General features: G+C 39.4%; 3 protein-coding genes across 3 annotated transcripts; 1 reads left to right on the forward strand and 2 right to left on the reverse strand.

Moving 5' to 3' along the window:
• The first annotated feature begins 1024 nt into the window (after window positions 1-1024).
• LOC134680575 (uncharacterized) lies at window positions 1025-25045 on the forward strand. The gene is made up of 2 exons (XM_063539684.1): window positions 1025-1073; window positions 24130-25045. The coding sequence occupies exons 1-2, from the start codon at window positions 1060-1062 to the stop codon at window positions 24950-24952; spliced, it is 837 nt and encodes a 278-aa protein (XP_063395754.1). The 5' UTR covers window positions 1025-1059; the 3' UTR covers window positions 24953-25045.
• On the reverse strand, window positions 4375-5693 carry LOC134680331 (uncharacterized). The gene is made up of 2 exons (XM_063539446.1): window positions 5479-5693; window positions 4375-4914 (listed from the first exon to the last, which is right to left on the reverse strand). The coding sequence occupies exons 1-2, from the start codon at window positions 5657-5659 to the stop codon at window positions 4499-4501; spliced, it is 597 nt and encodes a 198-aa protein (XP_063395516.1). The 5' UTR covers window positions 5660-5693; the 3' UTR covers window positions 4375-4498.
• A 7076-nt stretch (window positions 25046-32121) lies between the features above and the next one.
• On the reverse strand, window positions 32122-54954 carry LOC134680372 (beta-arrestin-1). The gene is given in 12 exon segments (XM_063539498.1): window positions 32122-32272; window positions 33874-33993; window positions 36102-36188; window positions 40443-40586; window positions 41931-41989; window positions 45767-45943; window positions 47237-47369; window positions 49375-49601; window positions 50042-50184; window positions 53016-53076; window positions 53978-54076; window positions 54921-54954. Coding segments are annotated over 11 exon segments (1311 nt in total). The 5' UTR covers window positions 54050-54076; window positions 54921-54954; the 3' UTR covers window positions 32122-32184.
• Between the last annotated feature and the right edge of the window lie 17135 nt (window positions 54955-72089).

The raw sequence follows: 72089 nt of genomic DNA on the forward strand, positions 1-72089 counted from the left end.
AAGTTTGACAGCGGCTCATGCTATTCTATCCCTTTCTAATATATGGCACTATCGCTATCGCCTATTTAGGGTTGTCAAAATTCAAGTGATTTTTTTTATGAAATAGGAAACAAACGAGCAGACGGATCACCTGTGGCCTATTTTATAAAGCTACAAGTTACAATTTACAAGCGGAAGTCTCTTTCTAACCCTATGTGTTAGAATGAGACTTCCGCTTGTAAATTGTAATTTGTAGCTTTATAAAATAGGCCACTGATGGTAAGCGATTACCGCCGCCCATGGACACCCGAAACACCAGAAGGGTTGCAAGCGCGTTGCCGGCCTTTAAGATGGGAGTACCCTCTTTTCTTGAAGGTTTGAAGGTCTTATCGGTCCGGAAATACCGTAGGCGATAGTTCATTCCACTGTTTGGCTGTGCGAGGCAGGAAGTTTCTGGAGAAACGCACAGTTGAGGACTGCCAACCATCCAAGTGATGAAGATGGTAATGTTGTCGTGTAGGGCGATGGCGAAAAGAAACAGCAGGGATTAATCCGAACAATTCCTCGGAGCACTCCCCGTTATACATGCGATAGAAAATGCAGAGCGAGGCCACATCTCTACGCAGCGCCAAGGAGTCAAGCCGTTCCGAAAGACGCTTATCTGTGGTTCCGAAAGACGATTATCTTATCTGTGGTTGCGCACCCAAAAGCAAGTCAAGTGGTGCCAACCCTAATAATCTCGGAGCAATGCTGAGGGCTTACTGCGAACTACGTTCGATGTGTTGCCTCTTTGACGCACTTGTAAATTCGTACGTTAAGTGTGACAGGGAGGCAACACGTCGATCGTGGTTCGCGGTAGGCCCTATGAGCCGAACGGAGTCGAGTTCGACCGAAGTGAGGAGTGTCTCCCCGTCCCAATCGTTGGTTTTGTATGTTTTGTAGGAAGTGTCCTGTCTGTACGGTAGTACTATTATTTATTCTGTGGTAATGTGTTACGGCTTTTAGTGACAGTTCGAAATAGAAAGTTAATTCAATGCCTTTTTTTATTCATCAATATTATTAGTAGTTAAAACGGCCACGATGCCCTCGACAGTGTGAGTACCTAATAAGTAATTTACTTTTAGAGCTTAACCACCTTAACCTGCCGGGGCATTCTACAATAAGGCCTACTTGTTCGGGTCGGGAACGTGACACGTATAGTCAACCGGGGTACTTTAAATGCGTTTCTTGGTGTACATGAGTCTATTGAAGATATCTTCGAAACACAACATATTATAACAGCTATTATAGCCGACTATGTACATTCAAAATTTGGTGACATTACTTCAAACATAGAGCGTTGCAATATTTTTTATATGTTCCGTTTAGAAGGTATCTTCAAAAGACGCATTTATCCCGATTGATCTAGCAGCTATTTACCTATGGAACCTGCACCTAAAGTTGTGATTCATAACTTATGAAACATTAGGTACCCAGGGCCGGATTTTCAGATTTCAGATTTCAGATCATTTATTCATAAATATCACATACATATTTATAAGTCACATAATAGGTACACACAGTTCATAATTAGTCAATTATTTACATTATGCATTAAGTTTATTACCTTAAAATTATTTATTACATTAATTTGTTTTTAGTAAACATACCTACAGGTTATGATTTACATATTAGGTATTTGATGTGTTAGGGTCAACGGGTTGGTCATTTGCAGAAACTCTGAGACAGTGTAACACGCTAGGTCCATTAAAGTTGCCTTCAGGTTTTTAGAGAATACAGTGTTGGTTTTAGCCTCTTTTATGTTTAGAGGAACATGGTTATATATGCTCGCCCCGGCAACACTGAGCGCTGCACGGGCCTTCGCCAGCCGCCGGTTCGGAGCTATTAACAGCGGTTGCCTACGTGACGTCCTATTTAGTGTTTGGTAGGTGTGTAGGTTCTCGCGTATGTAGTTACAAGCTGTCAGTATATATATACTTGGCAAGGTTAAAATCTTATGATTTTTAAATATTTCTTTCGCCGGATGGTCGAGTGGTTTCCGATCAATGATGCGTAAGGCACGTTTCTGTAATTTAAAGAGTCTTTCCCAGGTGGCCGACGTGGCCCATAAGTCAATTCCTTGAATTAAGACACAGTGAAAATATCCAAAGTACGCTTTACGTAGGTTATTGGCAGCAGTGTTGGCCGAACGTTAATGCAATTGACCATTAAAAATTAACCATTGAAAAGGTTAATTGCCATTAGCCATTAACCATTGAAGGAAAATTAATTATCAATTGCATTGAACATCAATTTGCATTAATGTCAATTTATTACGAACCACTAACAATTAAAAAGAATTAATGGTTATTGCTTTACAAACCATTAAAAACTAAAACAATTTTTAATGAAAATTAAACATGTGATTGATAATTAACAATTAACAAGAATAAAATAATATCGTAATTTTATAAAGACGTCCAAGGGATCAAAGGTCTAGTGCAGCGGTCGGCAAAGTGCGGCCCGCGGGCCGCATGCGGCTCGTGACGTGAACCTGTCACTTGCGGCCCGAGTGCCGCCTTGGTTATTTTGTATGTAATAGTGACAAACGACAATGTCTCGTAAAGTCATAATTATTAACAAAGTACGGACCGCGTCACCATTTATTTTGTTTATTTTATTTATTTCATTTATTTTATTAATTTATTTCATTTCATTTATTTTATTAATTTATTTCATTTATTTTATTTTATTAATTTATTCAATTAATTCAATTAATTCAATTAATTTAATTTATTTTATTTATTTTATTTATTTTATTTATTTTATTTATTTTATTTATTTTATTTATTTTATTTATTTTATTTATTTTATTTATTTTATTTATTTTATTTATTTTATTTATTTTATTTATTTTATTTATTTTATTTATTTTATTTATTTTATTTATTTTATTTATTTATTTTATTTATTTTATTTATTTTATTTATTTTATTTATTTTATTTATTTTATTTATTTTATTTATTTTATTTATTTTATTTATTTTATTTATTTTATTTATTTTATTTATTTTATTTATTTTATTTATTTTATTTATTTTATTTATTTTATTTATTTTATTTATTTTATTTATTTTATTTATTTTATTTATTTTATTTATTTTATTTATTTTATTTATTTTATTTATTTTATTTATTTTATTTATTTTATTTATTTTATTTATTTTATTTGTTTTATTTGTTTTATTTGTTTTATTTGTTTTATTTGTTTTATTTGTTTTATTTGTTTTATTTGTTTTATTTGTTTTATTTGTTTTATTTGTTTTATTTATTTTATTTATTTTATTTATTTTATTTATTTTATTTATTTTATTTATTTTATTTATTTTATTTATTTTATTTATTTTATTTATTTTATTTATTTTATTTATTTTATTTATTTTATTTATTTTATTTATTTTATTTATTTTATTTATTTTATTTATTTTATTTATTTTATTTATTTTATTTATTTTATTTATTTTATTTATTTTATTTATTTTATTTATTTTATTTATTTTATTTATTTTATTTATTTTATTTATTTTATTTATTTTATTTATTTTATTTATTTTATTTATTTTATTTATTTTATTTATTTTATTTATTTTATTTATTTTATTTATTTTATTTATTTTATTTATTTTATTTATTTTATTTATTTTATTTATTTTATTTATTTTATTTATTTTATTTATTTTATTTATTTTATTTATTTTATTTATTTTATTTATTTTATTTATTTTATTTATTTTATTTATTTTATTTATTTTATTTATTTTATTTATTTTATTTATTTTATTTATTTTATTTATTTTATTTATTTTATTTATTTTATTTATTTTATTTATTTTATTTATTTTATTATTTTATTATTTTATTATTTTATTTATTTTATTTATTTTATTTATTTTATTTATTTAATTATTGTATTTGTTTTATTTGCACTTGGGACAGCAGTACCCAAGATAGAGCTGATGTTGAACAATCGACAAATCCACTACCACTAACAATCTTTCCCATTTATCCTCACTTCATTGGAGCGGTGACAAATGGGAACACACCGATAACGGGAGTATTCTTATTCTTCCCCACCGGGAACAGATGGGAATAGGCGCTGCATATAAAACATTTCCATTTGTTCCTTCTCATGTATGGCGTAGGACACGTGGATACTGTGGATAGGGGACAAATGGGAATACATCAATAATGCACCCATAATAACTGTGCAGGATTCGGTGGTTTTCCAGGGTCCATTCAATGAAGACGTTTATTTAATATTATAGAAAATTAATTTATTACGAAAAGTGGCTTTATACAGCTCAAATTTTAAACGTAACGAGTAACGTGTATATCGTGTCGTATATCAAGGCGAATGAACGAGACAAGATCAGCGCGGAGAGGGGCGGTATGGCAGTTGTCGTCGCAGCGCCGCTAGGTGTCGCTAGTAGGTGCGTGAACATGCCCCCGGCCTTGGGAGCACCATCTCCCAAAGTAGTCTTCATCCGTCTAGGTCTGCCGGCTCTGGTAGTAGCGGGCAGATCTTTGAAAAGCTGCGTCGTATTGTTCCTGTCGCCGTGAGGATGTCGGCGACACGGTTCACGCCATCGCTCCCAGGGTATAGACGCGTGACTCGGCCTAACCGCCATTTGAGAGGAGGCTGGTTATCGTCTTTGATTAGAACGAGACTGTTTAACGCTATGTCGTCCTTCTGAGTCTTCCACTTGGTTCGCCGCTGGAGCTCCGTAACGTATTCAGTGGACCAACGACGCCAGAAGTGTTGACGTAGGGCTTCGATCCTGGCGTAGCGAGACAGGCGGGAAGGCTGCACATCCGTCAGGTCCTCGCTAGCAGGGCAGGTCAACGGCCGACCAATTAGGAAATGGGCAGGCGTGAGCGGGGATAAATCAGTAGGATCTGTGGACAAGGGTGACATGGGCCGGGAATTCAGGATGGCTTCAGCCTGTGTCAAAACCGAGCTGAATTCCTGGTAAGTTAATCTAGCATTACCTACTACACGTTTCAAATGAAATTTGCACGCTTTTATTCCAGCCTCCCATAATCCGCCAAAATGGGGAGAATAAGGAGGAATGAAACTGAATTTGATGCCATCATTGGCAGCGAAATCGACTATATCCTTCGAATTATTTTTTAAAAATGTGGATAATTCTTTTTCGGCCCCAACAAAGCATTTTCCATTATCAGAATAAATTATATGAGGCTTTCCTCGTCTACTAATAAAACGTTTAAGCGCTAATAAATAATCATCAGTGGTGAGACTCGTAACAAGTTCCAAATGAACGGCTCGTGTGACCATACATATAAACAAACAAATATACGATTTAATAAGCTGAGCTCCTCTCCCCTTTCGGTTGAGTATGAATATTGGCCCGCCGTAATCAACGGCTGTGCGAATGAACGGGAAACCAGGCTCTAAACGATCCAAAATAACATTACCCATGATAGGACTAAGTACTTTACCTTTCATTCGAATACAGGTAACGCATTCTCGAACTATCTTCCTTGCCAAATTTCGCGCACCTAAAGGCCACCAACATTCACGCAAAGTAGATAAGAGTAGCTGCGGTCCGGCGTGGAGCAGCCGCTTGTGTTCGTAATTGAATAACAACACCGTTAACTTATGTTTGCTGCACAATAACATGGGATGTTTTTTATTGTAATCGAAACTTGTGGAATTACATAATCTACCACCGACTCTAATCACTTTGGGTTATTCCCACTAGTTACCACCAAGTTTTTACCAGTGGTAACTACTGGGAATTTTTTTCCCACCTTTTACCACTGGTAACTACTGGGAATAAAAATTCCCAGTAGTTACCACCAACTCGGGTTAGTGGTAACTACTGGGAATTTTTATTCCCAGTAGTTACCACCAAAACTTTGTTAGTGTTAAATACTAATAAAAACAGTAGGTATGAATAGTATAAATAGAGTTATTTTGAATTACCTAATAAAATCACTTGAAAAATTATCTAAATGGATTATTAAATTTATCCTTTAGTACATATATCATAGTTTTTGTACTAGTACCGGTTAAACTGTTTCAATATTTTTGGTCACTTTTAAGGGAGTTTACTAAAACACTAATCGACTTATAATTATTATTAAATTACTCTATATATTTATACTACACTATTTATAGTGTTTTTATTAGTATTTAACTCTAACAAAATTTTGGTGGTAACTACTGGGAATAAAAATTCCCAGTAGTTACCACTAAACCGAGTTGGTGGTAATTACTGGGAATTTTTATTCCCAGTAGTTACCAGTGGTAAAAGGTGGGAAAAAAATTCCCAGTAGTTACCACTGGTAACAACTTGGTGGTAACTAGTGGGAATAACCCATCACTTTTAACTTATTACGATCGTCTAAAAACACGTTAAGACCGGATATACGATTATATTGTTTACTATTCGTCTTAAGCGGTTTATTTTTAAGTAAATTATCGTAAACGTCCGGAAATGATTGCATCTGCGCGAATCTAACTAAGATCGCCTCCAGAATCTCGCGAACTAAACTGACATTAGTTTGACAAATAAAATGATACCAGGAATAGCAAAGAAAAAATAGTCACGAGTATATGTCGATAAAATATTATCGATGAGTAAGATATTGCAGTGATACAATAAAATATATGAGTATGAGTATGAGTATACTGATAATTGTTTAGGGGTCACAAACGATTTCGATTTATATGAATGTCAAAAGAAAAGAGGTTTATTCGATTGTAAGATTGTGACGTTACCGATCAAATCAGGAGGTGCGGATGCAAAGTTGACAAATTTCGATGTTAGTATCGCATTATGGTTTAATGTGCAGGTTAATGTAAAAGTATGCAGGTTTGGGGGCAATAAATTTAAAATTGGTGATTTAATTTTGTACATGTGGCCGGTAGATGAGATTGATTCATAATTATTTCAATTCTGACCGAATTGACAACTTGAATGTCCAGTTTAGGGACTGGACCTTACAATCGAAGCAATAGGGATCACCGAGACGATTTAATTTGTGCGTCCACACCACACAATGTATTTATCTTATCACATTAATGAGAAATTAATCATTATACGAAATATTTCCCCGTCTGGGCTGGCCTTATTTGTACTTTGAGTCCAAATCGCTGTTTCTATATTGTTACCTAACTTGTTATTGTAGCTGTAAGTTTTCCTAACAAATATAACAAAATAAAATATTTATTTAATTACAATATGTTTGTCCAATATCCTTGTCTCTATTACTATAAAATTGCACAATTTTCAAAATAACTAGTAACATTTGTAAAACTATTTAACAAAATTACTTAAAGATACATTTTAACTGACCGCGCAACAGTAGCGCCACTAGCGGTGAATTTTTGCGATATTCTCTAATACAAACTTTTTTGAAAATATCGATATGAACAGCACTGGCCAAACTGTGGTATCATTTGTGCACATTGACCTGTCAATTTAGTTCGCGAGATTCTGGAGGCAACTGTAGCATAAGACGTGATGCACTGAGCTCGTCCACCGATAATGAACCGGTTTGGCGGAGTTGTTTACGCTCAGAGTTGATGCGTGAGTTTAATATAAAGCGGAGTACATACGCGCCGATTCTAACTAATTTAATGTAAGATGAACATCTATCGAAATTAAATAATTCATCTGGTTGATTGCAAACTAAGCTTACCGCGGTCGATCGTAACTCGGGTAAATCTTCGACTGCCGTAATATTTTTACTCGTATTGTCATTAATAAAATCCGATTTTGGGTCGCGCAAAAATGATGGTCCGAACCACCATAAGTCACAATCAATTAAATTATCTAAAGCAACGCCTCTAGACAATAAATCACTAGGGTTGTCTTCGCTTCTCACATGCAACCATGTCGCATTACCGGTGAGATCGTTTATTTGCGTAACGCGATTTTGAACAAAAGGCTTCAATAAATGCGGAGACATGCCTAGCCAGGAAATAACTATAGTTGAGTCACACCAGAAGTAAACTTTAGTGAACACTAACCTTAAGGAATCAGTTATTTTCTTGTAAAGTTTAGCAGCAACGAGCGCTCCTGAAAGTTCGAGTTTGGGGATAGTTAGAGATTTCAGGGGTGCGACTTTACTTTTAGCACACAATAATCTGACAGTTACATCTGACCCTTCATCATATGTTCGTATATAAGCGCACGCGCCGTAAGCATGCAACGATGCATCTGAGAAAATATGCAATTCCGTATGTCTAGTGTGTACAACCCTTACATGACGCGGAATTCGTAAATCGTTTAAACGGCTCAAAGTATTTATGAAATTATTCCACATTGATTTAATGTCTTCTGGGACCGGAGTGTCCCAATCTATACGACTTAACCATAATTTTTGAAGCAAAATTTTGGAAATTATCACCGCAGGAGAAAGTAGACCTAACGGATCGTAAATCTGTGAAATAATCGACAACATTATTCGTTTATTTAAGTACGACGAGTTAGGCAAGGGATCGATTTTTGTAGTGTAATACAATTCATCGCGCTTATTATCCCAACCTACCCCGAGCGTTTTGTTCTGGGTGTGCTCACCAACAAAATGCTCCTTGGACTTGTCCTGCGTAACGTCACAATTAAAGGTCCATTTACGTAAAGGAAAGCATCCTGATTGCAGAACGTTATACGTTTTTTGACATATGTCAAGTAAATTTTGGAAATCATCATCTCCTGTAATTAAATCGTCTACAAATATATCTTGGTTGATAACGCGCGCGATGACGTCATCACCACATTCCGACGCTAACTGTCGTATACAACGTTGACTTAAATATGGCGCACTAGTTTGCCCATAAGTGACCGTATTGAGTTCATAAACGTATAATGGATCGGTAGGTTTTTCACGCCAGAGGATCATTTGCAAGGATCTCTGATCTGGTTGGATCAAAACCTGCCGAAACATTTTCTCCACGTCAGCACAAGCAACGTACTTGTATTGACGGAAACGCATTAGAATAGCAAATATATCGTTTTGAAGTGCTGGACCCGGCAGCTGAATGCTATTCAACGATTTATTGGTGGTGGTGGGGGCAGCACCACTATACACGACGCGCAATTTAGTGGTGGCACTCCCCTCCCTAAACACACCATGATGAGGGTGGAAGTAATTGGGTGTACCATAATCGGTAATACGAGTCATGTGACCCATTTTTTCGTACTCTCGCATGAAATCACAATATAAACGTTTATATTCCGGCAAACGTTCTAATTTACGTTCTAAGGATAAAAATCGATTTTTCGCTAACGTATAAGAATCGCCCAACGTATCAGCTGATTCTCTTAGCGGCATTCGGACGGAGAACCGACCGTCTTCTTCGCGTTTAGTCGTATTGATAAAAATATCCTCACACTTCTGCTCGTCAGGCGTAAGAATACTATCTACCTGAGGGATATCCTCGATCTCCCAAAACTTTCTAAGTTGAGAGTCAATCGTCTGAGTAAAATAACAATGGACTTGATTATTAATGGGCACGTTCCGTATATTATTTGGACCAGATACCAACCAGCCGAATTTCGAATTTATTAAGTACGGCCCTGTCGGTAATCGAATCTTTTCACCGTCTAAAAGGTCCCAAAATATTTCTATACCTATCAGTATATCGATTTCTGCAGGCACGTTAAAATTGGGATCTGCTAACTGAATATTATCAGGAATACGTATACTATCTAAGTCTATGTAAGTCGAGGGCAAACTGGACGTTATGCGCTTCAAGACAAAACACGTTAATGACATAGAATAATCCGAATATTTAGATCTTATAGTTACATCGCATGACTGATTTGTCTGTGTAACTATTTCTGCAACACCCGAAATCTGTATAGTGGACTGTATATTTTTCACGTTTAATCGATTACGTAACTCTTCCGTTATAAAACATTGTTCACTTCCATTGTCTAAAAACGCACGACACGTATGGAACTGATTGTTCGCATCGGCTGCTTCTATTAACGCAGTAGTAAGTAAGCCTCGCCTGGGAGTGAACCGATCACCTACCGCGCCACATTCGCACTCAGCCATAGGCGCGCGGTCAGCTGATACACAGTAGCTAGATGTACTAGGCACTGATAACGGCGCGCTGTGTGCAGGCGCACTCGACGGCCTCACGCACACATTATCAACGCGAGTACTATCCGTATGCAATAAACTATTATGTTTTTGTTGACACTGTTTACACGGACCGAATATACATTCGTTTAAGGAATGCCCTTCGCGTAAACAATTATTACATATGTTTTTATTATTAACTAAGTTTAACCTATCTTGGACTGATAAATTTAAAAACTTAGGACACGTATAAAGTGCATGATTCTCGTTACACATCGCGCAGTTTCGAAAACGTTTATTATTTAAATACTTTGATTTATGAGCAGTGACACTAGCAGAGACACAACTAACTACTTGCGTAGGTTTATTGGACGTGTAATTAGGCTTAGTACTAACCGCGGTCGGTGCCTTGGAATGATTCGAGTTTATCATTTCTAACGTATCCGCCCGGTTTCTGAGAAACGATAACAGATCTTCCAGCTTAAGTTTCTTAAGACTCATTATTGATTGACTTATCCGAGATAGACCCTATGTGAGATTCCCACTTACGCTCCTTGGTCGTATCGAGTTTTGACACAATTAAATGAATAATTAACGTATCCCACGAGTCAGTAGGTTCATCTAACGTTTTTAAAGCACGTAAATTACGTAACACGGTGTCTATCAGTCTACGTATTTGAGTCGAAGATTCTTGTTTCAAGGCTGAAATATTGAACAACGATTTTATGTGATTATGCACTAAAAGCCTAGGGTTATGAAAGCGAATTTCAAGCAATTCCCATGCTTGAATGTAGTTGGCAGCCGTGAATTCTAACGCACTAATTACTTGTAATGCACTACCGCTTAGTGATGATCGAAGGTAATGAAACTTTTGAATCGCGTCGAGATCGGAATGTTTATGGATCATTGTTTCATAAGAATGTTTAAATTCGAGCCAACGATCATACGAACCATCGAATGAGGGCAATTTAATTTCGGGTAGTTTAAATTTTGAAAACGGTTTATTCACGGCATGGTCACAACTTGGAATAGCAACGTTATTTGTCTCCACACTATCGACTAAACAATTAGCGCTAGCCATAGTACCAAAATATAACTCCTCGAGAGTTTCTACATATTCAGAATTGGCAGACATTTCTGTTTCTGGAGAGCAAAGTTCAATTTGGCTTTCAATATCATTAAAAGTTTTAAAAGTCTCTGTAGCTGCTTGCATACGTAATTTTAATTCAGCAATTTGTACTTTAGAAGGAGTCACCAATAAAAGAGAATCAACGAATTTTTTATATTGCGTAAGCCGGCCTTTCAAGTTACCCCTTAACTTGCGAAGGTCTGAAATTGTGGCCTGACTTTTTCTAGGTGACCCTGATCCAGAAGGAATAGTCAATTTAGTTTCATCCTTTTCACCCATTTCGAAAGATTAAGAGAAATTGGAACTATACTCACGTGCACAAATTCCAAACTGGTACGGTAGATCGCAAACTGCTGCTGCGTGACTTGCGTAACGAGCGGCACTGGAATGCACAAAAAAACTCGGTTTTAACACAGTTCGATTAGGAAAGGAATAGACGGGATTGGTAGACCTGACCGTTCACTGCTGCAGACGCTGCCGAGGTGCTGGTGTCGTCTCGCAAGGGTATTTCGTCTTCCCGACGAGCTGACTTCTCTCGCAGTATCCGGCTCGAGGATCAATTTATGTGCAGGATTCGGTGGTTTTCCAGGGTCCATTCAATGAAGACGTTTATTTAATATTATAGAAAATTAATTTATTACGAAAAGTGGCTTTATACAGCTCAAATTTTAAACGTAACGAGTAACGTGTATATCGTGTCGTATATCAAGGCGAATGAACGAGACAAGATCAGCGCGGAGAGGGGCGGTATGGCAGTTGTCGTCGCAGCGCCGCTAGGTGTCGCTAGTAGGTGCGTGAACAATAACAATAATGGGTGTATTCCCATTTGTCCTCACGGGGAACATATAGGAAAAGACTGCATATAAATATTTCCCATTTTTCCCCAATTTATTGGCGTGGGGACAAATGGGAAAACATCATTTTCCGATATTTTCCCATTTGTTCCCGCCTGGAGCAGATGGAATAGGCGCTACATATAAATCCCATTTGTCCCCGTTTCCCATTTGTCTCCTCGCTCGCATATGACAGGGACAAATAAAAATACACCAATAATGAGTGTCTTAAACTATTAAAAATTTGATTTAATAGTTCCAAGCAAAATTAACATTAATTATTAGTTTATGAAAAAAATATTTAATTCCATTAAACGTTAATGCAATTGAGAGTAATTCTAATTAATTTTTCGGAAACTTTAATGCCATTAATTAGGCAATTAGATTGACAATCAATGTAATTAAACGTCTCAAGATTCAATTCTAACTAACTTTAATTAAATTGATGCGTAATGCAATTGATTAATTGCGGAATTAATGGTTAATGCAATTGATTAATTGTTAATTAGAATTAAGCATTACGGCCAACACTGATTGGCAGACAGGGTGGGCGCGAGTCTGGACAGGGCGTAGCACGCCGAGGACAGCTTGTCGCACATGTGGTCGACGTGCGCGGCCCACGTCAGCCCGGCGTCGATCATGTACCCTAAGTACCTTGTCGTGTCTACTTGGGGAACTGTGATATCGTTTACTTTTATATTTATTGGGTTGTGTGTCTTTTTTAACTGAAAATGTATTACGTGGGAAAGTTTCAATTTTAAGTTGTCTAAATTATCGGCGTTGACTATGATGCAGGTGTTATCTGCGAACATCACATACTCGGGGTAGGGACAAGCGGTTGTGATATCGTTTACCAAGACCAGAAACAAGTTATTGCCCATCACGGATCCTTGAGGAACAGCAGAACATCCTAACGGTTCCAGAATTGACTTCGTATTGAGCACGTATGTAGATTGCCTTCGATTGCTTAGAAACGAGGCAACAGCGTCATGAAAACTTCCGCTGAAACCGTAGCGGGAGAGTTTGGCTAGTAAGAGTGAGTGGTCGATCATCTCGAAGGCGCGCGACAGGTCGCAGAACACCGCAGCGACCTGTCGCCCGCCCTCCAGGTGCGCCAGCACCCGCGTCACAACATCGCGTGCCGCGTCCGCCGTCGACCGCCCGGGTTGGTAGGCATATTGCTGCCGGTTTAATAAGTTATTAGATGTAATATGATTCATTATCCTATTGCTCATCATTCGCTCAAATATTTTTGAAATAACTGGTATCAGTGATATCGGACGGAAATGTTTAGGTAGGTGCATCTCACCTTTGCCTTTGTAAACAGGCTGTACTTTAATTTCCTTTAGGCTATCAGGATATACTCCGGCGTGGATGCACTTATTGAATAATAATAGGAGTAATGAGATTACAACCGGCGGGAAGCAGTCAATAATTTCAGTAGACATGTCATTGTTGTCTTTGGATTTTTTGCGTTTAATTTTTTTACACGTTATTAATATTTCATTCAACGTGAATGGTTCAAACATGTAGGGTGCAGGCGGTGCATCTTGTAGGTATTGATCTAGATATGCGAGCGCGGTGCGAGCGCACGGGTTTGAGTTGTTTACATTCGCATCAATGTAATACCTGTTTAGCTGCGCGGCGGCAGCGGCTGCGCGCTGGCCGACGCTGCCGCCCGCAGCCTTACTAACAAATACATCAATTGCACCGCCCTTGTATTTCATATTTTTGCCCGTCTCTGCCGATATTACCCGCCATACAAAGTACACATGTTATCACCATTACTGTTCGATATAAGGTTGTTAATAAAATTACTACGTACTTGTCTCAACGTTGTCCAGTAGTCAGATTCTAAACTTTGCAGCATCAGCCGATCGGTGCGTGACTCAGTGCTGTCAGGTTGCGAGTGCGATGATAAAACATGTTTAATTTTGTTTATCTTTTTACGTAAAATTTTTACAGCTTCGTTGACCCACACACTTACAGTATTTTTTACTAAATGTTTTTTTATAGGAAAATAGATATCATAATAATGTTTGATGACATTCATTAAGAGTTCAGTTGTTTTGCTAGGGCAGTCACTTTTATTAAGAATTTGATCCCATTGATAAAAATTAAGACATTGAGTGAAGTCATTTTTTCGTTGAAATGTGAATGATCTTTTAGAAATATGGTTAAGTTGAGTTAATTGATTATTTGAGATGTCAACAATTATACATACACAGAAATGGTCAGATAAATTCAAGTCATAACACGATACAGATTTAATGTCATTTTTATTTATATTGCTATATGCGTGATCGATACAGGTCTTTGATGTCTTCTTAGTTATCCTAGTAGGTACATTTACTAGTTGCTTAAACCCAAATTGATGTACTGTATTTAATAGGAATTTTACATTATTACATTTAGGTATTAGATCAATGTTGATATCACCAGTTATTATCACCTTATAATTTTGAATAAAATTAAAACTTAAAAGTTTATTTAGCATAGATAGGTATAAAGGTACATCACCGTTCGGGGGTCTGTATACACACACGATGACGAGGTCAAGTCCGATCAGCAATGTACAAATTGCAGAACATTCCCAAAAAGCGGAAACGTTCTCGAGAATGTTCTCAGAACATTCCTGCAACATGGAAATTATTGTTTAAACAAGAGAATATACTTGAAATAAAGTTTAAATAGGCATAACTTAAAACTAAATGTTATTATGCATATAGTAACAGCACCAGTCATGGGACATTTAAGAGGGAATTTGGAGTATTTGTGATATTTCCCTAATACATGTGAATGGTCTACCGCTTAGCGTATTGAAAGATGAAAGTCCTACCCGTCTTTTATGTTTCAGGCGTGTTGTATCAAAGATACTGCAATGAGTTTCCACATACTTAACAAATTAAAACTATGCTATTTTTCTCCAGTCATGGACACCAAAGCTCCAGTAATGGGCCCCCCAGTAATGGACACTACTCTATCAGTATAAAATATTGAAATAGGTCATCAGATCTGGTCCATGTTATCATAATATTGCATTATCATCCAATTTGCATATTTAATTACGAATACAAAATTTCAACTCAATCGGAAAACGGGAAAGTGGCTCAAACTCGGCTACCAAGATTTGACCCACACTAAAAAACGATATTAATTTATCCGAAGTCCGAGCATACCTCCTGGTTGACATATTTCGTAACTACATTTTACTTCTGTATTGTTTAAACATGAAATGATGGCATGGCAAGCATCATTATGTAAATTTCCCATTATAGGAGGTATGCAGTTTTACAGCTCCTATAATGGGATTGGGCCAAATACCACTATTTTTTTACACCTGTGGACTCACAACATAGTATGTTGTATACCTTATCTCATGGTAAATGCAATTAACAAAACACATTTTAGTTTTCATCAAGTATTAATTAATTAAAATTTAATAAATTAACTCACCTCTCTTAGCGAAGTTGTTAAGAATTCGTAGTGGTATTTTTTTTCAGTGACACGACAACTTTTGGGTTGACGCCGATTTCTTAAAAAACAACCAAATTTAATAAAAATTCAAACTGAAACAGCTCTAGGACTCTTATTTATGATAATATACAGGCAGTGTTTATAAACTACTTTTAGACACTTATTTTACAGGATTTGTGGTTTTTTGTCCCATTACTGGTTCCACGCCCATCATAGGGTACACTACTATATATTATTGTCTATTACAGTTAGCTATTTTGTTGATGTGATAAATTTACCAATAAGTTGCTTAAATTCTCACTTTATATCAGAGAACATTTCGACTTTCGACAAATTTTTCCAAATTTTTTTTTTAGTTTCATTAGAATCTAGAGGCCTCTATCTCCCGCCATGCCAAATCTCAGCGCGCTCGGACCAACTTGAAAAAATTAAAAAAAAAAGTCAGCCATTTTGTTTTTTTTTAATGCAGTTTGTTTTGTCTCGGGGCCCTCTATGACATTTGGTCGAGCACCCCCCACCTATCACGCACCGTTTAAAAGTTGCCATACAAAATAAAAGTGGCCAGTGTTTTCCCGCAATTGTAGCATTTTTCCAAAAAAAATTTTTTCATAGGTTTCTAGGGGACCCTGAGATTCCGTGACCAAAATTTCAGCGCGCTAGGACAAAATTCAAAAAGTTTTAATAAAAAGTCGGCCATATTGAAAAAAATGGCGGCGTCAAAAACTGCCAGGGTCCCTTTATGACATTTGGTCGAGCACCCCCACCTAAGTCTGACCGTTTGGCCGGGCCGTCATACATTTTTCTGACCGGAAGCGGACGACCAAAAGTCGGAATTTTCTGGGGGTAAAGACTAGACCTAAACTATCGTGAATATTCATGGTATAAACTACGATAGATAAATAAATTCTCGTTCTCGAGAACATTCTCAGAAGTTACCGAGAATTTCTCATGTGGCAAGTTTCGCAACTTTGGAAAGTTCTCGTGCGTGCATTGCTAAGTCCGATGCACTCCACAGCACAGATCTCGAACTGGGATTCAATTGCAAGCTCCATGACTTCTTTTCGCTCGATGCATGGGATTCCGGTCCTGACATAGATACAGCTCCCTCCACCGTTCTTTGTTGATCGGCAGAATTGGGCCCTCAAGTTGTAGTTTAATATGTTCACTGAATCTATTTGATTAGCCTGTAGCCAGTGCTCAGTAAAACAAAGCACGTCAATTTGATCACTAATCTGTAGTTCAGATTCAATTTTATACGTTTTGTTTGCTAGCCGATTTATGTTTTGATGTAAAATCTTCATTTGTACGGTGTTATGCAATGGTCTGTTATCATTGTTTAGGTTTGCAGCCTTTGCAGGTGTGGGCGTCTGACTAGTTGGCATCTGCATTGGGAGCTCTTGGCTCCCTGGGTCGGAGAAAGGGCCGCCATTCGGTTATGCAGGTGTTTAAGGGCCATGCAGATGCCGTTAGGAAGTTGTCATAAACATTTGTAGGTATGCCTATCTTGAATGACTTGTAAGTATTTCTTTTCGATGGTATAGCTTCCACGGTGTACTGGACATCATCACAAATACTTCTTAGGTGGCTAATAATGTTTTCAGGCGTTGAATCGTACTTGAAGTAGCACCCGTGTAAGTATCTAAGCACTTCTACTCCGGCAACCTCGGTGTTTTTTGCGGTCCCCTTTATTGATACGGGGGCAGGTTTATGATTGCGCCGACGTTGGTGACGGCTCTTTGGGGGCTCCCAACCAGGCTCGTCGGGCTGGGTCTCTTTGTTTGAGGGCTCGGTAGACGGACTTTCACTGTTTGTTTTCGGTACAGGGTTATGTGGGGTATTATTCACTTGTTTACTTAAATCATCCGTTTGTACAATATCATTCATAATTTGGTCACTTTTTGGTTTGATAATTTCCGCATTTTTTGCGTTGTCATTTTGTATTGTCATGGCGGTCGGTATGCGCTGGGGCTCCGGTTTTGGTAGCTGGTTCTTTTGTTTGAAATTTGACGGTTTGCTTACAAGCGCAGCCAGCTTCTCTTTCGTTCGGATGGCGGAAGCGCGCGTTTTACGCGGCGCAGGCGCCAGAGTGCGAGCAGGACGGCTAGTCGGTGTCGACACCGCGCTGCATGGTGTAGACGAGGCGCTGTTGTTTACGCTGTTATTGGACAGATCGGTTGACCTCACAGTATTTTTGAACGGTAAAACTGATTTCACTTCACGTATTTCAGCAAATAAGTCGTCTAATTTTGCACTTAACTCCGACACTTTGTTTTCGATCGGTTTAATTAGGTCTATTAACAAGTTTTGCAATGTATTCGTATCACTTTTCTCCATTTTGCCCGTTAATATTGCAAAATTGACGAGCGTTCGTTAGTGACGTTTGGCCGACCGCGCACGACTGAGGATTAACCCTAAGTCAAAGTAGGCAACTGCCTAGGGGCCCCGCCTCGGCTTGGGGGCCCCGCCTCGGCTAGGAGGCCCTGGTGGCTCAGCGCGCACCAAATAAAATTCTCAAAAGGCTCAGAATTCATGAGTAAATTTTTTTATGTTATAATAATGAATATGCTTTGTTATTGTTTTTTTTTTCGATCCATTCTTTAAATTAATGAAATTGAATTGAAATAGCCTTTATTTCAGATAAGTATTTTGTAGTACATTTCATTTTGTTGTTAACATATATATATATCTAATCTAAATTTATATCTGTATGCCTTTTGTAGGCAAAGGCCTCCCCTAACTCTTTCCATTTATCCCTATCCTTTGCTATTGTAGTCCAGCAACCTCCTGCTGCGCTCTTAATCTCATCATCCCATCTTCTTGTTGGCCGGCCACGCTTCCTTTTTTTGTCTCCAGTAAACCAGTACATTATTGCTTTAGACCACTTTTCTCTCCCTCTAATTGTGTGACCTGCCCATTTCCATTTTAACTTCTTAATTGTTGTAGTAATATCTTTTGTTTTAGTACATTTCTTTATATATATATTTCTAACTTTATCCGATAGTCGCTTTCCCATCATACTTCTCTCCATAGCGTTTTGACAAATTTCTAGCTTTTTGTAGTGCCCATGTTTGGCAACCATAAGTTAGAACAGGAAGTATAGAGGTATCGAACAATTTCCTTTTTATGGTCATACTCATTTCCTTATTTTTCATGACTTCTTTTAGGTTCCAATACTGCTTCCACCCGTTTCCAATACGTCTGTCTAGTTCTTTCATAGTCAAGTCGTGTGGGGATATAATTTGACCTAGGTATAAGTATTCGTTTACATATTCGATCTTGTTGTTGTTGACGTAAATGGGTTCCAATCTCCATTGGTCATGGCTTTGGTCTTCAGAGTGTTCATACACAACCCTACTTTTTGGCTTTCTGTATCTAGGTCGCATATCATTTCGTTCAGTCTGTCTTTGGATGGTGAGATTATTATCAGATCATCCGCAAATCTTAAATGCGAGAGGTTTTCGCCATTGATTGATAATCCGCATTCATCCCAATTTAATTTACGAAATACCTCTTCTAAGACAGCCGTGAAGAGTTTTGGTGACACTGGATCGCCTTGACGGACTCCTCTTCCTATTTTAATTTCTTCACCCTCTCTGTCCAACTTAATTTTGGCCTTGCTGATTTCATAAACGTTTTTTAGGATTCTGGTGTATTTGATTTCAACTCCTTGGTTTATTAGGGCTTGCCAGATTTTGTCATGTTCAAGTGAGTCGAAGGCTTTGCTATAATCGACAAAACAGCAGTAAAGGGTGATATTGAATTCCTTTGCTTTTTCAAAGAGTTGTTTAACTACATATATATATATGGTCCAGGGTTGAATATCCGCTCCTAAATCCTGCTTGTTCCCTCGGTTGACTTTCGTCGAGGATCTTGGTCATTCTATTGAGGATAATTTTGGCGAAGATTTTGTATATATTTGACATCAGGCTAATGGGGCGGTAGTTGTTAATGTTGTTTTTGTCACCTTTTTTGTGTAATAGTATGATTGTCGAAGTAGTCCATTGATTGGGGATTGTCTCATTTTGTAGCACATCATTGAATATGTTGGTGAGAGGTGGTACAAGGATATCTATGTTTGCAGTCAGAAATTCGTTGCTAATACCTTCCGCTCCGGGGGCCTTATCTCTTCTTTGTGTTTTTATTGCTTTTTCCACTTCTGCAGGTAATATGTCTGGCACCACGCTTCCACCTGTTATGTCTGTCGGGTGGTTGTTATCTTTCTTTGTGTATAAATCTCTGAAAAAAGTTGTCGCTATAGAGATAATTTCTGGTCGACTGGTTTTGCATTTTCCTGTTTTATCCGAGATATTGGGTATCCAGTCAATTTTTTACAATAACTGTTTTTCACTTTTTTAGTCCCGCCTGTTCTTTGAATGCAATTTTCCATAAATGCCAGCCTGTGTCTTTGTCGGTCTTTTCTCATGTTTAGCTTTATTTTGTTACTGATTTTAGAAATATGTTGTCTGTCTTGTTTCGTCTTCCCAGGTAGAGATATTAGTTCAGTTCTAGTTTTTAGTAATTCCTTGGTTTCGTTCGTAAGCCATTTCGCTGAGTTATTTTTTATTTTAGGTTTACTGCTTTCCTTTGTGTGTAGGAGTTCCTCAAATTTGTCATATTTATTTTGGGTATCTAGGTGTCCTGCGAGTCTTGTAAAATTTTCAAGGTTTTTTTTTTTAAGTTTTGGCTATTTTCTATAAGTGTGGTAGTTGGTTTCGTGTACGTGCCCCGGGCGCCGTCCAAGGGGGGGCGCCAAAATGGGTAAAAGACTACCTCTCCGCCTTGCCAAAGGCACAGCAAGAAAAATTTTGTCAGTCGTATTTACCACCACTGTGAAGTGTGAAATGCGGATGGTAATCTGGCCCACAGTTCAAAAGAGAAAGCCGATCTTTTAGGTGCTCTTTTTTGCCTCGAACTCGACCTTGAAAGACGACAGTAGCGCCCTACCGCCCACCATCCCGCAGTGCGAATACTCTATGCCAGAAACTTCTATCAAGCAGAGGGATATTCGGTGGGAGTTGCTATGCTTTCGTTTTATAAGGCAAGCGGGCCACTGAAGCACTTTTCAGAGTTGTGTTCCGTGTTAGCGCGTCTTTTCCCTCAGGGGTTTCCTGTCGGGAAGTTACCATCTTATGGACTGTCCAAGAGACTACCTATGCAAATGGATCGCGCCCTTTGTCCGGCAGGCGCATATGAGCCGTAGTAGACGGAATCTACTCCAATAGCTGCTGCTGCATATCTGTGACATGTTGTCTATCGGACGACAGTAGGTACTGGGAATTCCTATATAGGCTGGTTAAAAATAACTACATTCCCGTTGCCAGGGAGGTTTTGGGATTTTACTGAGTAACTTTTACTACGGGACCAACCCCGAAATCGCAAAAAAAAAAGTTTACCCTCCCATGGAAAATGGACCAACCAAAGGTATGAACCAGTCAATTTTTTTTTTCGCGACTGAGGGGTTGGTCCCATGGTAAAAGTTGCTCATTATAATCCCAAAACCTCCCTGGCAACGGGAATGCAGTTATTTTTTAGCCACCCTGTATACAGGTGTTCTCTACCGCTCGTAGGTAAGTACAATAAGCTGTTGTCTGAAGAATTGTTTGACATGCTGTGCCTAGTTGCCAACGGTGACAGCTTGCCATCACTGCACCGCTCGCCGTATTAGGATAGGCAGAGTGTTTATCCTCACACCCTAGAACCTAAATGGGCGCGCACTGTGCGGTTTAAGAGGAATTCCTTTCACAGCGGTCGGAAGGAAATTTGTAGAAATAAAAAACCGGGCAAGTGCGACGCGGACTCGCGCACCATAATTAAAAAAACAAAAACAAAAAAAAGCAAAAAAAAAACGGTCACCCATCCAAGTACTGACCACTCCCGACGTTGCTTAACCTTGGTCAAAAATCACGTTTGTTGTATGGGAGCCCCATTTAAATCTTTATTTTATTCTGTGTTTAGTATTTGTTGTTATAGCGGCAACAGAAATACATCATCTGTGAAAATTTCAACTATCTAGCTATCACGGTTCGTGAGATACAGCCTGGTGACAGACGGACGGACGGACGGACGGACGGACGGACAGCGAAGTCTTAGTAATAGGGTCCCTTTGGGTACGGAACCCTAAAAAGGGAGCTCATTCCACAATAAGTTGAATAAGTTCCCTTTTCTCGAGAGGCTAGAGGCTACAGTATAGAGATCTCCAAAAAGGAAGTGCATAAGTTTTAAAATGGTCGGCAACGCGTATGTTACACTTTTGGAGTGTAGACGTCCATATCATGCGGTGAACGCTTACCATCAGGTGGGTCGTAAACATGTTACCCACCGATGTAGGTACATAATAAAAAAACACATATACACTGTATTTGTCTAAATGAGAAGTGAACTTTTATAAGAAAAAGTAACCCTTTTGTAGTTCATTTCATTGTGTGTGTGGGGGGGGTGGGGGGGGCGCAAATTTGGTGCCTGCCCCGGGTCCCATATCCTATATTTTCTCCTAGTCGTCTAACTTCACTAAGGCCCACAATGTCCCATTTTATGTTTGATAATGCTAGTTCTAGCTCGTTTAGACTTTCCGGAGTTCGAAGTGTTCTGGTATTTAATGTACACATGTATAGGAATTTGTCTTTACTAAATTAATGAAATACTGTAATAAAATTGAAGCAATACGTAAAAGTTTACGAGGCGCATTCTGCGTAGGTACCTGTTGTCAAGTTGTAATAATAGAGGTTTTCTTTATTGTGTTCCACATCTCCTCTACTTCAGCTTAGCCTTTGGCGTCGCTGTGCCAAGCTCGGCCTGCGGTCTCACTTTTTAATACAAAGGCTGTGCTGAACTATTTAATTTATCCTGAAGCCTGATGAAGCACGGCTGTGACTTCGCATGAAAGGTCGCCTCACTGGGGCACTTCGGACTTTTAGGCCCAGATGAAGATCGATACCCGGCCTTTTAACACGGTTTCACAATTTGCGATATTGTCAAAAATTTTCGCGCTCGCTGCGCTCGCATTTATTTTTGGTTCTTTAATTGACTCTGTATCTGCATGTTAGCTTGACTGATGAATTAATAGAGGTACCTAGACTAAGAAAAGTCTGCAATGATTTTGATAGCATACGCAGTGCAAGAGTTATTTATACGTCATAATTTCATAGAAGTTTTGACGTTTAACATAACACTTGCACTGCGAGTGCTATCAATATTATTGCAGGCTTATGGTCGGACAATGGCTGTTCAGCCTCTCAAAATATTAACTATTGAGAAAATCAACTTTGCGGCACTAGTGAGCTTAGCTTTTAGCCTCGCTTAAAATTGGCCATTAGAGGTAGATAAGAAAGTGACGCTGAAGCTCTCATCTTTGGTATTCCACTGGGAATTGGCCTTAAGCCTAAAGGGCTCTCCCTACACTTGACGCGACGCGGAATCGGCAAAAACCGATAGAATAAAGCTTTATGTCCACGCAATAAGAGCGAAAAAGACATCGTTCGATTAGGATCGGCTCGGCCGACGCCTGAAGATTGAAATTAAAAACGCAAACTTTTATTTCCCTGTACTGAATGTGCTGTGTGCAGAATTGACTGTAGGGGGCCCCGAGCTTCGCACTGCCTAGGGGCCCCGACATCCTTAATCCGGCCCTGTAGGTACCTATCATACCAAATCATTATATCGGCTTCATTGCTTTATCAGTAGTGTTAAAAAAATAGCATCACGGAATTCACGTACTTATCTGATACTTTTCTTGAATGCCCTTGTCATGGAAAACGATAAACCAAATTCCACACACTAATATAGTTCGTTTTTTTAGCATTAGAAAGAACTTCGCAGAAGTAAGCTTGTGGTTCCAAATCCGGCACTTTTAGCGGTAATAATTTGAAGTAAATTATATGTATTGACCGTGCTACCACACCCCGGACACTGGCGATAAAATGTATGAAACAAACGCGTTCCTACGCACAGACTGTGTGCGTAGGTAAGCTCGTGTAGGTAAACGCGTACCATGCTTGTGTGAGTGAGATAAGACGTGCGAGGGTTTTCGCCAGTTTGTTGTCAAGTTCGATGACCCCAATTACTCAAAACTCATTGCGCGAATTAGGAAGAAATAAGAATCTAAGCTCAATTTATACAATAGTTTCCTATTTTGCATCAGCATAAACAAAGTAACGAACATTTTGTAAGGAAATTCAGGCCACCAACATATTACGTAAGTTGTAAACATGATTTTTTGTTCATATAGATATTGTATTGGTTTCAGTGTGATCTGATAGGTTTTGTAAATATTTGTTTTAATATTTGAATATTTTACGTGGTCTCCGCTCTGCGCACCGCGTCGTCGCGTCCTTGCCAGCCGGTAACTGTGAGGTAACCGAGAGCGGGTGGGCGGCACTTTCAACGGGAGGCAGGGAGTGTCCATACTGTACGTTAGTACTCTTTATTATACTGTGGTGCTACATTAGATAATTCAATAATTATTAACAATTAAAGAGCCTGATAAAAACTGTACGCTTGCTTCTGTGGAGTTCTTTCTAATGCTAAAAAAAACGAACTATAGGTACAAGAATATTAATAATGAGATCAAGTCCAGAATGTAATAATTGCATGAACTTATGATTGTTTGTTCAACAGAACTCTGGAGCAACTCCAGTGTGGCCCAAAACTGACCCTGAAATTTATGGTTTCCTGCAGTAGCAGTGATATCGACAGGAAGGCGAGTGATGCAGTGACTGAGCCTATTAATGTAAACAACCTGGCTTTAGTCCGATTCAAATTTCACTATGCCCTAAAAGATTTTTACCATCTTATTTCTACTATATCAACTAAAAAAAAGGAGACTGTTAAATATTCAACAGTTACAATTAATGTAACTTGTGATACAGTTGAAAAAGAGTGCATTTGCTCAGATGATTGGACAGAAATTGAGTTAATTTCCAAAGTACGTGATTCTTCCCAAAATGTTGTAATACTTGTAATAACTAGTTTACAAGTAAATATTACCACACAAGAAACCGCATGTCCCCTCCTACAGTCACTCAAACTTTATGAAGATGACGAGTTTACCGACTTTCAACTGCATGTAGCTGATGGTACTGTTGCAGTGCACAAAAGTGTATTGTCCATCCACAGTGATGTGTTCAAGACAATGCTGAGAGGAAAGGAGTGGAAGGAAACAAAACAAAACACTATTGAATTAGCTGGAGTTACCTTGCAGACTCTTCAGCATCTTAAGTCCTACATGTACTTGAGTACTTTACCTGATGAAGGACTAGAAGACCTCCTGCTTTTAGCTGCACTCTATATGATGGACCACTTGAAGGCTCATTGTATTCAAAAGCTTGTTGAAAATGTGACACCAGAAAAAATGGATCGCCTCATTGAATTCGCTTGTCAGAACAATATGCCAGATCTAGTTCGAGCCCTCATAAACCACTCTTCAATGAAAATAGAATAAGTTTAGACTGGTATTCATAAGGCTTATTCATAGATAAAGTATGGTAGGTATGTATACTTTTGCACTCATTAGTAATAGGTAGTTCTACTAGGCATAAATATAAATAAATCTAGGCCTGTTTAAGAAATTTGTATTAATATATCTATTTTTCAATAATAATGAATGTTCTTACCAATTATAACTGATTTCTTGGTTACATTCCAACTCATTCATAAACATTGACTCAACTTGCAAACAAGCAACCATAGAGTATCAAGCAACGTTGACAAAATAAAAGACCTAGGGTAATTCGCCAGTAACTGACCACCCTAAACCAAAAATGAATTCTATTCACCTAGAAGTAGAATTCATTTTAGTATAAGGTGGCCAGTTATTGAAATTATATAATCTGTGCCTTAACGTACAAATAGCCATGTGCATTGTGCAAGTTTCGGCAGAGCGGTGAGCTCTTAAAGGCGACTCCACCGGTTATTAAAATCGATTTTTATGCTTTATGATAATATATCTAAGTTTTAATATTATCATAAAGCATAACAATCGTATGTTAGATTATGTTACATTGGGTAAATCAGGTTTTATTAGGAATTTATTGCGCAAGAATACAGTAAACGTTAGGTAAAAGGGCACATCAGAAAAACACAATGTTATTGGTTAAATATTTATTGAAAAAAGTATACATCAAAAAGTTTTCGATGTAAAATTTAAAAATAAAGTGTAGGTAGTGCATTTTACTATTCATGTTTTTGCAAAGGATTATGTGTGACTTTAGAGCATGAAAAAATCAAATCACTGACTGAATTTGATTTCCATTCCATCGACTTCCAAAGAACGATTTCACAATGTGGTAAGAGCTCTTTTGCTGTACATATTTTGAAGGAGAAACAATAATACTATGATCATGATCTCTGGTACCGAGTTCAATTTTACAGCCAAGTGGTAGATATATTGAACGAGAAAGGCGTGAAGAAAGAAAACTATTTGTTCAAAGTCTGAACTAAAGTACAAACGTTAAGATATACCCATATTAACGGCTTGGCCACGATATTGCGCGACTTGCGACGGCGGCGGCGACAAGGTGGTAACGAAAGGTCCGATCGCTGTGTCTAGCTCCAACCTATGGTTGTCGCCGCCGCCGTGCTAGTCGCGCAATGTCGTGGCGGAGCCGTTAGCGTCTTTTGAGAGTCTGCGTCTAGATTTGAGTAGACGCCGATGTTGGGGAGACGCTATAATAAATACAAATAGTGGGGTGTCTCTCCAACATGATTAAAGCTTGACAAAAACAGAGAATGTGGCTTTGCTCTTTTACTATACATATGTAATATATATATTCATCTATCTACAATGAGCTAATATTCTCTTGTGTTATATAATAATCAGTTAATAGGTACCAAGTGAAATAATGTTAGTCAACGAAAAGATATAAAGCACCCATCTTTTGTTCCTGTCTTTATATTTTATTTTAAAAACGAAAATATTTGCTACATTCTCTATTCTCTAGTATGTTGAGATAGACACAGACAGTCACAACTAATGTTTTATATATTTTATTATAATTTAAACACCGAATTGTCTTGGTACTTGTACTTTCTGCCACATAAGCCTCAAAAATTACCTGTTGGCTGTAAATCATCTTTCAAATTAACCGTTTACGTATACAAAACATTTTTAATACTTACATTAGAATACATAAATAATACAACTGTATAGCAACATAAACATTAACCATTCAGAGTAATAATAATGCATTGATATTCATAAAATAACGTCATCACATCACCTTTGTCCTTTAGGGTTACTACTTTTAATTTCAGTTCTATCCTCTAGCCGCCCATACGTCAAACCTTGCCAAGCAAAATTAAATTTTATTCTGTCAACACAAAGTTCAAATTAGAATGGAACAGGAGTCCTTTTTATAGGTCTCTGGGCGGCTAGAGGTTATCATCCTAAGACCCAAGGTCCTACATATAGTACTTCTTCAGTTCGATGAAATTTAAATAATATTCAATTGAAACAGAGTTGCATTCCTTTTGTATCGTTAAATTTTCTAACAAAGAAAAATCAACTCTATTCCTTGCACTATAGATTCAGATTTAAGTAGCAATTTTTGGTTTATTCATTTGTATGGCTGGGACTTAGGAAACGCAAATATTTGTTTGCTAGAGAACATTTTTATAACCAAGGAGACAATGTTTATAGTAACCCGTTATAAAATTAGATCATATTACTTATAAGTTATAAAACTTTAGTGCAAGTATCAAGCTCCTTTGTGCGCGGTGGCATTACGCCATAGTCGCCATACCATCGCTGTATCTTTCTCATTTTCAACCACATCTCTGTACAAACCATCAAAGAATATTTTAACTCGTCAATTGCATAAAATCCAAAAGATACAGCTTCGAAAATTGTGCATTATAAAGCTTAGTACACAAGTAAATATGCCACGTAAATTACACAACTATTTGTACAGAACAAATGTACACCAAACAGATACTTTATCATAAGAATGTGTGTACTGGCCTTTCGTCGCGCCTATGGCTCCATTCGCACAACAGCTTTTTCAACGCGCGTTAAAAAAGGAATGACACAAATGGATAACCATGTATCTATCTATTCACACGACAGCGGTGGCGCTTTTTATCAAGCGTTGTTGGATTTTCGACTTTAAGCCTTGGTCGTTAAATCGAATTTAGAGTGCGGACAGATTCAAACGCTTTTTTATTGCGCGTTAAAAAAGCTGTCGTGCGAATGGGGGCTATAGCTTGCCAACAAAAAGAGTAGCAATTAAAAAATGGTAACACTGTAGTGTTGTCCCGTTTTCTTTTTTTTTTCGTCCACCTGGACAGGCTAAAGCTCTAAGCCATACTGCCTCGTCCAGTTTTCTTATATAAATTGGTTTGAAAAGACGACACTACAGTGTGGCCGATTTTTAATTTCTACTCTTTTTAGCCAAGCTGTAACATACACTGACGGAATCAATAAACATTTATACAGTTACGGATTAGGAGGGCGCTTATCTTGAATTATATACTTACAGCTGGCCAATGATAATATTCAGCAGAAAAGTGCTTTGCACAAACTGCACATTTTACACTTGTTAAAATCAAAACTGAACTTTCAGGTAAAAGAATTAACAAGCTTCTATAGTTCGTGATTTTAGCATTAGAAAAAGACTACGCGATCATGAGGAGTCTTTTAATTGAAAAGAAAAAACTAATGAAAGCAAAATAATGTAAATAATAGTATATGATTAATAATAGTTACATATTTGCCGTGACTTATTTTTCAATAAAAATACACGTCATGATTGATTACTTTTTTTCTAATCCTAAAAAAAACAAACTATATTATTCGTAATTTAGAAATAGGCAAAATACTACTATAGTACTTGACTGGAAAGAAAGTTTATTATCAATTTTAAGATCCTGGCAGTTAGAGTTAGTTAGACCAAGAAAAGTCTGCAGCGATTTTGATAGCCCACGCAGTGCAAGTGTTATTTTAAATATCAAACTTCTATAAATTATGACGTATAAATGACACTTGCACGGCGTGGGCTATCAAAATCGCTGCAGAATTTTCTTGGCCTAACTCTACATGTCTGTAAGATACAGTGTGTGCTCAATATTTTCACAGGCTAAATGTAAGTACCTACACATTTATACTTATAAAACGCCTATTACGAACAAAATATTTTGTGCTTTGAAATTTGAACACATCACGCACAAAACAAAAGGGATATGTACTAAGATGTCCGGAATCATAAACTGCGTTTATATTTCGGGTACTAAAATGACGGTCCGTGGCCAATTTACTAAAAAATCATAAGTACTGCTTTTGTATCCTTGTGCCAGCCAATGTACATTAACATGTAACTTTAAGTAAGTAGCATTTCGTTTGTCTAATGAAATTTTCGAACAAATGAAATTCAACCCAATTAGGTCAATGTGGCTAATTCCGTCACAGGGACTATTCCGTCCACTAACGTTTCTCGAACAACATTGATAATTTCATTCACAAAACAGCGATCGCTTTTAGTTTCAGCAATCAAAAGCAAATCGTTTTATTCCCTACGATTGATCAAATAAATATACGGTCGTGGACGGAATAGGCCCTATGACGGAATTAGCCACATTGACCTTAATACAAATATAATAATCAAACATTCCTAGCTGTAATTTTGTATGGTAGGCGGCATGAGGATGTACCTACCAATTTTGTACTAATATAACAGATCAGGCCCCTATTTCACCACCCTGACAATTTTCCCCCAACGTTGACGATTTACCGTACATTGCCGGTCCAACAAATGAATATTGGCGTGCACCATCATTACCTACAGACGTAGTGCATGATCCATCGTATTTTCACGGAAACGTACGAACGTGTCATGCTATTTCAGTCAGTCTCAGTACAAAAGTACTGAAGTTGGCTGAAGTAGCATGACAAATACAAACGTTTCCGAGAAAATATCTAAAGGATTGTGCATTACATCTGTACAGTCAGCAGCAGAAGTTGCTAGGTGGGCAAGGTGTTCAGAATTACCTTGACACGCTCTTATTCTCTTAACAATAAAGTCGCGTCAAGATCTTTTTGAACACCTGGCCCGCTTAGCAACTTCTGCTGCTGACTGTACTTAGCGGCCCAAAAATTTACAGAAAATCGTCAGTATCAGTTGTCGATTGCCAGTACAGGGGCCAAAGACAAATAGGATTAATCGAACTGTCATTTTTGTATCTGGCATATAAAAGTCAACAAATAAGTATAACGTCTCTCTGTATCTTTAGGTATTTAAATAAATGTAAACAAACAATTTGTACATTTTCGGGTAGTTTTAACATTTATTGGTTAACCAACCAAATATACAAAACCGCCTGGATCTGTCAATGAACGACCTGACTTTATTTGATCATGTAATGTTTTGATCTACCCTTAACTGGCTTAAGGAGCCATTTGAGGGTAGATTTTGTTTACTTGTATTTAAATACCTAAAAATACAGAGTATAATGATAATAATTCAGCTAGAGAATAAATTCTGTCTCGAAGGCCACAGCAGATCTCGACCGTCCTACCCCCGACTACAGTTAAACACCGACTACCTACCTGACTATACCGACGGACGCGGCGGCGCCGAGTACCGAATAATGGCACAGATATTAAACAACAACAATAAGCTGCAGAGACTGACCCTCTCGCATAGAAACTTGTTTGCAGGCATAAATTCATGATTATCTAAGACTTTAAATATTTGATTGGTAAGGTGCAACGGGGTAATTTCGACTGCGGAAGATATATCGATTAGTTGAAATTACCCCGCAATCAAAATATCCCGCTGCACCTTATCATTGGTGCTCAAACGAGCTGAAATTATTTTCAAAAGTACCAACGTAGTAAGCAGTGAATAAAACAAAATATAATCAGAAGACAGTGAACCTGGTCAATGACACAGAATAGTAGCTAGATACAAAAGGTTCACTCTTTAAACAAAACGCGTTTATTACGACAGGCGAGGAATGACCGCCAGCAAGCGCAGGCGTCCGTTCCGAAGCAGTGCAACTACTACTGCTAGACACCGAAATTGGTGTGGACCGCGTGTACTTGTAGCGACGCGACGAAATCGCGGAGTGAGCCACGCCTGACAATGTCAATAAATTGCACTACTACTAACAATTATGAACTAGTGACGGGTGAGCCTTATCTCATTGCAATAGAGTTTACGAATGGTTAGTTAATTCTGTAATTTATTGATTACCATACCTATTTCATTTTGTGAACACTTTAAGGGATAATACACATTGCATTAAATTTGTACGACTGTATACAAGTATTTCAGTAGTGTTTTAACGTCTATGCCATCATTGGTACTATGGTTCGTTTTTTTTAGCATTAGAAAGAACTCCACAGAAGCAAGCGTGCAGTTTTTATCAGTCCCTTTAATTGTTAATAATTATTGAATTATCTAATGTAGCATGGTCAATACATATAATTTACTTCAAATTATTACCGCTAAAAGTGCCGGATTTGGAACCACAAGCTTACTTCTGCGAAGTTCTTTCTAATGCTAAAAAAAACGGACTATACATATTATATTGCTTTCTTCTATAGCCAATAATTAAGACAAGTAAGCCCCGCGGCGTCGCCTGCAATATAATCCCAGTATATTTCGTAGTTAAAACTCCAACAACAATAAGGAAATATATACTTACAGCGCTACTTCAGAAATTAAATTACATTACAGTGATAAAAACTATTTTAATCTATTAAATGCATATTACCAACATATTGTACTATTTAAACAAATCGATGGCCGATCGTTTTAAAAAAAAAACTTGTACTCGCATAATTTGATCAATAAAAAGAAACTATTAAAATAAATTTTCACATACAATATACATCGAATACAATATAAAATCTCCATTACATTAATTGAATTGTGAATAGTCAAATCCTCTCGAAACATTATACACTGTACATTGATAGAATATTCGTGGACAGTCGCTCATCGGTCGCTTGTGTGTGGGCGAGACAGCACTACACGTATATAGCGTTGTCCCGCTCGCTCACCGGCGCATCTAGACCGCCTTACATACAATTAGATCGGGTATTATGAAAGTTTTCACTACCAGATCAGTCAACAACATTGATACATTTATAGACCAAACAAGGACGCACAAATATTTAAACAATTTGAAATTCGTTCACTCACACTGCGCGTTTGGTTCGAAAAATGATTCCCGTCGTGAAAAAATATACCTAGGTATAATGGTAAATAGAAATAGCCAAAAATGTTAATTTTAACACATGTACCCGACAGTTGGCGCTGACCAAAAGCCCGACTGTCGGGTGCACTGTTCGTAGCGACTACGCGCTTCATACGGCGAAAACGAGGCTAAATAAATAATTAAATTCGCTACATCTCTAGTTCCGTACACGCCGGGAAGAAGTTGATATCTCTCGGGAAAAAATAGAAGAAATTTGAACCTTATGCCATTTACTTTTAAGTTCAAATTTCTTCGGTAGAATATCACGAGTTATCAAGTTCTTCCCGCCGTGTACGGAGTTAATCTTGGGTATTCTACTAATGTCATTTAAACACATTACACTCCAAAACAAAGGTCAAGTATAAAACTGAAAATAGTCTTCATACGACGGGAAACATTGTCCATGTGTGTGTTGCTGCGTTTCTGATACACTTGGTACACGGTGTGCGTGTAGGCGTGCGTGCGTGCGTGTGGCGCTTAGTTGTCGGCGTCGGCGCCTTTGAGTCGGAGACGCGCGAAGTCCTCGAAAATTATATCGTCGTCCTGCTCTTGCCCGTTCTCGTCGCTGAAACAGAATTATTGTACCGTTAGAATTTGTATACAATAGTGATATAATTTAGCTAAAACCTAACCAAATATCACCAAGGGGGGTTAAAAAGTAGCCGAAAACACCTCGCGTGATTTGTGCACAACCCCCCACGGCGGCGGGGGTGGTAGAGGTTGTTGCTGAAAATGTTGGTTTGGAATAATGTTATCGGAACCCTTACGATGTTTTAGTATAAAATTAAAACAAGACAACCTTACACACCAACGGGCTAATCTACCAGTAGGGTTACTCAGGAAAAGAAACCACTGTAGCGCTGAGTGGTCGGTGTATACAGTGAAGCTCCTGCCATTATCCCAATAACAACGCCAGTGTTCTAGCGCTGTTAGGACCGCAAGTGTCTCTTTCTCCGTTATGCTATAGTTCCTCTCAACGCCTGACAGAGATTTGCTCATATAAGCGACCTGCCTCTCCTTACCTTGGATCGTCTGTGTCAGCATAGCTCCTAAACCATAGCTGCTAGCGTCTGTGTGGACTTCTTCGAATGGCTCTAGATAATTTGGATAAGCTAAGACGGGTGCTGTCACCAAACACCTTTTGAGCTCCTTAAAAGCAGAGTCTGCTTCCGGCGACCAATTAAAGGGAGGCGCATTCTTTCTATTGGAGGTCAATCTATTCATAGGCGCTGTCAACGTGCTAAAATTAGGCACAAATCTACGATACCATGAGGCTGTTCCTAGGGTTTGCAATCCGGATCCGAAATGTATGAAATTATCCGGATCTGGATCCGGATCCGCGGATCTTCCCATACGTTTCGGATCCGTCGTGCAAACCCTAGCTGTTCCCAAAAATCGTCTTAAGTCCGCTAAGCAAGTAGGAACTGGGGTTCTTTTCTGGGTTTGTTCGTAAACCTTGAGAGTCCACCACATACCCAAGGTATTTAAGTTGGGTTGCGAAAAAACTGACACTTGTCGATATTTATCGTCAAGTTTGCGTACTTCAATTTGTCGAGAACACGAGACAATAACGATAGGTGTTCATCGAAGGTGTTGCTCACCAAAATAATGTCGTTAAGATAGGCGAATACTTTTGAAACAAATTCGTGGCCAAACATCATCTCAACCAGACGTTGTTGCGTGGGCGGTGCGTTAGTAAGCCGAAAAGCAGTGGTTTTAAAGCGAAATGTACCGCGACCTGGGACGTAAAACGCCGTTTTATCTCTATCGTTTTCAACAATTGGTACCTGCCAGAATGCCTTCGAGAGGTCGATGCCGGTGAGATACTTAGCATCTCGTAAATTATCTAATATTTCTCTTCCGACGACCTTCGTTGACCGCTTGCGGTCATCCTGCGATGTCATGCACGGACCTCTGCCGCGTCGCTGTTGCGCGGTGTCTTGTGTACGATCGCGCCCCTCAAATTGAACTGTCGCGTTATTACTCGTGACGTAATTCAATGCCAGTACTTAAATTGATCATCATATATTCTTAACAACAAACGTTATTAATGAATTAATAACGTTACACTCGGGGTGCATCAGGATGAACGGCAGCTCGGCGCTCAGGTCGCTGCATAAAGTAAGGAGTGTCTCCCCACTGGTACTCGTAATGCTAGTGACTCACGGCTGCGGGTCGAGCTGTATGAGGTCGTGGTCGACGTGCGCGGGCTCGGGCAGCGGCCGCGGGGGCTCCTCCTCGGGCTTGGGGTGCATCAGGATGAACGGCAGCTCGGCGCTCAGGTCGCTGCATAAAAAAAAACAAATATTACAAGCGAATCCTGTTAAGACGAAACAGGAGTTGAGATTTAAATATTTTAGGTAAATATACCCGTCTCGCTAACGGAAGCGGCTCCTAAAACTAGTGCGATAAGGACAAGGCGATAAATCCTGCGTAAAAAAGGTGTAAAATTAATGGACTGTATCCGGAATACCACACTGAGCTCCAGAAAATGAGTTACATCGATGGATGTCGCTCGGAAAGCGGCTAAGCTGAAGTGGGACCGGGCCGGCCATGTCTGTCATATGCCGAGTGAGCTGTGGGCCAAGATTACCACAGAGTGGCAGCCCAGCTCAACACGGGGATTTGGCAGACCACGTCGGCGATGGCGAGACGAGCTAGACTCCTTTTTAAGAGCCAACAGGAGTGGTCATTTCTTAATTTAGATTTTCAAATTTGGTTATGATTGGTTAAGTTTCGGAGGAGGAAACAGTCGAGTACGAAACCTCGATTTTTGAGATTTTTACGCAGGATTTTTCGCCTTGTCCTTATCGCACTAGTTTTAGGAGCCTCTTCCGTTAGCGAGACGGGTATATTTACCTAAAATATTTAAATCTCAGCTCCTGTTTCGTCTTAAAAGAATTGCCGAAGACTGTTCAAAACCGAGATGAATAGACAAAACGGGGGGAGGCCTTTGCTCAGCAGTGGGACACAACAGGCTCTCAATAATAATATTACAAATACCCGTGAATGGGTTCCAGCAGGCGTTCTACATGACATCAAATCTCTCCAAACGGCCTCTACGTGTTGGATCCATATCCCCACGCACGCCTTATAAATGACCGGGCTCGAAAGACCCGAGAGTTTTAAAACGGAGTTACAAATATTTGTTCCTGAGTTATGGATGTTTTCTATGTATATAAATATTTATATATAATTACTTATGATTAGAGCTGGCGGCTACCTCGCACAACGTATCAGTATTGCTATACAGCGGGGAAATGCCGCCAGCATCCTTGGTACAATGCCTCAGGGCCCTATTTTAGATTTAAGCTAGTTATTAATTTCGTTTAGTTGTACCACTGTCTATATATTGTATGTAATTAAATGATTTAAAAAATTACTTATGTATATCGTCGTCTATACTGGAATCAGTTATGTATCGCTGCCATACATGACCTAAAAAATTTTTATTAAGCTATGAGCTTAATAACATCTGATATTTGAGTAATTCTAAGCATTTCTAGCCTGGAAGGCAAAAAGAAGCGTGCGTCTAGTCGGGGAGGGAGGGTCATCTTTAAAAAAAAAATCTATTCTGATCCTGGTGGCTACTAGGGCAAGTTTGGTATCATTTTCGTATAAACCAAAGACGTAGAATTCATTGCTGATATTTGTTTTTTTCAGTTTCATAGTAATTTTACAAGAAAAACGTAAAAAATGAAAATTTTGGTTGAAGATTTTTGCTACGCGGTGCCGAAACTACAAAAGATAGAAAGTTGAAATTTGCACACTAGATTACGTTTATAAAGTGTACAAGAGATAAGAAGCGATTTTGAGAAATTCAACCCCTAAGGGGGTTAAAAAGGGGATGAAAGTTTGTATGGGGTTCAAGTTTTATTTTAAGCTAGGAATTTGAAACTTCGTAAAACGATATATTATTAAAATACAAGAAAATGATTTTCAGCGTTTTGAAAATTCATCCCCTAAGGTGGTGAAAAGGGAGTTGAAAGTTTGTATGGCTATCAAAAAAATTTTCGAACACGGGACTTGAATCTTTGTATTTGAGGATATTATTAAAAGACAGGAAAAGTAATTTCAGCGTTTTGTAAAATTTATCCCCTAACAGGGTTAAAAAGGGGTTGAAAGTTTTAATCCATTACAAATCCGAGTAGACGCACATTTCTTATTACTTCCCAGGCTTGAAATGCTTAGAATTACTCAAGGAACATATGTGATGAAGCTCATAGCTTAATAAAAAAAATTTGGGTCAACTTTATAACTGCTTCCGCTATCTAGTACCCACAACACAAGCCTTATTGGGTGGGAATAAATTGACCTGTGTAAAATTGTCCTGTAATTAAAAAAAAATATACTGTTTATATATTTAATGGTATGGTATGTTTAAATGTTCTTACCCGCCTAGTGGTCCCAGACACAGTTTCACTTTGACCTTGTATTGTACTATAATCCCCAAGTTTTCTCTCTGCGCCGGATCCGCGATTCTGTAAACATATCATATGTTATTACAATGTTATTCTGATACAGACATAGATATATATATACACCGTGTTTTTTTTTTTATTTCCGTTAATTTCAAGGGTGCATTCCTGAGCTCAAATTAAGTAACTGTCTCAAAGACACCGATACTCTAATTAACTCCATTTCGGAGATAATCAATAATTCATTTTTTTCCTATAAGGTCTCTACAAGCGTGTACACTTGCCTTAGGGCCAGTTTACATATTGATTAGTGTTTAGAATGAGTTTATACATTTGCTACTAAACTTAAGTACAATCTCGGTCAATCGATGTTCAAAATGACATTGATATGTCACAGATTTCAATTGTTTGGTTGAGTTTAATGTAATGCCCGTGTTACAACAACGCTATATGCTACATTTAATTACTTTTTAAACATATTTTTTTTTACAAAAAAAGGCAAAAAAAACTTTTTTTTGAAAATTAACTATACTAATTAGTTCTCTTAAACGTACTTAACCATGCACCGAAGTTAACGGAATTCAATAAAAACACGATGTATATATGTATAAACATTCTATAATTTCAAAAACCTTGGGAATTATAATGTAGTTAGTTAGGAGATATGTTTTGTATTATAAAAAAAGAAAATCATCTTTATTTATGCATATAGGTAAATAAAGATTATTCGTATATTAGGCGTTGCCAAATTATTTTTCAGCAAACACGAATTAAACTGTTTTTACCACCACAAAGCACTTATTATTAGAAAGCTCTGGAGCCGCCATTAACAGGCGTTCCCCTCTGTCGAAAATAGGCGGCCAGTGGTCAACCTCATGTCAACCATATGTATGGACTGACGTTTATCTGACATGACGTACCTATACATTTGATGTGCCCCTCCCCCGCAAAAAACGGCAGACTATTTTGTACCGAAAATTTTAGACATGGCGTCTCCGTTGGTTATATCCTCCAAGTTAGAAAGCATAGACTAGGAATCCTCTAGACGGAGTTTAGAGCAATTATTTCATGCAACCGATGCTGCCAAAAACGCGGTGGTGCGCGGGACGAGGTGAGCGAAGTCCCGTGCCGTGATTGGTCCGTTCAAACGACGAACGAGTTCACGGACGTCACACAAAGACTTTCGACTCGAACATGGAGTAAAATTACCGTATGCATGGCAGACGGGGTAGCGCGACTATGCTCAATCTGGAGGATGTTTTGTCTGTGTTAGAAAGGTAATAAGAATCAGACTGAGCTAATTCTGCACCGACCGACCGGGCAAGCGACAGAATGGAAACTCCATAAACGTCAACTTCCTATGCAAAGTTGACGTTTTCAGTGGTTTTTCCACACTTCCAAGCTTGCCATGTCGGTACAGTCTGCTCAGAGAGACCCTAACGTCTCTGCCACAAGACACTTGCATGCTCTGTGCATACATTTGATTTCAATGTATGGCGATCGGCGTCAGAACTATACTTATTGTGCTAAGGGCTGGCATCCGTCCGGATTTCCCCGGATTTGTCCAAGTTTGGAGGCCGTCAGGGGGTTTTAGAAAAGTGTACGAAAACCCGGACACTTTTTATGTGAGGAAACACTGTATTGAATTTAATTACTTACCGGCATTATTGTGTACAAAGTAAGTAAAAACCGTAACGTATGCGGAGTGAAATTTGGACAAAGTTCAATATTGTTTTAAATAGAAAAAACACCATTCTTTTTTAAAATAATTATGTTCTTATAATAATGTATATATCAAGGCTTAATGCAAAAAATAGTTTACTCCCATGCGAGATGCTTTACGGCAGTTCTGTGGTACTTTGTCCATCGCTGTCGAAAACACAGATGTCGGCATTTTATTCAGCTCCGATTTTATTTTTCGAATCAAACTCTGTACATTTTTGGGACGAAAATTATTGTAATATACTCGCCTCTTTAGATTTGCCCAAAAATCTTCTATAGGGCGAAGTTGCGGAACATTAGGTGGGTTTGATGTCTTCGGTACGTATGGGATGTTTAACTCCGCCATTTTGCTAAGGATTTTTTTGGAATAATGGCTTGAGGCTAAGTCTGGCCAAAACACTACATTTTCTCCTCTATGACTCGTATTTATGAAATCCCGCACTAATGGCAAACATCGCTCTATGTAGCGGTCGGCGTTCACAGCTAAACCTGACTCAAAGAATACAGGCTTAGACATTCCGCGTCGACTGATGGCAAGCCATAGCAAAACTTTTTTAGGAAATTTTGTATGCTCAACATATTTCACGTTCTCATCGGTTGGACCATTGGTGTTCTCAAAATAGTAATGGCCTTGCCACTCGTTTCCATCTAACGTGAAATATGACTCGTCATCCATAACGCAAGTGACATTGTTTTTAGCGTAAAATATTTCTTTGACTAATTTACGCAGCCGTACTTTCTGAGTGATTTCTTGGTTTTCAGAGACAGTGGGCTTAACTTTTCTACATCGCTTATCGATGCCCATGTCTTTAAGATATTTTTTAACAGTTTTGCCGTCAGTTTTAAATTTTCTTTCCAACTCTCTATAAGAGTTTGCGACACGGCCGGCCGTAATTTTCTTTAATCGAGCTCTTTCAGAAACCTTGCTCAAGCTGGAATAGTTTCCAGAACCAGGCTTTCTAGCAGTGGTTTTCTTCAAGGCAAAGGACGCCAGAATATTGTAAATAGTGCTTCGACTCTCACCCATTTGCACAAAATGTTCCACCACCTTTGATTTCGGCCATAGGGGATGGCTACTATAGAAATTACATACTGTTTGACGACGGCGTTCTTGTTGATTTACCATAATTACAAAATTAAACACCCAATCTTTATGAGACTTACCAAACTGATTGACAGATATATTTACTTTACATTGACAATACATATTTTTTATTTAGATTTTTGTGTTTTTATATTTTATATATACAAACTTTGTCCAAATTTCACTCCGCATACGTTATCAATACACGTCCGGGGAAAAATTGATTTACACACGATTTACGCCCAATGTCCGGGTTTTTTTAAGTCTTTGTCCGACATCGGCGAGTTTAGAGGTGGCAGCCCTATGTGTGCTGGCCACCAGTGCTTCAACTGTCCGTCCAACACGAGCCACCATTGCTCATTGTTGTTCATTAATTATACCATAGAGAAATAAGACAAGAGTGCTCACTCTACATCAGCTTTGGTACCAAAAAGATTAGTATTTTCACAGTCGACATCTAGCATCGAGTAGCGGAATTATCAGTATTTTAAGTAGCAGTACTGTCAAGTGATTACTTGGGCCAACTCATCTCTATGTCTGATCAAATGCAACAAGAAATGAACAGAAGGGTCACAAATGCATGGAACAGGTTCTGGTCCCTAAAAACCATCATGAAAAATAAAGATTACCGCATCTCAATAAAAAGAAAAGTGTTCAATATATGTATATTGCCTATACTAACATACGGATGCCAAACCTGGGCCGCAACAGAAAAAATGACACAAAAACTAATAACATGCCAGAGGGGAATGGAGAGAAGCATGTTAGGGTACACAAAAAGAGACAGAAAACGGGCGACGGAAATAAGAGAGATCACAAAATTAGAAGATGTTACTCTAAAATCAAAAACTCTAAAATGGAAGTGGGCGGGCCACATGCTCAGGGAAAAGCAGAAGTGGTCAAACATACTGACTGTGTGGACCCCACGCTACAACACAAAAAGGAAAAGAGGCAGACAATACAAAAGATGGTCAGATGATCTAAGGAAAACTGCTGGTCCACTATGGACACGACTAGCTAGAGACAGAGAGGCATGGAAGGCATTGGAGGAGGCCTTTGTGTCATAAGGACATGAAATTAAAGGCTTTGAAAATACTGTCAAGTGATAATAGATGTACCACCGACCGGAAAGTCTTATGTTGTTGAGCATTAGATGTCGACTATGAAAATACTAATCTTTTCGGTACAAAAACTGATGTATGGAGTGAGCACTCTTGTCTTACTATATTATACTTTTGACGACCGGTCTGGCCTAGTGGGTAGTGACCCTGCCTGCGAAGCCGATGGTCCTGGGTTCGAATCCCAGTAAGGGCATTTATTTGTATGATGACACAGATATTTGTTCCTGAGTCATGGCTGTTTTCTATGTATTTAAGTATTTGTATATTATATATATCGTTGTCTGAGTACCCAAAACACAAGCCTTCTTGAGCTTACTGTGGGACTTGGTCAATCTGTGTAAGAATGTCCTATAATATTTATTTATTGATTTATTATTATATTATACTCACAGTGTGCTGGAGGCGAGGTTGGTGTCCTCGTGCTTGAGCTGTCCGTCCAGCGCGAGCCCCCACTTGTCCTTGTTGTTGGCGAGCAGCGGCGTCAGCGTGAACACCTTGCTCAGCGTGAACCCGGGGCCCACGGGGCAGCCCTCCCTGCCAACAAGCGTTTGTTGAATAAACGACAACATTACAGACTGCCTTTTCAACGGTTAACCATCTGCGATGTAGGTAGGTAAAAATGCCCGCATGCGGTTCGAAACTGGCCTGCGAGATGATGATTTAAAACGCGAACTCGCATACGAGTTTCATTACATTGCTGTTTTTGATCGGTCAATTGAATTGGGCGTAACCAACAGTCCGCAATGTAACCAAAATCGCATGCGAGTCCTCGCACCATGTAAATGAGCCTGTAGATATATGTCATTTTTTGGTGCGGTTTAGGCGATGGTGCCTCAGTGAAAGTTGTACTAAGTAGACATTCAATTCGCAGCGCAAATATGGCTAAACGTCGAAAAAACACTCTGTTAAAAGCTAATAGGCGAAATCACTTAATTTAAAAGCTGTTTTACACCCAGAAATATGCCTAGCCGCGTAGCTATTGCTATGGATGTGTGTGTTGTAGATCAATTACTAATTAGTATTATTCAATGTCATGGATCAGTTGGCCTATGACGAAAATTTAGGTCTTAGATGGCCCATTTCCAATCATGTCTATGTTAATACTTATCTAGAAGATGGAGACATCTAGAGTAGGTAGAGAATAGTATTTATTTAGTAGTGGAAGATCCCTTTCCAATATATCCAAAAGCCCGTGAATGTTTTAATCCATGATATTAAGTACTTGAAGAACCGTTTCCTTGGAGGCCTTGGTCATTTTTTCTTTCGTATAATAACATTCATTTCGGTTTATTGTTTATATTTTCATAAAAAGTAATTTAATTATTAGTTAGAACCATTTCCTGTTTCGTATCCTAATATTAAATATGATGCTATTATAAATATTTCTAACTCTGAAACTATTCTCAGTTTCTGTGTGTGTGTGTTTATTCTGTGTTTCTCGTGTTTTTAATTCTATGTACAATAAAGTATATAGATACATACATACTATTTGTGTATGTTAAAAAACTAGTCCTATATAATTTAAAGATGTCTAAATCGTACTAGCAGTTTGCAAAAGATTAACTACGTGCCTAAGTCCCAGCTTCATTAAAACTATTGCGTGTAAGCGACCAAATTCATTTGTATTTATATCTATGGGAAGGGGCACAACACTCCAAAACAAGGGAAATATAAAACTTCACGTAAACTACAACTAAACCCCACTATATTTCATTCGGCCACGGTAACAAAACGGGTAGAAAAACTCACAAACTCATAAAACGGCTGAAATTCGAAGGTTAGTGAAAAACACTAAGAAAAGAAGTACCAAAATTGTGATATATTTGTATGTACAGCTCAGAACCTTGCACATGCAATGAAAAAAGCAAACAAACTTACAGAGACTCAATTTTTAAGTTCTTATCAGAGATTCCGATAAATGGGAATTTAAACTTTTTCTTCACCTTCGCTTTTGGTTGCCTGAATAAGAAATACAAAGTAAGAAAGTGTTAAACTGTTAAAAGTAAGTGTTGTGTAACACAATCGAATAAAATTTTCAACGAATAAGATCTCTTTTGTGTTAAAACCACTGAAAGTAGTATGAATTTTTGTGAACATGATGATCTTTTCGAATAGGTGGCAGTGCATAAAAAAATAAAAATAACTCTGAATTCGGTATGGCAAAACTAAACCCTAATCCATAAAAGTAGTCAGAGGGCCTACCGCGAACCACGTTCGACGTGTTGCGTCTCTGTCGCATTTGTAAATTCGTACCTAAGTGTGACAGGAAGGCAACACGTCGAATGTGGTTTGTGCGGTAGGCTCTCTGTGTATTGTCGCGCTTGCGCTACGTCTATGAACGTGAGTTGCTTAATATATAGGTAATTGTTTCTGTGACGGTGGAGAACAGACAGATGTCGGCGAACTGCCGCACGGACACCTTGATCCTCTTCACCGACCGGTTCGAGCTCGCTATGTGCACGTTCTCGGCTACGTTTAGAAAGAGACAGCTACACTGTATAGCACTCACTCGCTCTCCGCCTCGGCGACGGTGCACTTGTACTGCGCGGTGGAGAACAGACAGATGTCGGCGAACTGCCGCACGGACACCTTGATCCTCTTCACCGACCGGTTCGAGCTCGCTATGTGCACGCTCACGGCTACGTTTAGAAAGAGACAGCTACACTGTATAGCACTCACTCGCTCTCCGCCTCGGCGACGGTGCACTTGTACTGCGCGGTGGAGAACAGACAGATGTCCGCGAACTGCCGCACGGACACCTTGATCCTCTTCACCGACCGGTTCGAGCTCGCTATGTGCACGTTCACGGCTACGTTTAGAAAGAGACAGCTACACTGTATAGCACTCACTCGCTCTCCGCCTCGGCGACGGTGCACTTGTACTGCGCGGTGGAGAACAGACAGATGTCGGCGAACTGCCGCACGGACACCTTGATCCTCTTCACCGACCGGTTTATGTGCACGCTCACGGCTACGTTTAGAAAGAGACAGCTACACTGTATAGCACTCACTCGCTCTCCGCCTCGGCGACGGTGCACTTGTACTGCGCGGTGGAGAACAGACAGATGTCGGCGAACTGCCGCACGGACACCTTGATCCTCTTCACCGACCGGTTCGAGCTCGCTATGTGCACGTTCACGGCTACGTTTAGAAAGAGACAGCTACACTGTATTGCACTCACTCGCTCTCCGCCTCGGCGACGGTGCACTTGTACTGCGCGGTGGAGAACAGACAGATGTTGGCGAACTGCCGCACGGACACCTTGATCCTCTTCACCGACCGGTTCGAGCTCGCTATGTGCACGCTCACGGCTACGTTTAGAAAGAGACAGCTACACTGTATAGCACTCACTCGCTCTCCGCCTCGGCGACGGTGCACTTGTACTGCGCGGTGGAGAACAGACAGATGTCCGCGAACTGCCGCACGGACACCTTGATCCTCTTCACCGACCGGTTCGAGCTCGCTATGTGCACGTTCTCGGCTACGTTTAGAAAGAGACAGCTACACTGTATAGCACTCACTCGCTCTCCGCCTCGGCGACGGTGCACTTGTACTGCGCGGTGGAGAACAGGCAGATGTCGGCGAACTGCCGCACGGACACCTTGATCCTCTTCACCGACCGGTTCGAGCTCGTTATGTGCACGCTCACGGCTACGTTTAGAAAGAGACAGCTACACTGTATCAGTGGCGTGCAGTGCATACAAAAAAAGGTAGGCACTAGGGTAGGCAGTCCATACAAAATGACCAAAAAAAAAGTTGCCGATTTTTATAGTTTGCGTTACATTCCTTCAAGAATGACTCTTCTAGAGCCCGATTTAAGTCTTATCTCCACTGCACGCCACTGCACTGTATAGCACTCACTCGCTCTCCGCCTCGGCGACGGTGCACTTGTACTGCGCGGTGGAGAACAGACAGATGTCCGCGAACTGCCGCACGGACACCTTGATCCTCTTCACCGACCGGTTCGAGCTCGCCATGTGCACGCTCACGGCTACGTTTAGAAAGAGACAGCTACACTGTGTAGCACTCACTCGCTCTCCGCCTCGGCGACGGTGCACTTGTACTGCGCGGTGGAGAACAGGCAGATGTCGGCGAACTGCCGCACGGACACCTTGATCCTCTTCACCGACCGGTTCGAGCTTGCTATGTGCACGTTCTCGCCTACGTTTAGAAAGAGACAGCTACACTGTATAGCACTCACTCGCTCTCCGCCTCGGCGACGGTGCACTTGTACTGCGCGGTGGAGAACAGACAGATGTCGGCGAACTGCCGCACGGACACCTTGATCCTCTTCACCGACCGGTTCGAGCTCGCTATGTGCACGTTCACGGCTACGTTTAGAAAGAGACAGCTACACTGTATAGCACTCACTCGCTCTCCGCCTCGGCGACGGTGCACTTGGACTGCGCGGTGGAGAACAGACAGATGTCGGCGAACTGCCGCACGGACACCTTGATCCTCTTCACCCACCGGTTCGAGCTCGCTATGTGCACGTTCTCGCCTACGTTTAGAAAGAGACAGCTACACTGTATAGCACTCACTCGCTCTCCGCCTCGGCGACGGTGCACTTGTACTGCGCGGTGGAGAACAGACAGATGTCGGCGAACTGCCGCACGGACACCTTGATCCTCTTCACCGACCGGTTCGAGCTCGCTATGTGCACGTTCTCGCCTACGTTTAGAAAGAGACAGCTACACTGTATAGCACTCACTCGCTCTCCGCCTCGGCGACGGTGCACTTGTACTGCGCGGTGGAGAACAGACAGATGTCGGCGAACTGCCGCACGGACACCTTGATCCTCTTCACCGACCGGTTCGAGCTCGCTATGTGCACGTTCTCGCCTACGTTTAGAAAGAGACAGCTACACTGTATAGCACTCACTCGCTCTCCGCCTCGGCGACGGTGCACTTGTACTGCGCGGTGGAGAACAGACAGATGTCGGCGAACTGCCGCACGGACACCTTGATCCTCTTCACCCACCGGTTCGAGCTCGCTATGTGCACGTTCTCGCCTACGTTTAGAAAGAGACAGCTACACTGTATAGCACTCACTCGCTCTCCGCCTCGGCGACGGTGCACTTGTACTGCGCGGTGGAGAACAGACAGATGTCGGCGAACTGCCGCACGGACACCTTGATCCTCTTCACCGACCGGTTCGAGCTCGCTATGTGCACGTTCTCGCCTACGTTTAGAAAGAGACAGCTACACTGTATAGCACTCACTCGCTCTCCGCCTCGGCGACGGTGCACTTGTACTGCGCGGTGGAGAACAGGCAGATGTCGGCGAACTGCCGCACGGACACCTTGATCCTCTTCACCGACCGGTTCGAGCTCGTTATGTGCACGCTCACGGCTACGTTTAGAAAGAGACAGCTACACTGTATCAGTGGCGTGCAGTGCATACAAAAAAAGGTAGGCACTAGGGTAGGCAGTCCATACAAAATGACCAAAAAAAAAGTTGCCGATTTTTATAGTTTGCGTTACATTCCTTCAAGAATGACTCTTCTAGAGCCCGATTTAAGTCTTATCTCCACTGCACGCCACTGCACTGTATAGCACTCACTCGCTCTCCGCCTCGGCGACGGTGCACTTGTACTGCGCGGTGGAGAACAGACAGATGTCCGCGAACTGCCGCACGGACACCTTGATCCTCTTCACCCACCGGTTCGAGCTCGCTATGTGCACGTTCTCGCCTACGTTTAGAAAGAGACAGCTACACTGTATAGCACTCACTCGCTCTCCGCCTCGGCGACGGTGCACTTGTACTGCGCGGTGGAGAACAGGCAGATGTCGGCGAACTGCCGCACGGACACCTTGATCCTCTTCACCGACCGGTTCGAGTTGTTCGCTATGTGCACGTTCACGGCTATGTTCTCGCCGTGGTGGTACAGCTCCTGAAATAAATAAAAAATCGTTACAACTAGGTACCTACACTGTGGTAATCATGTTGGTGATATTTTGAATAGAATAGAATATAATAAATTTATTCGTAAGCACAAACAATCGGAACAGTACATAGTATAAAAGAAAATCAAAATAAGATTAAAGTGCCACGAAATGGCCCCATCTCAGCATGTTGCTGGTGGCTTCCAGCGCTGATCTTCCGATGAGACCATCAAGTGACCATCAAGTTGCTGGTACGACCGCAAAAACCAATGAGTTAAATCAGCGGTCGGCAACCTTTTAGCAGCCAAGGGCCACATTAGTAGTTAACGTAGTTGACGCGGGCCGCACTTTGTTAATAATGTTTGACTTTATCAGACATTGTCGTTTGTCAATATTACATACGAAATAGCCAGGGAGGCTCGCGGGCCGCAAGTGAAACTTTCGCGGCCGCCTATTGCCGACCGCTGAGTTAGATGGATAATAAATACCTAGATAAGCCTCGACTTGGTAGAAAGGGAATACCTTAAAAAATGCTGGCAGGACTTAATGAGGGATAATTTTATTTATTAAGTTAAAGAGCGGATTCGGCCTTCGAAGCAGTATATGAGGACACACTCGAGATAAAAGCTAAGATGAGAGTATAAATTGTTGCAAAATAAACGTGATACGGACAGAAATCGTCGACAAGATCGAGATCATATTACGTTATTTGGTGTATCGTTAAATTTGCGTTAACTTTTTACACCATACATTATTATTATTATTAACCATGTCTCTTTAATAAGGTATGTATTAGGACAAAGGTATGGTGCAATCTTTTCGACTGATGACGCCATAAACTTCAGCCTACTCTCGAGTAGATGGCGTTAACATTAATATTTTACAAGTTAACACATCTAAGTGAAAAATAATGATCAGAGTCAAATTGCGTTCTAACAGTTTTTAATTGTCTGTCGAAAGGTGGCAGATAATGTACTGTAAAGAGGACGGCCTAAACGGGAGGACGCTGTGGGCATAAAAATACGAAGTTCACTTTATCCAGTTTATTTTTAGCTGGTTTACAATGAAATAATCTCTGATCGAATGCCGAATGAGCACCGCGTTCCATTTGACAGCGGGCTTCAAATTCTAAATTTAATACAGTACTGTAGCTACATAATTTACTATGACAGTAACTCTCTATTTCAAATTCTCTTTGGTACGTGTATTATAAGTTGCTGTCTATTTTCAGTGTCAATTATGCCAGTACAATATTCGATAAATCATTAAGATTACAGTAATTAAATAAGTGAATGTGATACCTTATCGAGTGACGCTTCTAAGTATAATTTGTTCGGACTCATCATGAATTCTTTAGAGACTTCGACCGACGGCTGCTCGCCCTGCTTGCTCGGCGCGTACATTATCTTCCTTATGGCTAGACGAACCGAATTCCTGGAAATATAATTAATAAAAGGTTTAATAATGTTTCTGCTGACTAGTTTTCCCTCTCTAGGCAGTGGGGAGACACTCCTGACTTTGGGCACAGAATAAATCCGTACACGGCGGGAAGAAGTTGATAACTCGAGATATTCTGCGGAAGGAATTTTAACTTAAAATAAAACTACATTAGGTTCAAATTTCTTCCATTTTTTTCCCGCCTAGGTACAGAAGATTCACTCTAACAGAATGCGTCTGTTACGATTAGGACAGATATGACCGGCCACCAAATGGCGATATGGCTAGCCTCCAAAATTGGTGTGGGTTGGATGTACTAGTAGCTACTTGTTGCGACGCGACGAAATCGCGGAGTGAGCCACGCCTGGTTTGGGCTAACTCGGCTGTTTTCGGTTTATCATTGCTCCGAACAATTATTAGGGTTGACACAACTTGACGTCCCTTTGCGTGCAGGAAAACAGATTAATTACTTGATGCCTGATTATTTTCTATCCGCAAATATGAAGTAATAAGATAATTTTATTCTTAGATAATTCGCAACATAAGTTCTAAGTCGCCAGTTATATTTTTCACTTGTTTACTTAACTCTTCCAGCAAAACAATGTCAAATTTACAAACAGTGACCAAGGTTACCCTTAAGCTACATAACGTTACAAAAATATTACGGAATTTCTCATATGATCGCCGTGTTCTGTACGACGCTCGTAAAATAACGTACAAGGCTGCAATAGGTCGTGGATCCGAGTATTCAGAGTAGTAAAGAATGGCGCGCCTTAACCTCTAGCTGCCCATGCGTCAAACCTTGCCAAGCAAATTGAAATTTTGACTTTGTCGACACAAAGTTCAGATTACAATGGAACAGGAGATCTTTTTATAGGTCTCTGGGCAGGTAAAGGTTAAGGCAAAAGTACAAATCCAAACACAAGACAACAAATATTGTCTCAGTGCGTAATATAACCGACCCGAGCTCTGTTGAGGAATATTTACTCTTTTTCGGATGTATGTATAATGTTAATCAATCATGCATATGAGGAAAGGAAGTCAGGAGTCACAGGAAATGTAGTTAGCGTCACAGGAAATTTGTTTCGTATTATTACTATTATAAGATACGGTCACGGAAAATTGAGCTTATCACACAACCCAAAATATGTCACAAATAAATATATATCATAATATATTACAACTGTTGTAGCTTGGAATTTTTAACATATTACATATTCCTGGATCACGAGCAAATCTTATCCTATAGTACGTTTTTTTAGCATTAGAAAGAACTTGAAAGAAGCTAAGCGATCTTGACATGTCTTTTAATTGAAAAACGCTTTTTAAAAATCAATAACTATTACTTATGAAAGCAAAAGAATGTAAATGATCGTATTAGATTCATAATTGTTACATATTTGGCGTAACTTATTTTTAAAATGTGTTTTTCAATTAAAAGACACATCAAGATAGTTTACCTTATTTCTAATGCTAAAAAAAACGAAGTACCTATATGATCATATATTATGAAGTTACCGTTATGCGAGCGATTCAGCATGTCTATTATTAGCCGAATTATTATCAAGAGAAATTCTCCAGACTAGAAAGGTTTTACGTTTAGGTATTTTATTACCTTTGTGAACTAAGCTGTCTAGATTCTCATGTCAGAAGTAATCAGATATGTTTTACTTATACAGGTATGTTATAATGAGGGGACAGTTCGAAGTAGAACGGATACGCGGATGCCTGAGCTTGGGAACTAGGCTGTGTAGATTCTCCAGTCAAAAGTCATCAGATATGTTTTACCTTTTATGCGGCTTGTCATCTTGCGAATTAGCCACGAACGCCTTCAGCTCATAGTCCACCCCGCACGGTTTCCCAGTGTCTCCAAGCGCTATTTGCAGCGTCACCGAGGCCGGAAAGTGACGGGGCAGTTCAAAGTAGAAGGGATGTGCAGATGCCCAAGCTTGTGAACTAGGCTGTGTAGATTCTCCAGTCAATGTCATCAGATATGTTTTACCTTTTATGCGGCTTGTCATCTTGCGAATCAGCCACGAACGCCTTCAGCTCATAGTCCACCCCGCACGGCTTCCCAGTGTCTCCAGGCGCTGGCTGCAGCGTCACCGAGGCCGGACAGTGAGGGGGCAGTTCGAAGTAGAAGGGATGTGCGGCCGGGCCGAGCTTGCGGACCAGGCGCTCTTGCAGCCGCGTCAGCGGTCGTTTCAGGGTGGTCGTTGCTGGGTATATCTGGAAGCAATGGTGAAGTACGTCATCATCATCATCATATCAGCCAGAGGACGTCCACTGCTGGACACAGGCCTTTTTCAGAGTGCCACAATGACCGGTTTTGCGCCACCCGCCCCCAGCGAACTCCCGCGACCTTTACCAGGTCGTCAGGCCACCTTGTCCGGTCTACCCATGCTGCGCCTTCCAGTACGTGGTCGCCACTCGAGAACCTTTCCGCCCCAATGGCCATCGGTTCTACGGGCAATGTGAAGCAAGTACGCTTGGAAAATAATGCGGAAATATTGCTTATAAACCGCCTATATAGTGGTATGAATTGAGAACAGCTGTTATTGACAGTCTTATCACGATTAAAATTGTTCTCAACTGGTACAAGCAGTGGTCATTTATCAGCACACGACCTGAATTTAATGTATAGGTGATATAAGGTAACATGTTCTAACCTGTTCCGCTGCAAGGTACAGATCCTTCCTGAAGGTAAGGCCGAGGACGTCCAGGTCCTCCCGGCCGTACCTGAATGCTGCCAGCACATGTCCGAACACCTTTCTGTCCTTAACATATTCTGGATCGATTAGCACCACGCCGTCTGCAAGGAAAGTCGTGGGATAAAACTAACTATCGGGGTAACCAAAGACAATATTAAAATAAAACAATTGGAATTGAACAATGGCATAAATTGTGGTTAAAGAAGAGAAAACAATTATAGACCAAGTTTAATCTTCATCATTTCATCATGAGAAGGGTAAGTATGGTACGATGGGTTTCGTGTATCCCTTTGACAAATTTATTGATAATTGGCAAAGATAAATTCAGAAGCAATAGGTATATCCTAAACACTGCTCGCTCACCAGGATTAGGAATTAATAGTCAGGAACCATGCTAACTTATGCTTAGAAATGAAATGAAACGAATACTCAATGTACCGTTGAATTAAATTTCCACTTCAAAACGTCTTGACAGTCATCGTCAAATGGCAGAGGATATCAGAAGTATAAATCGTAATAATGCCAAAGTCTCGGAATATTTTCATAAATATTCCATAGTTTTATAGTTACTCAACATAAATTTCAAACCCCACCTGGCGCTGCAGATATAAGCCCTTAACCAACTTAAAATACGCACAATTAGTTGGGGTAGGAAATTAGAAGGTTCTATAGTTTGGGAACGGGCTTGGATGAACATTGTTTCAAAGTTAAATCAATTTAATTTATGAAAGCGAGTACCTCGCTTACAAACGTTTAACGTAACCCAGATTTAGTCAAATGGAATTTCTATAGTGAACACAAACCGGCTTCATTTACACTAAAACGTTTTCAATTCCACAATTTGGGGCGGCCTGTTTCCAACACTCTAATCATAAGTTTCGGGCGTTAAAATTGGGGCAATTTACTAAAGCCTCAAGCCAATTGTGACTCGCATGAGGTTTCAATTACATTTACAGGTACATTAGAAGCTCGTATGAATATATTATGTAGCGTTTAAGTATGATACTTGTTTTAAGTAAGGACATTCTATACTTGGTCAAGCAAATCTTGTCAGTAGAAAATAGCGGTATATTTAAAAAAATTAGGCGCGAAGGGTTATCGTCCCATAGAAAATTTTAAATTCGCGTCTTTTTCTTCTGACAAGATTTGCTTGACGAAGTAGGTATATTTAGTCGATTTGCCCATCGTTTTAATATGTTTTTATGCCTTTTTTTAATAAATGGCTACGCCCTTACTCGTACTTCACACTCTTTCGTCCGTTCAGTCTTGGATCTTAAGGCGAAGATTTAATATAAGTACACTGATGGCTCTGCAAATTATAAATCCCTGAGAAATATCGTTTCGTAAGGTTTGAGCGATTCATATATATATATATATATATTATCACCTTTAAACGAGCAATTCTTGTTTATTTATATAAATATTTCGGGGACCTCGGAAAAGGCTCAAACGTTTTCAATGATTTGCTATAAAGCTTGAACACGCCAAAACGTGGGCACATAAAATTACAAATAAATAGAAAATAAAGGTCTAATGGAGCGAAATATATATTGAATATAATTGAAAATATTATAGTTTATCATGCTAATATACTAGACTATCATTTCAGCCTCAGGATATGACATGTCACAGACTTCGTGATGACCAGGACACAGGCACTTTGCACGACATGATTACTGTATGTTTAAGGAGTCCGAGCCAGAGTTATTTGCGGATAAGGTAATATAACTTTAACAGGTGTCTTTTTCAAATATTCATTGATATGGGCCCAGTTTATTGCCATCCGCCTTCATTTATTACCATCCGCCAAAAGTACCCTTTTGGCATTGTCAGCATGTCCATCATGTTAATACCCCTTCGTCACTGTTATAGTGTAATGACAACACGATGAATGCTACCAAAATAGTAAAGACTGTGAGTGTGAGCTGTGGCTTCTTTAAAATAGGTTTAGGTCATTTTCGCAAATGTTTCTTGCATACACTTTTATAGTCAATGTCCCTTATGCGAATCAATTAACGGCGTCGTTTGATGCAATCACATAAGTAGCTGGCTCAACCAATACATAATGGGGATACTTAGCATTATTTTTATCTTGCAATCTTCGGGAATGTATTAGCAACTCATACAAGTCAAACTTTTTATTTTGTGTATTGCTTGAAGTATGTATTTCTATAGAACCATCGTCTAACACCTAACACGCTCAAATACGTTAAAAATGATCAAACGTTTTAATATCCTACATTTTGCATACAAATTTCATTTAGCACCACTATTTTGGGAGCAGATAAGCTCTTGCTAGCTCTTAATCTAACTTGACTTCTGTTTTTGTACATACATTTGAGATATTTGTACGTTTTTTGCAACATAAGAAAAATTAGGTTTCGGTCTTTATGTAAGAACGCTGTATGTTCCTAGTTTCTTTTTTTTTCTCATTTGTATCTCGTGTTTTTCTGCTTTCTGGTTGTCTTTCCATTCATTGACGTCTCCGCAACATTTCAAAAACACAAAAACTAATCGATCCTCGATATATTAACATTTTCACAAATTTCTTTAGCCTAATCGACTTTTCCAATGCTATTGGTGCAAAGTGATTTCGCTCCGTTATTGTTTAAAGCTCGTTATCATGAAAACGAATCATACAATTGACAACTATTGTGGTATCATATGTTCCGCATACTATAGCGATTTTAATTTAAGTAAAGAAATAAAATTTAACCACCCTTTACAAAATTTATAAGCAAAAATGTGGGCCCACGTTTTGGCGTGTTCAAGCTTTATAGGGGTTTTCGGGGGCGATAAATCGATCTACCTTGATCTTATCTCTTGGGAAATGCATATTTTTGAGTTTTCATAAGTTTTACAAGCAAAGTTTGGTCTCCCAAATTGTGGATGTACACGTGAAAATCAAGGTAAAATAATAAGCGGGACATACCAATCGGGTCTACATGTGAGATGTGGTCTACGAAGTCTCTCTTTCCTAAGTATACTGTTATCTGAAAAGGAAATAGACACGTTGATTTATCTACAAGTACCATGCTGTCGGTTTAGCATATCGCTGCCCCAATATTACAGGGTTCTATGTTACATTTTCAAGATAGTCGAAATGCGACTTAATGTCACTATGATAATGTTCAAATTTCAGTTCGATAAAAGTGAAACATAGAACCCTGTAATATTGGGCCAGCGATCGGAACACGGTTAGCGGAGAGGATGGTTTATGTATAGGGGTGGGTTGTTTTCAACAATTTCAACAGAGATTCATAAAAGAGTTCATTTTAGAAGAATTCAAATGTACATTTAGCCTCTTTGACTTCACAGCGAAATTAACAAAGTTCTCTCGGACAGATTCTAATTTTAAATTTAATAAACGTGAAATATTAGATCTCGATACGTCTCGATATGTCAAAAGTGACGTTTCTTCAAACAAAACCTTCTTGAATCAGACTCTCTTTTTTGCGTGGCCACTTATCTGTGTGCATGGTCATCGCGGTGCTTGCAATTTTTGCCATGGAAGATCGAATCTAGTTCATTGCTTTGAAGTTCATTTGATAATGCTTAATGCTATACTTGAGGAACATTACAAAAATGCTACTTGAAATGTTTATGAAAGAAATTCCATTGAAACCAAGTGTACATTGGGCGGAACGAGGACAGAACTATCAGCAAAAATAATGCGTATACTATATAGACACGACCTAATCTAAGACCTAAGGGCTGATTTAGACGGCGCGCCAACTCGCATGCGATTTTACTTATATTGCGGACTATTGGCTCAACCGATCGATCAAAACCCGCAATGTAATGAAACTCGCATGCAAGTTCTGGCATCGTCTAAATTAGCCTTACCTTACCATTCTTACCTCTCGCATCGTCTAAATGGGCCCTAAGTGTTACCTTGCCATTCGGGGAGCTCTTCTTGAAGACCCTCGTGGCCTGCCGCTGCTTGTTGCTGCCGGCGTCGTCCATCCTGCCACCGTGCCCTCCGCAACACTGCTGTCAAAGTCACAAAACACTTTAGGCACTAGCATCGTGTCAGGGTTCTCTACAGTTTGATGATGGGGCCGTGTCGTACAGCTGCGCTCGTGACTCACAAATGGTCTCACCGGCAGATCAGCGCTGACTTTTGGGTTAGCATTATGCTGAGGCGGGATCATTTCGTGGTACATTATTTATTTATTTTATGTTTAAATATCTTTGTTATTCTATACTTGTGTATGTTATAGTTTATCACGAATAAATGCGATGATTCTGATTCTACAAAAATACTTTTGCCAGCCCTATTAAGGGCTCATTTAGACGGCGCGCGAACTCGTATAAGATTTTACTTACATTGCGGACCATTGAAGTTACAAATTCAAACGACCGATCAAGCTCGTATGCGAGTTCTCGCACCGTCTATAAGAGCCCTAATTTTCAATAAATTGCAACATTGATAGCGGGATTTGGTCATTACGTCATTAGACTCATTAGCAATAGAAATGAACAGGGTGTCATCTATTGGGCATTAGCATATCGAGCATTGACATAGATATCTAGGGACTGACCTTACGGGCAATAATAATGAAGCATTATAGGGGCCAGTACAGCGGTGTGACACCGCTACAACGCGATTGGTTGATGAGTTCGTATCACGCGCGCTATTGGTCGCAAGTAGTTGCGTTAGACTGCATGATTGGCAGGAATTTGTGAGTGACACCGCTGAACTAGTACCATTTTTAGTGTCCGTAACGCCAGTCCTTAGATATGTACGTCAATGGAACAGGGTGCCATCTATTGGTCATTATCATATCGAGCACTGGGATGTCTTAAGTAGGTAATTATCAAATGCGATACTTACGTGGACCCTCGCGTGGCTCCAGGTTTCGCGCCACCGCTACGAACTAACTCTGCGCAGCCTCGCCGCCCTGCAACAATAACAAACATATATTACTCACTTTATAAAACTTTAGCGGCTATTAAATTATCAATTAAATATTTTAAGCATAAACAAAATTGTTAAATAATAAACTTCGGTGTTTTAAAAGTAAAACTCCTTTATACCTTGAGTTTAAATCAAGTATTTTACTTATAGCCTACATGGTTCGTACGAATTAGTGACATAATAAAAAAAAGCTAACTGCCTAGGGAGTTATAGCTTTTTTTTCACAATCTACAACTTCCGCGGGAAAAATATAGGCCTTTGTCCATAGAAAATGTGTTGAAAATAAACTAAATACCGACAAGATCCCTTTACGCTAAAAGCCATGATTTTCAGTTCCATATGAAGAGGTAATGTTTCAAATGAAACAGTAAAAAACCCGTACGAAATCTATTAACTCTGTGAAAAAAATCCCTCTTAAAGCAATAAATCCGCAATTTAGATCGACGAAGTATCTGAAAAAACAAGAAAGATTATGTTTCTTGTTACGGTATTTTCACAATTTCGCAGATTTCAGATAATCTTAAAGCTTCCGAGAGTTCTGAGAACTCGTGTTGAAGGAATGGCGACTTTACAGAAACTCACGTAAGAATCAAATTACATTCACGGATGAAGGTTTCGTTGGAATTGAACCTTTTTATTATCGGTGCACGAATTAGACGGGATAAAGTCGGCTAAACCTACATCAATACAATCTTTGCGAGATATTTAGCTTGTTACTGAATAAAACATGTTACTCAAAGTATTAGCGCTTTATACCGGGTGTGGCCTGGGCTGTGTAATATGAGCAAAAAATTAAACTGTAGGCTGTACTCCTCATACTGACAAACATTTGTTCAGCGACTTTTAAAAATAACTTGTGGTTTGATTTTAAATACACTTTAAAGTTTATTCTAAGACGCAATGTATTGCAAATGTTGTTATGTTTAAGGCTGACAAGCAACGTCAATCACAATGATATGGCGTGGCAATGGCGTCCATTGAAGATAATATTTATTTTGTATGAAAAATAGGGAGTCTAAATAAATACTTCCTAATTTTTTCAAGTTCTTGAACATAAGTGTCACCGTTTGAAGAGTAGAATCTATGTTTTAATTATTTGCTCGTGTTACAGGCCACACCCGGTATTGTTACGAAGAGATCCTGCGGTCGCGGTAACGTTACATAAACATGTGGTTTACATTTATAAGCTTCGAAGGCTGTGTGTATTTACAGGTATTTACGTAGGCATAATTAGGTACATCGCCGCTCAATAACGCTTGTTTTGTATGGTCTGCGGTCACAAACAATAAATTGCCAAGCCATATAAAACATTCGGAGTTTGGAAACATTCGTTCGAAAAAAGTTCCTACAAGGCACTTGTACAATGAAGGTACGACGCAGGCATTTATAATGTCGTCCATCAGGTTATGCGGCACGGGTACCTCAAACCGTATTTTAAATATCACGTGTTAATCATTTCTTCAACCAACAACTTCAATTTTGACACTGACAGATCGGAATCGTATCGGTGTGACATCTTATAAGCATTGTTCGAATTGGGCCGTACATCTGTAACCTAACGATACAAGTAACGCAACCTTGTCGAGTTGATAGTCAAGAAGAAGCTTCCCAAAGAGTAGTGGTTGGCTTGCTTGTATCGAAAACATTTGACATACTGCGACACTATCCGATCCTAACACCTGGGTATAATCCATCCCAAACTGAGGGCCTACCGCGAACTACGTTTGATGTATTACCTCTCTGTCGCACATGTAAGTTCGTACGTAAATGTGACAGGAAGGCAACACGTCGAAAGTGGTTCGCGGTAGGCCCTCGGATGCCACGCTACGCCGAGCGTTACAAATTGCGTTAAGGTAATTCCCACCTACTCGAATCAAGTCCGTGCAAACCACTGTAACGTGACCGTGAGTTCAGTAACAAAGGTACGTAGTTAAAGAGCAAATTTAGACTGGTTATAGCGATTAGAGCGATCAATGAAATTCACAGACTACCACCTATAGACTATAAAGCGCTTACGGATACGGAGACGGCGAGGTGGTCATAATTAGGCGCCATTCTAATTGTAAATGCAACGCCGAACTCGTTTGTACCATAATACGTGCACAAGTTTACCAGACCTCATTTTTGTGGATTTGCAAGTCTTTCTCATCTTCCTAATAGGAAACGGCATGATGGTATTGTAGAAAGATACAGCAGTGCCCTGTTTATCAAAAACTTGTAAGTTGTAATACAAGTGGAAGTCCCTTTTTGACAGCGTTTGTTAGAAAGGGACTTCCACTTGTATTACAAGTTATAAACTTTTGATGAACAGGGTACTGATCGTTTATAAAGATGTACTTACGATACGAACCCATTTATAAGAAGCATAAGTTGACAGGCATTTTTTGCCGGAAGCAATCAACACGGCAAATTATTTAAAGATGAATGGTGTTATTCATAAACGTCTGTCAAATCTATTGGTGATAATCATCTATCTAATAGATAATAATGTCAAAATGATGTCATGGTATGTCATAGTATGTATGGTATGTGGTATGGTATGACATGGTATGTCATTTTGACATTAGATAAATAGATTTAGTAATCGTATTCTCAGGTAAGTGGTCTGTGCTAGATTGACACCCAAGGCTGCATGGCATATTATCCGCGTGTCCGGGTAATCATTTTATGCAGATACGAGTGAATGTCGCCAAATGGAAATGCGAACAGTCAGTGAGAGAGGTTTCAAGAAACGATTCAATTTGTAACCGGAGCGTGGTAGCGCGTATCGAATGTCTATTTTGGACTAAAAGCCTAGAATTATGCTTCCGCACAAACGTAGTTTGATTTTCATTTTACAGTTGGTTTTTCATACTTAATAACATGACATTAAAGCTCTCCAAGGGGCCTCTACGAGTTGGAGCTATATCCAGGCAAGCCTATCAAAAGACCGGGATTTATAGGCCCGTGAAATCCAAGATTAATAAGAGTTCGTATATTAATTTACGAGAAACCCCTTAGCGTTTTCATATTAAAATAATGAAAACAAGAACAATTGAATAATATCGGGTTACGCTTTCGCATTATCCGCCGGTAACACAAAGAGCCGGGTAATGGCGTCTAGGTGACCTAAGGTAATTCTAGAAGTAGTAAACGATATTAACCTAGATCGCTTTGGTTTCTCGGTACGGTTGGCAGCACAACTAACTAGGCGATATTAAATTAAATTAAATATTATAGGACATTTCTTACACAAATTGACTAAGCCCCACGGTAAGCTCAAGAAGGCTTGTGTTGTGGGTATGTACTCAGACAACGATATATATAATATATAAATACTTAAATACATAGAAAACAACCATGACTCAGAAACAAATATTTGTATCATCATACAAATAAATGCCCTTACCAGGATTCGAACCCGGGACCATCGGCTTCATAGGCAAGGCCAGATAGTACCCACTAGGCCAGACCGGTCGTCAAAATAGGTACATTCAGATATGATACAGATTAACAAAATATGTTGAATCGCTTCTTCTTCCCTGTGAAATAACGTAGTCAAGAAGCTGTTGCGAGACACTTCCGACTTCGGGAAAACTCGGCTCCGTTCGGCTCAGCATTTCTCTGAGCAATAAAATTATTAGGGTTGACACAACTTGACTTCCCCTTGCACGACCACAGATAAGATATTTACATGAATTTGGACAACCCTAAATATTCGAAAGTAGTCCCAGGTATCGCTGGGGCGATGCGGTTGAAGCGGACTTGCGCGATCTCCATGCCGATAACTGGCGGGAGATGGCGCAGGATCGAGACAACTGACGTGTACTCGTGTCGGAGGCCAACACTCATTTTGGGTCGTTGCGCCATTAAGTAGTAGTAGTAAATAGTCGAAAGGGATAGTGCCATAAGTTAGAACGGGATATCATGATTCGACCCTGAATCGCTATCAAACTTCGGTTTTGTAGGAAGTGTCGTTCTGTACGGTAAATACCTAGTACTATTACTTATTTTGTGTCTAAAGTATGTACCTACACCTACAAGCTATAACACATATTGAAGTTACTGGCATAATATTACAATAGCCAATCGATACGATATACATAATATATCTTTTACCTGAACCCGTTACAATTTCCATTAAGGTTTCCGAGAAAAAAAGGGTAGGTAACTTTTAATTTACTACAAACTTTGTCATTTGCCGAACAGTAATTGAATTTCTGAATTTTTCATCAGCATAAAATATTCCGTAGCTTTTATTTTGCCCGAATTACCAATCCGTGGTCTGACTGGAATAATTGAAAAGCAAATTAGGCAAACAGGTCAACCAACCTCGCTTCTGCATATTTAAATTCGTCACTTGAGTTAAATACGAATTAAAATAATAATTCTACAAGCAAAGTATAAATATAAAACCCTTTTGTTTTGGTATTGCTAAAGGTTCCGTCACACAGGCGTTTTTTCCGGACGGGGCGTGAGCTATGCGTGCGCGTTTTATATGTAAAAACGGGGCGCCCCGCTCACGCCGCCGCAGATTCTATAGATACGTTATAAATTAGATATCAACTAGTTCTCTTTTGCAGCGCAATTCGGGCAACCAATGTCACTTTTACGTCAGATAGCGTAAGAGTAAGATAGTTATCCATTAGATGTGAATTGGATCTCTAAGTCACATCCTGAGGAAATCGTTCAAGAGCATCTCCGAATCTTTTTTTTTTTAATTATGAATGGGCTTACTCATGGCCACAGACTAGCCGATCACACAAATATCAAATTTGACAGGTTAGATCTATAACATATCGTTATCGTATCTTAGTGATGTCTAATGTCTATTTCATAATCCGAATCGGGCCCCTAGTGATCACATTCGCTGCCAGCGACCCGTTAGGCGGGTCCTGTATTCGTAGGCGAGGCGCCTTTGGCTACATACTCGTTCTTCCATGTTATCGGCTACGCTCCTAGCGCGTAGCTCGCGCTGGCACTGAATTGACTCAAGTGTTACGCTACGTCTTACGTAGGCGAACAACGCGCGAACGCGGCGCGGCGCGGCGCGGCGAAAGCGGCCGCCGCCGCGCCGCGCCGCGCCGCCTGACATTCGCGTGCAAATCGCGCCGCACCGCGTTCGCAACGAGATCGCTTACGTAGGACACTTCTATGGGCATCAAAGGATTGATTTCGCCGCGCCGCGCCGCGCCGCGTTCGCGCGTTGTTCGCCTACGTAAGACGTAGCGTTACCGATATCGATTCAAAGCTATTTCTAAATCATTAACAACTCGTGATTTAATAACAACTCGTCCTTGATTTGAACAGTATTAATTAACAGTGCTAGTTCCTTTATTATATCTGGAAACCTCTTTGATTTATTCTTATTGCTACTGTAAATATGACAACTGATATTAGCTGTCTGTGGTATCGTAGCTCTCCAACGGATGGGCCGATTTCGATGTTTTACTGCGGTGGTTCTTAGCTATGTTTCATAAAAATCGATCCAGCAGTTTGAAAAGTATCAGCTTTTTCCCAAAATGATGTAAGGCATTTTTGGCATAAAGCGTAGGGGATTTGTATATTTTTTAATTTAATAGTTATGTGGGATCATGAACGTAAAACCGGGGAATAATATAAACTTTACCTTCGTAGGACGGCATAGCATTATCTCAAAGTAGGTACCTACAATGACATAATTGGTGTGAAAGCCGTAAATTACCTAGCTTTTACGTAAACAGTATCTGTTTCGTTTTGATAACAGGCGACGAATTAAATTAAAACATTAGCCTGGAGCTTGAAAACGTCTCGAGTCTGCACCGAAAGTAAATTAAATTAGGTACCTTGTGAGTTATTATTGCGTCGTATTTTATTACAAATTACATAATACATACCTTAATACCTCTACATATCTAAAATAACAGATATAAAAATTAGGGTTATTCCCACTAGTTACCACCAAGTTTTTACCAGTGGTAACTACTGGGAATTTTTTTCCCACCTTTTACCACTGGTAACTACTGGGAATAAAAATTCCCAGTAGTTACCACCAACTCGGGTTAGTGGTAACTACTGGGAATTTTTATTCCCAGTAGTTACCACCAAAACTTTGTTAGTGTTAAATACTAATAAAAACAGTAGGTATGAATAGTATAAATAGAGTTATTTTGAATTACCTAATAAAATCACTTGAAAAATCATCTAAATGGATTATTAAAATTATCCTTTAGTACATATATCATAGTTTTTGTACAAGTACCGGTTAAACTGTTTCAATATTTTTGGTCACTTTTAAGGGAGTTTACTAAAACACTAATCGACTTATAATTATTTATTAAATTACTCTATATATTTATACTACACTATTTATAGTGTTTTATTAGTATTTAACTCTTACAAAATGTTGGTGGTAACTACTGGGAATTTTTATTCCCAGTAGTTACCACCAAGCTGAGTTGGTGGTAACTAGTGGGAATTTTTTTTCCCAGTAGTTCCCAGTGGTAAAAGGTGGGAAAAAAATTCCCAGTAGTTACCACTGGTAAGAACTTGGTGGTAATGGTAACTAGTGGGAATAACCCAAAAATTACGATTAAAACATCAAATGTCTCTCAAAACATTACAGTTCAGTAATCAAAACGAATAATTGGGATTAGGGTCTCCCTACACCTATCCACGCGGAATCGGCAAAAGCAGAGTGTATTGCGTAGGCAAAGCTTTTTCATATCAGCTATTGCCGGTACGTACGTATGTTTTGCACTAATTAAAAACATTAGTGCAAAACACACGTACGTACCGGCAATAGCTGATACCAAACCTACTACGTTTAGGTTAAGTTTGCGGTGATATAAAAAATACACATTGCCATACGTTTTTAAACTGTAACAAATTTAAGTTTTGCCTTGTAATACAGTCACCTGCAACAATATGTTACACACCGAAGGCCGCAAAAATATCTGACACGATCTTATTTGTAGATCCATAAGAGCGTGTCACATATTATTACGGCCTTCAAACAGTAACATATTATTGCAGGTGACTGTACTTTCAGTCATTACGCGCGTGAGGTTTCGGAGAGAGGTTTCTATTTGCAAGCACTAAAAGTGCCGAGGCGAGAATGTTTTGCGTTTATGGGCTGGCGACAATCTATTTCATTCTTTCGCTTTTACTGAAATCTGAAAAATGTAGGATATTTATTCCACAAACAATTGTCAGAACGATGTTAAGGGGCTCATAGATTATCAGTTCGCCGGACGATATCAGCCTGTCAGTTGTTCGGAGCTGTCAAATTTTGCGTTTAACTGACAGGCTAATATCGTCCGGCGAACTGGTGATCTGCGGGCCTCTTTAACATTAAATATAAATAAAAATAGAACCTATTCTCTCATTTATAGCTCCAAGGCAAAATCATCCTGCATTTATTTTCACTTTTATCCTTTTATTTATCATACAGGCTAATTTATCATTAAAGACCACAATGAATCAAACAAATTTAACAATAAGGAAAAAAACGCTGCTATTTTTTATGGAAAAGCGGACACATTGTTTACCTTGGCGTAAACTTTCTTTAGCGAGGAATAATGACGCGAGAGATAAATCATCCGCTCACGGACCGTGTTTACTTTACAAACTCTCTCAATATTAAAGTTTTGTGTTTTGTGGAATGAAAATGGTGCTGAAATCTGGCCATGTAATTCATATGGCTTACCGAGCGTATCTTCAACTTCTTTGGACACGTTTCTCGGCGAGACGAACATCCATAGAACGTCTGGTTGTGCAAGGAAGAGTGGGAGGTGACAGGGCTAGAGGAAGATCGCCAATGATGGACCGACCAAATATAAGCCAGTGTGTCGGCCACAGTAAGCGAATGCTCACGGAAAGCAGCTCTATGGGAGGAATGGCGACGTGTCGTTAAACGAGTCGCTCAAAAGTCTACTTAATGGCTACGACCACTCTGTCAACAGTGTAACGAAGAAGAAGACCGAGCTTTTGCTATAATCTGTATCTTTAGGTATTTAAATAAAAGTAAACAAAATCTAACCTCAAATGGCTCCTTAAACAAGTTCAGGGTAGGTACATGAAAACATTACGGTAGTATTATTAGTTATTCTGTGACATTACATGATCAAATAATGCAGGTTAAAGTCAAGTCTATCAGTGACTGATCTAGGGGGTTTTGTATTTCGTTCGTTCGTCTTAAGAGAACAGTCTCACTCCTGAGGATCCTGAAGACCGGGCAAAATTGCGAAGATCGAGCAGGATAGCAGACCCTGGCTAGCGCCAGCGGCCTAGCGTCCGGGAAAACGTTAGGTTGAAGAAGAAGACTAGTTGACTCGCTTTCAATAAAAGCGATCGGAATTAGGTACTATAAATACGGCTTGAAGTTCCAAACACGAGAACAGTGAACAACCCTTTCACGGTCGGAATTATGACAGATCCCGCAAATAGTTGCCGTTTAGTTCTCACACGGCACGGCTTTTCCATTAGCAAAATAGGATTGGTAACTTTGTAAATCTCAAATTAAACTGAATATTTCATTAACTTAGGAGCATACTCGTATAAGTGGACTCACGGCTATCACAAATTGGCGAAACGATTCGTGTGGGCGTACTTTATCTGGAAAAAATCGGACAAGTGCGAGTCGAACTCGCGCACGATCGGTTCCGTACCATTATGCAAAAAACGGCAAAAAATCACGTTGGTTGTATGGGAGCCCTGCTTAAATATTTTGTTTTTAGTATTTGTTGTTATAGCGGCAACAGAAATACATCATCTATGAAAAATTTAACTGTCTAACTATAACGGTTCATGAGACCTGGTGACAGACATAGACGGACGGACAGCGGATCGAGTCTTAGTAATAGGGTACCGTTTTTACCCTTTAGATACGGAGCCCTAAAGATGAGAAAATTTGCTTTTCCTAAATTATAGTAATTTTGGGTTATTCTTATTCCGAATGTTGAAATGTGATATTGATTTTAAAAAAATGGACTTAAGATTTAGATCACATTACGAGCCTTTAATCATGTAAGTACATTTAGTATGAACCATCACAAAACTGACTCCATACATTTATTATAGGAAACTGAATGATATTCCATTTCTTTATTTAATAATTGCTAGGTATTTCTCAAGATAGAAATAACCCAAAGTTTCCTAAAAAATCTAAAAAAGTAAATAGTATATTTTTCCTGAAAATCCCGTTGGTGGTTTGAGCAGAGTTTAAAGAGCCATCAAAACATTTTTCGTATAAAATTACAGACGACACTTCGGCGGAGCGTCGCTAGTCGCTAATGTATTTTCGTGGAAATCAATCAAGATCGTAATGGAGTCGTTACAGTATTTAGGTAAACGGAGTGTAATCAAAGTTTGATAGCCAATATTAAAGCACTTAAGAGCATCCATCATGGATCCATCTCGTTGTGTTGGAGCCATAGACCTATAAATTAATAGACGCCGCGAGTTGTGAAAGTTCCAGGTTAGTAAAAAGATAAACCCCTCTTATGTGTTAAGGTAAAAAGTGAACTTTTCCATTTCGCCCATCAGTTTCCCGTCAAATATGTTATCTTTTTTTTGTATTCATGTATCAACAACTGTAATTCTACAAGCAAGCAAAACATTTGTATTTACGTATCTTAACTTAACCCAAGTTTGGAAAAGTGTATAAATTGCTTCTATCTCAAATGTAAAAAACTGTGATTTTTTCGGCCGGGGTCGTTTTCACCCGCCGCCCGCGGCCGACAGTGGCCCGCCGCGTGCAGCGTCCCCCCGAAAACGACCACTCCCGAGCATTCCCGAACATACCATTCAGACGCCGCGGGCGGCAGGCCGCTGTCGGCCGCGGGCGGCGGGTGAAAACGACCCTGGCCTTGGGACGTGATTCGTGAAGCTGGCGTTATTCATAAACTTCTGTCAAACTTAAAATGCCGTCGAAATTAGTTAGAATTTTTCGAGCAGACATAATTGAAATATATTATGCTTTTTAATGTTTACAAATGAGGGGTCAATCTAGCCTAAAAATATTTCTAAATATATCTGTGGTCATAGCAATGACCCCGGTTGGGCCTTCTCAGCATTCGAAGAGTGTCTCCATCCATCACGGGGGGCAGGCAGGTGTCGGTGCGTGATGGGAGGGGGGTGGATGTGGAGGGAGGGGGCGTTGTTTAGAATAAACAACGCTTCCACGTAACGGAATGGGCCAGGGCTACCTGGGCGATTACATGAAAGCTTATTTTAATTTATTTAAGTAAACAAATAGCCGCTACAAGTGATACTTACTTGCTAAACTATTTACTATAATGTCTGCAATATGTGTGGCCCAAAGCTTGCAACTTATATTATAACACAAGTGGGGGCCTGTTTTTAAACTCATTTCGATTAAAATAGTACATTTCGATGCTAGTGCGGAACCGCACGTGTATCGAACTACGTTTTTTAATACAGTTGCGAAAAAATAAGAAAAACATTGTTAATCGTACACTAAACAAAAGTGGTAACAGTGACAGCTCGGTTAGACGTCGTCTTTAAGTATATGTATTACATCTATGGGCGTTTGGCAGCTATTCCGTTCCATTCAGTCAACTTATTAAGAACGGAATTTTCAATATTGAATATTAAAAAATAAACGTGTTATAATGATGAAGAGGTAAGTAATTAAATATGAAACATGTAATATTTTTCGTATTCTTACATTAACGGTAGGTTTTTATGCTGATTACGACGTTTAAAGGAAACTAATATTAACACTCATCAATAAGTAGTCGTGAATTGGAACAAGTATAAATTTAAAGAAATTGGAAAAGTAAAAAGCACTAGTTCGAGATAACCAACTTTCCGCACGCTAAACAGCTACGTAAAGTAGCACTTTTTGAGCAACTGTATTAAAAAGTGATTTTACTCGTAGACTTGTTTTATTCATTACAAGCTTTCATGAAAGTGACTCCTGAAATTAGGGCTTTTACCGATTTAAACTTTCACGATTTTTAAACATTATTAAATTGAACAACGGGACTTAATTCCATAATGACAGTTTTCTCTGAGACCACGGTAAATTTTTATCGCTTCACTTTATTAATTACAAAAGTCAAAATGCCAGATTACAACAAAAATTATTCATATCTAATAGAGGCTTAATAATTGTGCTCCGTAGATAACGCTGGTAACCCTACACCGGGTTGCGTACTTACAATACCCGATACAAATACCAAGGCAGCTCAATTTTACGACAATAATAACACAGTAGAACCTCGGTAAGTCGACAACACTCAAACGCCAAAAGAATTTTCATCTTATGAGGGGGTTAGCTTAGAGAGCTCCTTGTTCGACTTTTGAATTATTTCGAATTACATGAGTAAATCAATTAAAAAATGTATGACACAGTGTACAAAATTACATAAAGACGTGCAGTGAAGCTTAAAATTGTCTTCAAGATACAAACGTTTTATTTAGTTATTATTAAGGTCATAGAGGCGAAAATCATGATTCATGTCTATTAAATATTCTTAGTTATTATATTAAATATAGTTCAGGATATAGAGGAATCATTCTATTTTCTACAATAATAATAAATTTATAAGTACCTAAGTATTCGTTGATTATTTCGGCGTAATGAGAATGAGGTTGGATATTTCGTATTAACGAGAATTTCGCCTTATCGTGGTTCCACTGTTTAAGGAATGGAATCTGGAATATCGCGATATTAAATCTAATAATAATCTTTACCATAATGAAGCTTGCTTCTAATAATAAACTCCATTAATGAGCTCTAGCTCATTGTTTTGATTTGATTTAATTCGATACTGCGGGTAATTAATCCGATCTGTGATATCTAATAACATCATCTGAGTGAGTCGTTTAAATAAAATAATTAAATATATTCTATCTACATATATATATCCATCCATCTATAGCAGCTTTTACCGCGCGTCTTCGGACAAAGCTCTTCCATGGTATAATAATATACTCCGCCTGGTACTCTCTTCCCGTCTTTTCGTGGTCACGTGACTGACACAAGCCTACGTCATCATGCGATAGCGCTATATGATAATATGCGATAGCGCTATATAAAGTGGCAATGTTATTGTGACGTAGGCTTGTGTCACTCAGGGAAGAGAAGACCATGTTTTATTAGACTATGGGTCTCTTCGTTTCTCTACGCCTCCGTGTCCGTATACCTCCCTGTAACACTTACGTACGAATTTGCAACAGCGACAGAGAGTCAACACTTCGAACGTGGTTCTGTAATGAGTTTTCGATCGCTTGTTGACAGAGGCTGTCATTTCGTCTCAATTTTCGTGGATGTTTCATGGATGCTTTTGATGCAGTGTTTCTCGTTACTAAAATCGATGTCATGGTTCCTAAGAAGAGATCGTCGTATTATAGTTTCAGATTTTCCCATACTGACCGATCTAAATGGGCCACCCTGTATTCAATTTGATCTCCTGAGATAATAGGATTTTTACTCCTAAAGAATCATTTTTAGGGTTCCGTACCCAAAGAGTAAACCCTATTACTAAGACTTCGCTGTCCGTCCGTCCGTCTGTCACCAGGCTGTATCTCACGAATCGTGATAGCTAGACAGTTGAAATTTTCACAGATGATGTATTTCTGGTGCCGCTATAACAACAAATACTGAAAACAGAAAAAAATAAAGATTTAAGTGGGGCTCCCATACAACAAACGTGATTTTTGCCCGAAGTTAAGCAACGTCGGGCGGGGTCTGTACTTGGATGGGTGACCGTTTTTTTTTGCCGTTTTTTGCATTATGGTACGGAACCCTTCGTGCGCGAGTCCGACTCGCACTTGCCCGGTTTTTTGCATATATTATCCGTCCGCTAAAATTCACATTATGAATGTATTTGCGTATACTGATGGACTGTGCTTATACCGAACTTGCGCATCCGGTAGGACTGTTTGTAGCATTAAGGCAACATTTCTCCCCTTCCTTGCCGTATCCGGCAATGGCGACCCCATCAACAATTCTTATCCGGATTATGAAATGCCCTTATGTGGCTCGCAAAACCAAACTTTGTCTTGAAGATGCGGTCACACGATGCGCAATGGAGTTGTCCAGTCGAGTTGCGGGTGTATGTGTAGGAGGGCTTAGGTCGCGTCTTGCGGATATGACGCTTAGCATCCAGGTCTTCCAGACGCTGCTGCTCAAATTGAGCTACTTTCTTATGAACTCTAGAACGCCATTCCGATCTTTGTAATGCAATGCCCTCCCAGCAGTCAGTCGGTATCCCGCAAGCGACGAGGTGGCGTTTGAGAACGTCTTTATGTCGCAGGTACTGGCCCCCCTGCTTCCGCTTTCCACAAGAGAGCTCTGAGTAGAAAACTGCTTTGGGCAGTCTCTCATTCTCCATACGCACGACATGGCCACACCACATTAGCTGATGCTTCATGACCAGTGCTTCAATACCAGGCATCTCGACGCGACGTAAAACTTCCGTATTCGGTACCTTGTCTTGCCACTTTATACGTAGAATTGAGCGCAGACAACGTAGGTGGAAGGTGTCCAGTTTTTTCATGTCTGATTTATAGCTGCACCACGTTTCTGAGGCATAAAGCAGAGTGGGTATGATGATAGCTTTGTAAACCATAATTTTTGTGGGTAAATAACATACATATCTATGGGTATTTATCGTACAATCTTAAGCGATAATGAATATACGCCTAGTAGCTGTATTTGCGTATACTGATGGACTGTGCTTATACCGAACTGGCGCATCCGGTAGGACTGGCAACAACATACATATCTATGGGTATTTATCGTACAATCTTAAGCGATAATGAATATACGCCTAGTAGCTATTATATCTACAGTGGATCGAAAATCAAAACAACCTGAAGCCTACAGCCACAAGTGCCTACTCAATTACTGATAGCTATCAATCTCGAATTTCAATAAAACATCGCCATTCCCTTTTCCTTAATCATCAAGTTTCCATTCTGCGCGTTGGGCGAAAATCGCTTTATAGGGCCTCGATAAACTTTCATTGCGAGATAAAAACGTGCCCCGCCATTGATTGATATCGGCAATAAATAAACACGGCCCTAGCGAAATTCCCGAGTTCCGTGGGCCGCATACAAGAGTTATTATTTCCCGTTAACTTTTCTAATCACAAATTTCAATTTCGTTGCCCAGTATTATTTTACGTCGAAACGTTTAAAAGTTTACGTCTGGGAGCGTCCGACGTTTAAAGACTTTTGGTAAGTAGAGGTTTAGAGCTGATGTTTTTCCGAGTTTTACGGCTCGATAATTTGATATTCACTAGATATGAAATAGTAAAGATATGTGACGTTCCACGGCAAAAAAAAAATCTTTATTTCAGACCAAAAGCGATCCATATTTTGTTAGTAACATTTTAGACTTAACACTATGTTAGTAACCTAACCTACCAAAAGCCAAAAGGTCCCTTATGGCGGCTAGCGCCGCGATTCGGGAAATGAATTAGAGATTCACTAGATATGAAATAGTAAAGATATGTGACGTTCCACGGCAAAAGGTACCTTATGGCGGCTGACGCTTACGTCGCTAGCGCCGCAATAATATTGGAGCGGCGATAATAATAGCGTGAGTGCCAACCGCGATTAGGTACCTTTACCCGTGGGACGTCACATATCTTTACTATATCGTATCTAGTTAATCTTTAATTCATTTCCCGAATCGCGCCGTTAATGAGTGTGATAGAGCGGAGACGTGATTTAGGTTAGAAAGGGCTTGCGTATGAAAGGACACGTGTTGAAGCGACGCCATTGAGGCTGGAGTGCGGCTGTAACGAGCACGTTGGAGATCACGTGTAGCGTTAAAAAATCCCGTTTGTTTCCAAATGCCTCGTTTTTTTCGGATTTTTACGAAAAAAAACATGAGATTTACCGCTTCAATTTTACCGAAATAAACGATTTAAACAGGTTTCAATCGGTTAGTTTTCTTAATGCTGGTGACATTGGATCGGTGTCAGTGTCAGTTCAGTTGTCACAGTTGTATCATTACGCTTATCAGTCGGTTGGTTGTTTTCTTTAAAAATCCGGAAAAAACGAAAATTCATAAATTCTCGAAAATCATTTGATTTTTTCCGACATTTTCAACGCTAATCACGTGTTTCTAAAGGCGTTGTCACACTTATCGACGGTATCGATTAGAGATGCACCGGATATCCGGTTACTATCCGGTATCCGGCCTATCGGGCCATTATTTTACTATCCGGCCGGATACCGGATAGTAACATTGCTTGATTTCGGAGTAAACAAATTGGATTTAAGAAACAGACATGGTCATAATCGTACGTGTTTATTATTTTAAAACAATTTAATCATTCCACTGACTTGCACGCACACTCATTTCGAACCTAGAAATGAGTCCGCGCGAACGTTTACTAGGTAACAGGTCAAACCTGCAGAATGCGCACCTGAAAAACCGAAATGTAGGTATACCCATATAACCATTCCAGTCGCAGAATCATCAAAGTGGTAACTAAATGTCAGATGTGTCGTAACAGAGTCCACACAATGTGTCTAGAATTGTTTCGAAACAAAGTGTCGTCGCCGTGTCTACACTTTTCCGTAACAAGGTGTCGACACATTTGTGTGCACTTTGCGTGCGGTTTGCGACTAAATCTGACAGCAAATTTGTGACAGCAAATGTCAATGTAAAATACCTCTTGAAAACCAAGGTTTGTCAAACTACTATTAGTGTCTCGTGTGCTCGTAATTCTAGTAAGTCATCATGGGCGATGCGAATGATAAATATCGACCAAAACCATATAAACACCCAACACCCGTCAACCTTTTACAGAAAAGTTTTTAAAGAAATGCAATACGCTACTAGGTCAGGCAACGAATGCTCAATAAAGTTGTAGAGGGAAATGCTCAGAACACAATTTTTGGCTCCTTAACTTGGTTTGGACAAGTTAGGAGGTGAACATATCAAAAGTCCTCGGCCGTAGCCTCTGAGCGGGGGGGAGAGAGGGGGCTTTGAAGGTCCCATTTTCCGGTTTTTCGATTATATCTCGGAAACTATGCATCGTAGCGACATGGCCACTTATAGAAAATGAAAGTTAATTTAATTTGTTACAAGTTTATTTAGTCAATTTTTTCCATATATTGAATAGTTTTTGAGATATCCGCTTTTGAAACTTTATTTAGGGCTCTCAATTTTATCTTGATCTCTACATCAGTGAAGGTGCTAGGCCGTGTTCCACAAAATTTAAAAACAATTTTTTTAGGGTTCCGTACCTCAAAAGGAAAAAATTGAACCCTTATAGGATCACTCGTGCGTCTGTATGTCTGTCCGTCTGTCACAGCCTATTTTCTCGGAAACTACTGGACCAATTAAGTTGAAATTTGGTACATATATGTAAATTAGAGACCCAAAGACGGACATATAACGTAAACAAATTGATTTTATACCCAAAAAATGACCATTGCCCCCCCCCCCCCCTCCCTTTATCTCCGAAACTACTAGGTCATAAATTTTGAAAAAAATACACAAAATAGTCCTTTACCTATCACGATTATTAAGATGACAGGAAAACCTATTAGAAATGTGCAGCCAAGCGCGAGGCGGACTTAATGTACGGAACCCTTAATACGCGAGTCCGGCTCGCACTTGGCCGGTATTTTTTAAACTCCTCTTGACGCTTAACCGCTGAACCGATTTCGTTGAAATTTGGTATAGAAATAGTTTGCGTCCCGGAACAGGACATAGGATAGATCTTATAACCAAAATCATCTTTTGAAGGTGTGAAAAGTGGCGTGAAAATTTGTACGGACAATCAATAACCGCTGAACCGATTTATATGAAATTTGGGATGGTCTACAATTCTACATCTTTGATTTAGTTGAAAATGATAAAAAACATGACTACGAACCTAAACTTAAACAGTAAGTATTAACTTCAAGAATTCAATTCTGAATTCCGCCCTGCACCACATTTCACACCTTTAAAGGATGATTTTTGACATAACTTATCATGTCCTGTCTCGGGACTCAAAATATATGTGTACCTTTAAATTAAAACTGTTCAGCAGTTTAAGCGTGAAGAGGAGTTTAAAAGAAAGTATTTTAATAAGTTTATATGTTTTTACTTCGGAATGGTGTCAATGTGATACCATAACTAAATTTGGT

The sequence above is a fragment of the Cydia fagiglandana genome, chromosome 3, assembly GCF_963556715.1.
Source record: "Cydia fagiglandana chromosome 3, ilCydFagi1.1, whole genome shotgun sequence".
Taxonomy (NCBI): domain Eukaryota; kingdom Metazoa; phylum Arthropoda; class Insecta; order Lepidoptera; family Tortricidae; genus Cydia; species Cydia fagiglandana.

What these genes read in the sequence shown, in the direction of transcription:
- LOC134680331 (XM_063539446.1), bottom strand. Translation starts at nt 5,659, where the DNA reads ATGTTATTGTGCAGCAAACATAAGTTAACGGTGTTGTTATTCAATTAC. An exon ending in TACCTGTATTCGAATGAAAG is followed by an intron (nt 4,915 to 5,478) that starts GTAAAGTACTTA and finishes CCTTGTCCACAG; the next exon opens with ATCCTACTGATTTATCCCCG.